The sequence below is a fragment of the Diachasma alloeum genome, unplaced genomic scaffold (genome assembly GCF_001412515.2).
Source record: "Diachasma alloeum isolate Michigan unplaced genomic scaffold, Dall2.0 Dall_scaffold_00603, whole genome shotgun sequence".
Lineage (NCBI taxonomy): Eukaryota > Metazoa > Arthropoda > Insecta > Hymenoptera > Braconidae > Diachasma > Diachasma alloeum.
Window position 1 is genome coordinate 712522 of NW_021680735.1, and position 71335 is coordinate 783856.

Consider the following 71335-nt stretch of genomic DNA (forward strand, 5'->3'; position numbering starts at 1 on the left):
TTAGAGGTCCTGAAATAGAGGGGATAACGCCTTTTTTTTCAGAGGTGATTTTCCAACAATTTATTTTAAAAAAAGTACTAACTAGCAAATGTTTTTTATTAGCTTGCAATTTTCTTCAAAAGTATTTCAATGAGGAAAAAAATTAAAATTTGGAATATCTATACATGAGGGGCTAATTGATCGGATCTAGTGCTAGCACTAGAAAAATTCTCCAACTGCACAATAAAACTTCTAATGTTACCAAGAATTAATCAAGTTTTTCCCACAATTATCTACGGAATTTCCCACAAAATTGACACACCGGGAAATTTTCTAGTGCCAGCTCTAGAATTTCTCGTGCTTCTTTGCAAAAATTGATCAACTTACAGCAAAATTTCCGTGCTGATCTAGAATTTTTATTCTTATTCCGGTTAAAATATGGGAGTTCGGCAGTTTGCGCCTCGTTTCTGGTGCCCAGCACTAGAATTTTTCCCCGACTTTTCTCTCCGTGTGCATTTCCCGAATAAATGGTAGCTAATGATTAATCTAATAGAATAATTATTAACGAGTGTATAAAACACTGACGGAAAATAAAGAAATTGTGAGAATTCATTTTCCAGGGTGAATATTACTTCGCCCTAGCTCAACGATAAAGTAGGATTAGCCGACGGGTGACGAGATACATCAGAAATTTTACTATGAACCGAGTAAGCCTTATTGTAACAGGATATGTTGTAAATCCAAACCAAACAGTCTGACTTGCAAATGAAACGTGACATGAGCGCGAGTGGAAACTTCGGAAATTGCTTTTCTACAAGTTTCCACTCTGTATCCAGCATCAACGGTAGATCCTTGAATCTCAGCTTTCCAACGAGTACCCAGTGTATTAACACTTGGGTGAGTCTACTATTGTGTTCATGCGGCGACAATTCATGACTGACATTCAACTTCTTGTTGTTGAGGGGTTGTAAACCAATGAGTTTTGAGGTGGAGAGGAAAAGTTGAGAGATAACGGGTTGATTATTTATTCTCAAGGCCCATTAATTTGCCAATTAAATTTTTTCGCCAGCTTTTTTAATCTGAATTTGAAATTTTTTAATGATTATTTTTCTCATGTTTTTTTCACTTTTAATTGTTTGCAAGCATCTAATGATAATTTTTTTGTTGATGTTATCCAATCGATTAAATAATCACTCAATTTTTGCTTCCGAATTTACTATGAACCTTGTATTTGAGCGATTTTTCGAATTTCTAATTTTGATGGCAAATGGTCTAGAATGTTATGAAATGTGAAGAAATTATGTTTTTACGGTCATGTGTGTGTGTGATAAATTGGGTTTTTGGTGACAAATTTTTAGAAAATTCAACATAAATACGGTGAAATTTGTCGATAAAAGTCTGAAATTTTGGCTCATAGTAGCTATGATTAAGCTTCACTTCGGTGCGCAGTTTCAGCCCGATCGGTCCAATAGTTCCTGAGATATAACAATTTCTTTGAATTTTGTTTTTCCACAATATCTCAAAATCTACTCCACCGATTTTAATTTTTTTTTCTTCAAAATACTCGTTTCCATGGACTCTATTTAGATCAATCAAAATATATACAGCCTTTCAGACAGAATTTGAAGATATTGCCGTTTTTCCGTTTTTTCATGAAAAATCTTGTTTACACGATAACCTAATAAAAAATGGAAATAGTGAGTTGAAATATTATATGCTTCTAGCTTTTATGACATAAAAGGTTGGTATTGTGCATGGGCGCAATCGGCGGAGCGGTCCTTGAGGTATTCAACCTTTTGTGTAAATATATTTATGTCATTATGCCTGTCGCAAGGACGGGAAATTGCTACGGATCCATTTGGAAGCTTACTACCAGTGAAATTGATAGAAGTGAAAAAAAGAAAAGGACGAATAACGCAAAAAGTAACGGCCCCATGCCTTCGGCCACATGTCGAATGGGCTCGAACCCCTGCTTGTTATGCTATTATTCTCGAGTAAACTGTTAATTGATCAAAAAATAGATCGAAATATTGCAATCAATTGGGAAAATTCAGGTAAAATTGTTTACTTTGGTTTCTCCCGTTGTTCTGAATTTATTGTTTCGCAAAATCCCCCGATAAATTAACTCTCACTGAAACGAATTAGCCATAAAACCGTTTATTGCCCCTCCGCTGCAATTTTAATGTTTAAAACGTGGCTGGATTTATTTTTTAGTGAAAAACGAAACGCTCGAAGGAAACCACTAGCGGTCCTAATGCGCCATGAGAATGGGAGGACAACGTGATATAATTTCTACTTTGTACCGCACTAATATACATTTAAGGGGAGCGTGGTAGAAGTTGCCAAGAGAAATCCACGACATACATCTTACCCCTTTATTCAACTCGACTTTGCAATTTATGACTTTGAATTTAATTCATTCATTCTGTAAGTTCTATGGGGACTCTCTGCTACAATGGGATGACGAATAGGAAATCTCATTTATTCAGAAGATTTTCTTCCTAATAAATTGACCATTTGTACAATGAAAAATTAATAAAAGTTTAATCAGAAGTTGATTTAATATTAAACTTTCCAATTTAATTTTCCTCTTATTTACTCCTCTGAATATAATAAATTCATTTAATAAAATATAAAAATAAAATATTTGTTATATTTATCATATTCAAGGCTCATTGGCATTATTTCGAAGTCAAAAGAAACTTCTTCTCATTCAGTTTCTCCAATTCAATTCCCCTCTCGTTTCATTCCTCTGAATAAATTGAGTAAAATCTCTGCTGAACTGCTGCATAAACAGATCACGAGATGAAAAACATGAAAAAACATGGAACATTGTCCTTCCCAGTCTCCACAACCCTCTTGAGACAGAGTAACGCCTCGAGGAGATGAAAATCAAATGAAGAGGAACGATAATTTGTTTCGGTGTGCCCCGAGTGACTGATCTTATCACGAGGAAATAAAAGGGAAATGGAAGATGTAATAATCTCAAATCTCTCACAGAGGAGGAGCGCAAAGTCTATCAGTCAATAGAGAAAAAAAATAGGAAACGAAAAAAGAGTAGTCTGAGGGGCTTTAACGAGAATCGGAGCTCCCAGTTTTCTTCTATTTTTTCCGGTATTTTTTTATTCATCTATTTTTCACGGAGGAGCCCGCATAGGAACCTATCAGCATCTTACGTTTTCAAAGGATACAAACGCAGGTTTTCATCACTTCGGTATTGGAAACTGATAGCTACGTGAGTAGGAAAAGCGAAAAAAAAGGAAAAAAATTGTTTTTAATCAATTTTCCATCGACTTTGATTTTTCTTCGTTGAATTCTTCCGTTAAGAATATTCAAATACTTTGACCATTTTTTTCTGCAGAGAAATGCTTTTTCACTTTTTGCAGTCGAGCTTTCACTTTAAAATAAAAAATTGCAATTTTGGAAAATTACGAGCACTTTCTATAAATAATTTATAAACAATCAATTTTCTACCGTAAAAATCATTAATTCGGAATTGTAAAAAATCTATTCATATTCAGAATTTTACCAAAAATTGATTTCATGCTTGGAAAAATGAGGTTTCCGAAAGTTTAAACAATTTTAATTATTTATTTATAAAAACAATTAAAAAACCATAATAAAATAATAATTCTGTGCAAAAAAGTAATTTTAATGATGCATATAATATTCATGATTTTTTTCAAATTTTTATCACAAAATTTAATCAACAAATTTTACCAAATTTGAAAAAAAATAAAACTCGATTTTTTTCTCATTTGTTCGAGTATGAAAAATGAGTAGTAAAATCATAAGTATAGTAGGGTCTTGAAGAGTTAAAAAATTTAAAAATATGGAATTGACTCATCGACGTGAATGTCCTCAGCTTTTAAAATAAATTAACATTCGATTGTTCATAAAAACATGGCGGCTGTTATTTGACGATATGTCAAACAAATTAAACAGAATAATTAAATAATAATTTGAGATTCCTGGATTAAACAGCCGCCAGTGTTGTTATCATGAAGGTCAGAAAACCAACGGCACTCTGGATACGATCAACGATAAAGAACCCACGATAGCCGGAATGTTGAGTATTTCAGCCCCATCAAAATTCGTGTTAACCCTACAGTCAGTGCCACCGTTCTTCCTGGAGAGTGTCCTTGCATTTGTCCTTGTGATTCTTCTGGCCATTCCGCTTATCGCACGTGTCCAAATGCTTCTCGTGAGTATAATCCCATTAAGCGGGTGATATAATTGCGGGTTAAAGTGGTGGAGGCGGTCGAGACTAAACGGGGGATGATTCATAATTGTGGGTTTATCTCGAGAACATGTGGGTTGAGCAGGAAATGGATAAAGACCTTTTTTGTAGAGGGAGACAGTATCCATCGAAAAGGATTCATGATATTTTTTCGTGGAATCACTCATTAACGAGAAAATTACATAATTGTAGATTACAATTATGGTACATCGGCTTGAAGAAAAATTGAAGACTAAACTCCTTTCGTATTTTGTAAATATCTCTTGAACTAATGGATTTTTCGAAAAAATCTTCTGAACATTTTTTATAGCTCTTGAAATTCTCGGTAGGAAATATTTTATGACTTTCTCACATAGGACCTCTCATTAAGGAGATAATGAGGTAATAATAAATTGCTTTCGTGAGACGTCGGCTTAAAGAAAAAGTTAGCATCAAACTTCCGTCGAATGGAAAATTTATGGCAAGGAATTCCTATAGAAAATGTCTCAATGGAAATATTTCTATTCAAAAAACGCGTAGAATATCTGCGGAATTTTTCGATAGAATCTCCAAAAAACTAATGAAATTTTTTATCAACTGAGAGGAAAAAAAGTTTCGATTTTCAGGGATGTTATTGATTTTGAGGGATCTATCACCATTTAATTGTCATACTGGACACTGACTACAGTGATCCTGATTGTCAGTGAGAACTGGAGAAATTACCCTGAAAATTAGTAATAATATTCAGATTTTTGCACTCACTGAATATCACAATAAATCGTGAATCCCTGACAATTGACGATAAATTCCTTAAAATCAGTGATACATCCCTGAATTTTTTTTCCCACTGGGCACGCATGAAAAAAGTTAATAGAAAAACCTAACGAATTCGGTAGACAATTCCACTGGATTTCTATTGAATTTTCTATTAGTTTTTAGCCGATTCCATTGAAATATTCAATAGAAAAATTCTATAGAAAAAGTACAAAAAAATCGATTTTTCTATACAACTTATGTCTATCGAGATATTTTCAATAGAATTTCCTCAGCTCAAATTTTCTAAGCTTTGTGTGTGATTTTTTTCATGGGAAGAAAAGAAAAATAGAATGAAAAAAACTTGGAAAATTTGAGCCGAAATAATTCTGTAGAAAATTTCTGAAGAGAAACAGTTACATAGAACAATCGAATTCGCTAGATTATTCTATTCAATTTTTTCGCACGTGGGTTCGCCTATGACGGAGATCGGCACAAATAGAAGTTTCACAAATATTTACACCACAAATACATATGTTTTACTTAATAGCTAATAACGTGTAAATATTTTTCATTATATTATGAATGAGTATTGAGAAATTCACATTTTTCAAATGCCGTATCAACGAGTAATAATTAACAATAAAAAAGTATTATTTATCTCATCAGGAAGTACACTTGAATATTTTAGAGTAGTCATTCAATCAATAATCAAATCGAGAATATTTCGCAATATTCATCTAATCAATAATGAAAACAAAAATATTTTCATTATTCTGTTAATGGGTAATGTTGACCGTCAAAATATTCATTACTGTGGCAATGGACAATGATTATCGAAATGTTATTCATTATGATGATAATCAGAAATTAAAAGTTTCTATTAATCAATTAATCAGTAATTATAGGTAGACATTATTAAAAACTCATCTAATTAATAATGAAATCTATCTCATTAATTGAATGTTTTTCGGGAAGAGCTAAAATGAGACAACAAGTTAAAATGGACAGTGAACAAAAAATTAGCAGTTAGGCAGTCAAGTCCGTCATACGGCAATCATTTTTCAATGAAGAAGAGAGTTTCTATAGTGTTTCACATCTTGTGACGTTAAAGGATATTATTGCATACAATTTCTATCTATTACTATGATAATGACGAATTGATTTGGTTTCATTATTCATTATTCACGAAAGAAATTGGGATTTTCTGGTTTTCATTTTGCATTGATAAGGGAGGTTGGAGTAAAACGGACAGTTTTGATTTTTTTAAAATGTTAATAAGCGGTTGAAATGTACAAAGAACAATTCTTTCCCTTTGTGACGAGCCTAAACTGAGCTCAATTGATCAATTTGTTTCTGAGTTATGAATAATTTTAAAAAAGTCTAAAGTGTCCGTTTTACCCCACCCGTCCCTAATAATGAAAATAAATTTTGTACCATTATTGATTGACAAATTATTTCGTTCTTTTTCCACTTTCATTTCTCATTAGTATCACAATGTAAACTACATTTGGTATTATTATTCATTACGAAAAAAATCATAATTCAATTTTTTCAATTAACCATTGATATGATAATGAAATATTAATAAAGGAAATTATTTTCCTGTTGATCTCTGGTCAGCGACATCTCTTCTCGCCTGCCAACCCCCACTTCCCACTTAATCAGCCCCCGAAAAATTCGAATTCCAGGAAAATCCGATGTACTACTTCCCCCCAGTCCCGCGGAAGCTCCCAGTGCCCCACCCGCCTCCCGCCACCCCAGCGCCGCCGCCAACCCCAGTAATTAGCGTCAATCTGCAGCTCGATACAATACGCCCAATCGCGCCATCAGCCCCCACCCCCGACCCGACAAATTTCGACATGCAGCTGCTGCACCCCGCGCCGCTCAGCCCCTTCCACCCTGAAAAATCCCTGCAACTGCAGAAAGCCCCGTCGGAGACGTCCACCCAGGACTACGAGTTCTACCGTCACAACTTCATCGAGCTGAACCTGCGAAAGCAGTTCGGAGAGAGGATCCCCGGCAACGTTGTCCTCAACGCCCACCACCTGAGCACAATCGACTCGAAGATCCTCCTAAAAGTCAACCGAAAATTCCAGGCCGACTTGTTCGACTTCATCGAGTACCCGGAGCCCCCGAAGCCGGCAAAGCCCCACCCGACAGACCTCTTCCTCCCGAAGAGTCCCTCCAAGAGCCCCGTAAACCTCGATAAATCGATAGGAACAATCGACCCGTCCCTGGAGGTGGACGAGGTCCCGGAGCTGATCGACTTCAAGGATCGCGGTCCGACCCCCACGTCCCCCAGATCTCCAAGAAGACGAAGACAGTTAGCGGAGAGTGCTGACAACGTCCAGCGGATCCTGAACCCGAAGCCCCCGAAGAAGAAGCTGGAGTCAACGTCGAGTCTCCCGAGTCCACCAGCTCCCGACAAGCAGTGCGACAATCCCCCTAAGGCCCCGAGGCTGAAGGAGCCGAGGCAACTGGAGGCAAAACGCCGGAGTCCTCTGAAGGCTGCGAGACAGAAGACAGAGAGGACTGAGGATTTATTCGTCAAGAGCCAGAGGGAGAGCGCACACGACAGGTCCTCGATAACGTGTCCCTCGGTGGCGTCCAGCGAGGCCTTCAGTGTAAACAGTTCGTCCTCCAAACAGCCGGAGAGAATCGTCTCCAGACCAACGTCATCCTGCGGCTCCACCAAGGGATTCAGGAACTTCAGGTCCAGGGTGAACTCCAGACCCAGATCTGGGGGGTTCTTCGGGTGGGACATACCCGATAGTCCAGATGCTGATGGCCTTCCTGATGCTGTTGATCGCGTCGCAACGACTCTCGATCATATTGATCGTCAGGAAGTCGAGAGAGACATCAGGAGCGTTGAGAATTCATCCAGGTCGAAAGGAAATTCACCGGAGAATAGGGAGAGAGCTGACAAGCTGATGTCTGATGCCTCTCTCCTACCGCAGCCCCATCTGGATGCACTGAATGATGTGACAGTTGAAAGGGATCAGTCTTCTTCTGGTATCCACGCTCGAAATGCTGAAGAGAAGATGCACAAGTCGCGGCTGCCTGTCAGGCAGGGCGAACAGACGAGTAAAGTGGTGAAAAAAAAATCGAGCGATAAAAGTAGACGAGAATTGAGGAAAAAGGAAGATGTTGCACTACAAGTTTCTGCTTCTGTGATCAAGTCTGGTATTGATGATAATTCGAGGAATTCTTTTGGAGAGAGAACTGGGGTTTCGCCGAGGGGGGCGGGGGGAGAGACTGGCGAGTGTAATCAGGAGTTATCGGGGGAGGGGACAATGGGAGGAGAGGTTTCAAAGGAAATGGTGGAGGGGGAATCGATGAAACTGAGGGAAATAAATACATCCTATCAAGAGGATCCAGTGAAATCGCCAGGGGGTGAGGGCGAGGGGGAGGAAAGGGGAGGCAATGTGAAAAGGGAGAAATTAATATCCGGTATTGAGGGAGAGGGGAGTTAATTGGAAAGATTGGAGGATTTTTGTGGGTTCTTTTTGAGAAATGGTTTTGGCGAGGGGTTTTTTATTGATTGGGGGAGATTTGGCTATTGGAGGGGGCGGGTAAATTCCGGGTGAAATGAAAAATTGTATTTTTGGGAGTTTATTTTTAACGGGTGACGTTGTAAATCTGTCTTGAAAATATAGCGATTTTGAATTATGGACGATGCTTTTTTAAGGAGAGAGGAATCATTTTGTATTTTTGGCTGCGAAGGGAAGCATTGTGTTCGCCAAAGCTGGAATTTTCAATTTTTTTGGCAAGGTAAGTAATTTTGGCTGCAGGAGGTGGAATAGGCTATTTTCAGAGCATGTGACCGATCGTTTTTCAATTAAGATCTATGCGCGCGCTCTCCCGCGCGCTGATCTATTCATTTGTTGAAATGAAGAAATGGAACTCATTGAATTTCATTTTCTCATGAATACCTTATAAATATTGATAATAAATCAAAGAGAATTCGACTAATGATTGAAGTGAATAGCGAAGTAGAGTAAAAGAATTTATAAAGAATTTTTCATTTTCAATTATCTTCAATTTTTTAAAATACTCGGTCTCCATAAAAGGACAGAATTTATTAATTTCACCGATGATATATATACATGTGAAATATATATATTATATACATATATGACGTGAAAAAAAAAATTTACCACTGAAAAATTTGAAATTGTGTCACTGAAGAATTTGAAAATGCCGCGTGTTTTTTTTTTGTGAATAACTTCGTGTCACATATTGACCAATCAGAATTAAGGATTAGCGGTCAGGCAGTTTCGAGATATTTCGAAATAACACAACTTCACGTTTCGTTCATCTTTAGTAAATAGGATCTGAAAAAATAATAGTGTAAATGTATCCAATTGCAATTTAAAATGTTCTTGCGAATGCCATCTTGACTGAGTTCGATCGTCAGATTGATTGCATCGTCTGTTGCTCAAAAAAATTTTTTTGAAACCGATATTCCGGAAAAGGTAAAAAAATTTAACATTGGGGCAATGTTGACTGTCAACATTGGATGAATGCTGGCTCAACATTGAAGGAATGTTGACGGCCAACCTTGTAGCAATGTTGGGTGTCAACATTTGGCCGTCAACGTTGGGGAAATGTCGGCGACCAACATTGGGGCAACATTGGCCAATAGCATTGAGGGAATGTTGGCTGCCAACGTTGGGACAATGTTGATTTAAATAAATCATTGAATTCAATTTAAAATACATCGTCATAGAAATTTCATTCGGAAGCAAATTGTTAATTTATTAACAAAAATATTTTGACTATGCTCTGACGAAAGCAATTGCCCACTGGTTCATTTTTATTTTATTCATTTATAGAATTATTCTACTCCATGATTTTTTTATCGGATGGACTTTCTGTCTTGCTTTTATCGATCATAAAGAGCGGTAAAAATTGCTTTTCTGTGGTATGACCTAAATTTTAAACGTCACGATTTTGAGCGAGAAAAAAACTTGAAACGTGAAAAGTTTTTTCAATAATTTGTTTCCATACATTCTGTGCGAGAGAAATCCCCTTGATATGGAAAATTCCATCTCTCATTTTTCGGAGGATGACTGTAAATTAATGGAGAGAGTATGTATCGTAAATTGAACTCTCATCAAAAAAGAGGAGTCATATAATACCGAGAAATTTTTTAATTATGAGAAAAAAATTGCAAATACATGAGAAACTGAGGATATCAAACATGTGCTCTACGAAAATTCATATCAGAGGTAGAGCACAATTTTTTAATTACGAAAAAACGAAATTTCATGAACGTAAAGAAGTAACCCATGATAATAAACAAATAAATGAGGGAAGAATGGAAAAAAATTAATTGAATTTTTTGCCCAACTCCAGCGAGATAGAAACGCGGTGAAATGGTCTCATTAAATTTTTCTCCTCTTTGACTCATCAAAAGCAGAAAAATTTGACTCCCCCCGTGACCTGAATTTTGCAGAAACCCAATTTCGATTGAAAAGAAGAAAAAACGCGGTTCCTCGTCGACTTTTTTTCAATACGAAAACTAGCAGAAAGCAAACGAAATGGATTCAAACAATCATTTCCACATGTTGAACCAAACCTTCCGAATTTCCGACGATGCACATGCTGAATGAAGCTCTCCCAGGGTTCGAGGGCAATAGAAAAAGCGATGAAAATGGAATGAGTAACGAAACTCCGTGATAAACTAGATTGAAAAAATACATTTCAATATTGTTGTTCATAAATTCAATTTGGGAAAAACCTTTACAATGGATTCCATTCTTTGTATAAAAATAAAGAAGTAACGAGCCCCGCAACGAATTTCCTCATTGACCTTTTTTTCAATGGAAAATCTAACAATGAGAAATGAAAATTGAAGGAGTGTAACAAAGCTTTAGCATAAACTAGATTGAAAAACATCAATTTCAATATTTTTGTTCGTGTATTCAATTCGAAAAAAATTATGAATATTCAGCGTCATTAAAATGACATTTTGCACAGAATTTTGCATTTTGAAGCTCGAGGGGTATCTGAAGGAGTATTTCCTCCATCGGAATTTTGGTCATTGGAGGGCAGCATTTGATGTCAATGTGGTACAACCTACACTTTCGCATTTCAATTATTTTGTTTATTCTCCCTTAGCAACGCGCCGTGATTTTACCAAATTTTACCGATATAAAACCGTGTCGATTGTACCATGTGACATCAAATGCGGCCCTCCTATTGGCCGAGATTCCGATGGGGGAAATACTCAGTAAAAATTACGGAACAATTCACGTAATCCGCAGTGGGGAATCGTTTTCTGGCAAGTTTTATAGGAATGGAAGAGAAGAAATCTGAAACCTTCAGTGAATTTTCAGGTTCATCACCGAACAAAGTACGAAATTGTCACGTAATTTTTCCCGAAGAAGTAAAATCTTACAGAAACTTGCCGACTTATTATGCCTCCAAAATCAAAAATTCTTGAACGTTCAACAATTTTTATGAAACTAGTGAGTTATTTCTACGGAACTTGTTTTTCCCACAGCGGTGAGTCACCAGACGAGTGGTTAATTTTTACGGAACAAATCGTAGAATTCACGTGGCGATTCGTACAATTTCAGTTCCGACCCACATTTTTTATTGAATTTTACTTCGCTCGCGGATTACGTTTCAATTTAATTTTAATTTTAATTTTTATTGAATTTTTTTCTCCGTGTGGATGGGAGAGCGGAAGGCCAAGTTATTCCTCACTCTTGGGAGACAGACGCATGATCTGATCTGATATATCGTAACAATATATCCGCGATATAAAAACAGAAAAAACTGAAAAAGTCGAGACCCAGGCAAAATAAGTGCTCAAAAAATCGTGACGAGATGCACCGATCCAATGTCTTTCGAGATTGCAATGATTTCAAAACTTTTGATGTTTTTTCAGACAGTGATGATCTATCCAAAAAATTTATCGTGTAGTCTCGACGGCATCACTAGCTACCATAATCGAGCTTTAATGGATAAAGGCTATTGAACAATAATCGAGGAACCGCATTTGTTTTGAAAAGTTTTATACGTTCTGATTAACAACCCCAGAATACGCTTGGTGCTCGTAACCAATCCTTCGATATGTGAGTGAAGTTATAAAAAAATAGGGGGCATTCAGGTAAAATTTTTGTCGGCCCAAGGTCAATTGAAGGTCAAGCTAAGGTAAACGGCTTACGATTACTGTAAATCCACAAGAGTTTCGAACAGTGGGCGGCGGGGGGGGGCGAGCGAAGCGAGCAGGGGGCGAAGCCCCCTACTAAAATAAATCATTTAAATCGGAATGGGTCAAATGGGGCTCAAATGAAAAAAAAACTAGTGGATTGGGCTGTTGGTCGCTTGCTGCGCTCGCTCCCATTGCGGGTGGGTTGGTAGCGGATGTATTCATGTGGGTCTGACCCGTCGGACTGGTCGCACCAACAACTTCCCGATATTATTATTCCTCCCATTTTGACTAAAAGAATCCTTTTCAACTCTCAATGCTCTGTTTATTTATTCATGAGAAACCCTTGTCTGAGCGATTTTCAAACTTTTCTCCAGGGAATTTTGGAAAAACCACTGGAAAAATCACTGGAGTTTCAGAAAATCCTAGATAAATCACTGGCGTGATTGACTCTATTGATATCCTGATGTTGACAATGCCAATCACGTCATTTATACAGGAGAAATACTTATCTTAGCCATTTTCAAACATTTCTCCAGGAAAATTTGGAAGAACTACTGGAGCGCATCACTCCAAAATCTAATCAGGTCTAAGTTACATGAAGACGTATCGATTGGAGAAAAAAAAAGTTAAATCGGACCATTCGTTCACGAGAAATCGTTGACCAAAATTTTGACCATACGTACAAAGTAACACACATACACACACACACACACACACCCACAGACATTTTGTTAAAAACTATCGAGGAACATTAGAAACACCTTGAGACGTGGAGATATCATGGAAAATCGATTTTTCATTTTCGGGGGCATTACAATAACTTCCCTGCCCGGGAAGTTAATGAAAAACTTCTAGAAAAAAAAAGAACCAGAGCCCTTGAAATTGCTCTTGAAATTGTCACCAACTCCTCCATGAACTCATCTCAACCAAAGTAACAAAACTCACCCGCAAATTGAATTAAATTCCGAGCAGAACTTCCAATAAAATTTCATTCGAAATAAAAATGTCATCTCTCCAATAATCGAAGTCCCCTAAACTTTGACTTCTCCCCTGACCTAAACTTTCCAACTGCCAAAGTAAAGTGACACTGACGGCAAATCGATACGCCAGCCTAATGTCGTCAACGTCGCTCCATCGAATTGGAAACCAATGAAAAATTCACTTCTTCTGAATAAAATAAAATGAAATAAATTGAAAATTAAAATTCCTCCACTCGTGAAATTTTCGCGATACCAGAGTGCTTTCTTCGTGAGAATGTAAGAGCCAATTGTGTTGACACAGCGATAGTTGTTGGTGTAGGTGGAAAGACCTCGTCTATCCTAGGTACGTCGTGAGGATCTCACGAGAATTCGAGACGCGAGAATTATTCCACCGTTGAGAGTGCAAACCGCATTACCGTTTTCTCTGGTACGTTTGCTCACCACGATTGTACGTTATGTTCACGAGGGATACCCCCATAGAGTGCACAGGACTGGGGGTGTGAGGATACATTTATTTCTTGGTGGAGATGTACACTGTGTACCTAGACCGTCGTGATGAACGACTGTTATTTGTGCATTTACGCAATATGTACGAATTATTCGCACGGTTGACTCCGTTGTTCATGTGTCTCCTGCCTCGATGGCTCGACGTCTGGAGAGGGCTCTTGATGGAGAGGTTTTTCTCTTTGTGGAGAGGAAATTGTTTCTTGGGTGGAGAATTCTGGTCTTGATTTGAGAAAACAGCCTGAACGTAGTGTCTGAATTTTAAACACTTTTTGGATAGGGGAGAGTGGAGGAAAATAAAACAAGAGGCTAAATGAAACAGTCAACGAACGACTGTTTCTCGTAATTCAAGCAAAAAAAAATTTTTTCAATTTTGTTTTGTCAACTTTTTTTATTCTCGGGAGTACTGATGAGAATATCAATTTTCCATTCAGTAGAATGGGAAATTATTGAGAAGTTTTGATGGGTCTAGATTTTGCCAATGGATTATTCGATTGAAATTCAGCATCACATTTTATTTTTTCCCCCTCAAAGCCTCCCCCTGGGCCTTGCCCTGGACTTTGGATTTTGCTGTTTCGTTTTATTTTCAATTAATCCATTGACAAAATCTTCACTCGTCAAAACTCCTCATAATTATTATCATCAGCACTCCCAAGAATAAAAAAAAGTTGATCAAAAAAATTTAATAAATTTCTTTTTTCGCTGAATTGCGTGCAACCGTTGTTTTTTTGACTGTTTCATTTTGCCCTACTGTTTTATTTTGCCCGACTCTCCCCTATATTTTTCAGTAATTAAGGATGTTTATCCAAAATCGCAACTATTCAAAAAAAAATTGATTTTTTTTCAACGGAAAGATGAAACTATTCCCTTTATCTTGATAAAAATTTCAATCCACCAACCCACGTTTATTATTTAGAAATGAAGTGGACAAAATGCACCAAACGCATGGGGTCCGTGTCTAAATATTTTCCGTCAAAAAAACTCCGTCAAAACCACTCAAAAAACCACCTGAAAAATAATCAATGGTGAAAGAAAAAAACCAACGACTATCAACGAAATTGAATGAAACTTTATTAACGAAATAAATGAGTAGTAGCCACAAAAAAATTATGCAATTAAAGGGTGATATGCAGAGCAATTTCTTTCAAATATTTCATTTACAAACGATTAGCGTAATCACGAATAACAGCACTCAAACGTTATAAGCAACATAACGGGTTGCTAACAAACCCGGTCAATTCGGGTTGTTAACAAAGTTATTTATACAGAAGTTGTTTTTGAAAGTTTTTTATGACAAACGTTGTAATCGCAAAAGTTCAAAAAACCGAGTTTTTATGACGAAGTTTTTTTGACGGAAAATATTTAGACGTGCTCCCAAACGCATGCGCTTCAAATATTTCCTCTTTTTGCCCAGGTACCCCAAATTTTTCTCTGGCCATTCGATTCAGTATAGTTTAACACATTACCTTCTATTTTTATTTCTGTTTTTAGAGTCTTTTAGTACACTAAGAAAAAAATCGACTTGATCTCACAAGAATCATTTCTTGAGCGAAAAATATCGCACAAATAATTGATCAATTTCTGGGAGGTTTCAGACAAGAAATCGGTGCTCTTCGGGCTAAGGAGGAAGTTACTGAATGAATAGGTGATGTCTTCTTTCGAAATGAGATAATATTCTTTAAAAGACAAGAATTGTTGGACAGACGGAAAAGAAGATATTGCTTCCCTTCGAACTCAATGCGATTGAGCGTAAGCTATGGTTATATTTTCTCAATATCTGGAGGTATTCCTCTGCATAAACTCTCTATTCATTCAATATTAAAGTCTCCGACTCATGCTTCACTGAATCGAAGTTTTTAATATTTTTAGTCATTTTCTCATCTTCTGAGACGAAACAATCGATTTCTTGTGGCAAGAAATTCTCACTTTATTATGAAATGTTCATGTTAAAGTCATGAACACTTCACCGAAATCTGACATTGTCTGACACATTATCCGGAATTTTTATCCCTAGAAATTTATCCTCAAGAAATGAGATATTTGGCGCCAGAAATTAGTTTTGTGATATTATGACGATATTTCTCTCAGTGTAGGTGAATTGTAAATTTCAACATAAATCGCATAACAGCCCGTGCATAACGAAAAATTTGGTCATTTATTTCTGGCGAGACTGTTGCGATTATTTTTTTTAACATCAAAGAAGTTAGTTTCATATGTTCTGCTGTCAACCAAAAAAATTATAGAGTTTCCTTGAACATGAAAAAATAAGATTTACTGAAAATGGCTAAACATCCTTAAGAAGTTTGGAATTAAGGTTTCATGGGAAGTCAAAATAATCTTATGGATGTTTGGAATAGATATTAACGTCTTAACGAATTGTTACATTCATGTGGAAATTTCCAATTGAATATCCAATAAATGAATAAAATCGCCAATGAATAATTTTTTAGTATTAGTTTATTCCGACATTTTAGGATGTATGGACAATTATTACATAATAATTATATATCATGAGAAATTTCTCTTAGTGTAGTTTGTAAGGTTCGATTTTGTGTTCAACTTTGTTTTTTTTTTCATTTCAATATTTTTTTAATGATTTTTTTGGTTTGTCTTTCTTAAACTCTTACACAACACTCTTTCACAAAAATCAATGATCATCGAACTAGAAATGAATAATTAAATACGTGCGCTCTTGGTTATTGATCAATTAAACATTATTTGTTTTTTGTAATAATTATTCAATATTATGATCATTATATTACCATTAATTATTACAATTACGATATAACGCTATAATTTTTTTTATTTTTTCTCCTTTAATTACTGATTTTTTATTAATTCATTCATAATGATAGAAAGTACGTTACGATGCAGTGTGTGGCGAATATTGTTCACAGAATTTCATGTTCTGTTTGTTGTTTCATTGTTTTTTCATGAATTCATCATTTTTTGGTTTTGAAGGCAAGTGGTAAAAGACCGTTGAGGTAAGACAAAAATTAAATTCAAAGGATTTTCGTGAATATCTTGGAAAAATATTGGATTTAAAACCCTAAATTGTCGTTCATTTTTTGAAAATAATTCTCCCAAAAAATGTCTCATAATTTTCTTTCGATAAAATCCCTCATCGACGAGATAATCAACTCCTTAACAAATGAAAAAATCATTGCAGATTTTTCAATATTTGCTAAACAGCAAATTATCTGAACAATCATAAGTTTTAGGGAAAAAAGTCAGTAAATCTTTTTCGTAGGCAAGAAAACTTTCTACAAAAAATGTTCCATAAGTTTTCCCGCTAAATCCATTATTTCCAGAGATATTCACAAAATAATCCATAAATATTTCTCAGCCTTGCTCGTCCATCAGTCCATCACCACTTCCTATTCATTTATTTATTCTTATTTTGAACACCGCGTCCGGAGACGTAAGTCTTCGTCGGAAACTGTATCTCATAAAGTGGCAAAACAGGTTTTCACATCTCAAACATATTATCAAATTGTCTGAAAGTATTTAATTCATGATGTTAAGCACAAATGAGAGAATTAAAAATGCCTCATTTACTCATTGAGGAATGTAAAAGAGTCACGAAGAAGATGAAAAAAAATGGGAAACAGTATTCATCACATGTCAAGCTGCCCCATAAAGATGCTCAGCAGCCCCAGGAATGCACGTGAAAACACAAATGCCGTAAAAACCTCATCACGAATTAAATCAAATCCTCAAAACAGACAATTCAAAAATAATCACAGAATTAATTTCCTCATATTTGCCACTTTCCTTTAACAAAGTATATCCGATCAAGCGTTTCAACTTGTTATCGCAGCTATCATACGACAGACATGCCATCAAATTATTCACAATTTGTCCCACAATGTTTTTCCATTAAATTCATTAATCTATATTTTTCATCGTAATTATTAAAAATCACCCATTACTGTTTTCTCACACGTATACTCAGCGAAAAACTCTGATATAATTATCACGTTCCATTAAAAAAAAAAAACATTGTTACCATAAAATTCAGTAAAGAAAAAACACGCCGGCACTGATTTGACAATAAAACATTTTCATGAGCGAAAAAAATTAAATTGTGCGCATGATTTCACTTTTATTCATTGGCGAGGCATGTGCGTGTAAGTGCATGCATGTCAAGGGGTTCTCCCTCATTTTTTTCGGCTATATGACTAGAAACACGATATATGTACGAATTAGATTCAATATTCATTAATTAATAATTATTGTTTACAATAATAATAATCTATAATTTTTTTCTTCTAGAAATAGCAAAATTTCATCTATCGGATTTCTTCATTTGCTGTGAAATTAGGTATTTTCTTGGTATTAATAATAATATGGCAACTTGTTGTAAAAATTAATAATACTAGCTAAAGTCGTACTAATTATAGTTGTCGAGAGATTATTTGTGTTTTCTTCGGCGTCGATAAATGAATTATTAGTTCATGGCATCAAGCAATGAGGGAGGAATATTTGGCGATGTTGTCATTATTTGCTGTCAATTAAATTGACAATATTTTCACTGTTTTTGTAAATTTGTTTGAAGGAAAATGTCAGACATTTTTTTAAAGATCATAACAATTTCAAAAAGAAGTATGTCTAGACATATTCCGCTCAAACTTGTCTTCAATCGACTGAAGATCATCGTAATGACAACCAAAACAACGTTTCCCCCTTCATTCCGTGGTAAATTAAATTAAGATAATTATAAGGCCAATGACATTTGGTAAATAATTAAATCGCGTAGAAATCACTGGGTACATGAGGAAAAAACGAGAAATAAAATATTTAAAAAATTGTCTTCTCTCATGCAGCTTTGTGTTAATAATTAATTGACTAATTAAAAATCCCATCAGTGTTAAATAAAATACGTTACTCAAGCTCTCTGCACAATCATCTCAGCAATGATAACGATGAAACTTTGTACAACTGCTTCAGTTTACTCACAGTGCATATTTTATTATGCCTCATTTGATGCAAACGGTTTATCAATAAATGCATGATGCCATTTGTTGATAGGTTTCTAAAAATGAGTCGTGGATTTTTGGGAAATTCAACGATGTTTTAGACTAGATAGGCGGTACGAAAAGCATTGACAATCACGACACGTTCATACCAAGTGAGTTTTGGTTGGAGCTGACATATATATTTTTTGTTGATAAGAGCAATTAATGAGAGAAAATGCATTTTTTGATTTTTATATTGCAACAAAGGACTGTAAACTTTTTGTTTCTCCCATTGGTTTTCATTTTCATTGGAAATAAATATTTTTGGGTTCATTTTTAGTGTCGGAAAGTAGTTCATTCGTTTTTTTAACCGATTAATTTAGAATAATAGCTATTTATTCAGATAACGGCTAGTTATTAACTTTTTAAAAATTAATTGGCCCCGGTGCGTTGAAAAAATTGAATGAAATTGAGAAGATGAAAAAATCTTTCAATTAAAGAATGAACTACTTTCTGAGCCCAAAAAAAATACGTCTGATGAAAATTATGGAGTAGAAAACGATTGCAAATGAGAAAATTTCTCAAAATATTTGCAATAACAAAAATTTTATACTTGTAATAAGTCCAACTGCTATTTTTAATCACTTGTCGACTGAATAAGGATCCCAAAATGTGGTTTTCCTCAAATTTATTCAATTTAGTTTTGAAAAAGCAAAAATAAGATAAAACAGAAAGACGAATAAAAAATCTTTCTTACTAAGTGGCTGTAGTGGTCACGCGGGGAGTGTGTGGCTCCGGCGGTCATCCAAGCTAAGCAGCGTTCAGTCTGCCCAGTACGTGGATGGGTGTCCGCTTGGGCACACCTAACCACGTGGGACTACAGTCGCTAGGCACCAATGTAGAGAACCACTGTGCCCATTGAGTTAGTGTGACCAATGGACACAGTTGAATCCCTGCATTATCGGCCGGCTGTACGACTGGGGTTTTCCATGGTTTCCCTTGCAGTCCTAGCCCGAATGGGGTACAGTTAAGAGTAAGACGGCCCATGGTAACGCAGAAAAAATCAGAAGAGAGCAGTGGAAGAAGCAAGGCAGACGAATGGGGAGCCTATAAAACCGTAATGGTAGTAGGAAAGAAACACGAATAAAAAAAAAATATCTTCCTTACTACAATTATAATTATAATTCTATAGAAATTGCAGTTTCATTCCTCCAACTATTCTTCTGTCATCTGAGATTTTCATCAGAAATAAATAGTTTTTCATTCAATTTCAATGTTGGAAAGTAGCTCATTCGTCGAACGATTTTTTTAACGATTTAATTTATAATAATGGCTATTTATCTAAAAAATAATTGGCCCTGTTACGTAGGAAAAATTGAATGAAATTGAGAAGAAGATGGAAAAATCGTTCAATGAAAAAATAAACTACTTTCTCAGCCCAAAAAATATTTCTGGCGAAAATTGTGGAGTAGAAAAGAATTGCAAAGGAGAAAATTTCCCAAAATATTAGCAATAACAAGAAGTTTTCACTTGCAATAATTCCAGCTACTGTTTAGCGCCATTTGTTGGCAGAATAAAAATCCCAAGATGCGTTTGTCCTCATGAATTCCTTCGATCCAGTTTCTTGGATATGAAATTATCTCAATAAGAAGTGATTCAACAACAAAATGTGATAATTAATTTAGGTTGAAAAGCTACTCACTAGAGAAATTAAAGCAATCACCAAAAAATTGTGATTCCGTCCGATTAATTATTTCATTTCATCGACACTGGCTTCATCTCCTTAATTTTTCCACACCTTATTCATGTGACCTCAACGATTTCCGTCTCAATCACGAGTCAGCCGACTCGAATTTATTAATTCTGCTGCCAATAAATAAATTAATTAATTATCATTCATCGAATTTCGCGAATTCCCAGCAGATGATGAAAAAATCATCAGTGCCACTCACTCAATCTTCACGCTCACAGTTTTCACTAGAACAGAATTCCCCCCAGGTATACACAGAGACATCACTTCATTCTTACAAGACTTACAAATACAGCAAGTTATCAATTTGTTTTTCTCCATTTTCAGTTTGTTTTTTCTCGATTAGTTATTCGCTCTTGTGAAACAATGACATTAAATTTTGTTCAACCTGCCATCGACTGATATCCTCCAAACCTTCGTTCTGGCGTTCTGTGCGTCGTATCCAGTATCTCTCAAGTAATTACATTCTTTATTACACGATTATTCGTACACGCCGTCGACAACGAGCGATTTTTCAAATCAAAGACGGTATTTTTTGCTCAAGTTTCATTAGTTTTTTCTTTTTGTTCTTCTTGTTTAGGGCCCAGTTGGATTATCCTTCGAACGTTATCTCGACTGTTTTTCCATCTTCGTAATCTAAAATATATCACAATTTCCAGTGGACTTTACATCACACCGGAGTCCCTAAAAATTATGCTTACACAATCGAAACAAGTAAAAAAACTGAACATTTCCAAAGAGCCTCTTTAATAAAGATTATGAAATAAGTTCGATGGAGAGGGAATAGTGAATGGATAATTTAGTAGCGAAGCGGTAAAACGGTTCAAGTCGATTTTAACTTTTGGCCAGTTTTCAATGAATATCTCGAAATCTAAGGGAGGCAGCAAAATTTTTGTTATAACCTTTTTTATAAACCTATAGGAGAGCTATGAAAAAGGTCATTACGAAAATTGCGTTATCTCCCTTAGATTCGGAAATATTTCCCGAAAACTGAGCTAAGGACTAAGTCGACTTAAACCGTTTTATGGTTCCAACGAACGGTCTGACAGCCATTGACTACTGTGACAAATGACGATCTAACAGCCATTAGACACATCAAATTATTAATTTGCAATTTCCTCCCTATTGGGTTTATTTCAGTAGTGAAGTGGTCAACCGGTTCAAGTCGACTTAGCTCCCAGTTGAGTTTTTGTTGGATAACTCGGAATTTAAGAAAGATGGCGAAATTTTTGTAAGATCTTTTTTGATAGTCTTCACTTTTCTTTACAAAAAAGATTTTTAGGAAAATTTTGCCAACTCCTTTAAAATGTGAGATATTCATCGAGAACTGGCGCTAGAATGGAATTGACTTAAACCGTTTCACCACTTCACTACGGATTTCCCAATATTATTCAAAAACGCTCTTTTAAAATGTTCAGCTTTTTTCAACATTTTTTTGATTATACAATCATAATTTTTGGAGACTCTAGGGCTATGTAAAGCTGAATAACAATTGGAAATCATTTCAGATTATCAAAATAAAAAAATCAACGCAGATCACGTTCAAAAGATAAGATAAGATAAGATAATCCAGCCGGGATTTGAGGGGAGACACTACTGAAATTTGAAAGTCCTGCAATAAAAAACTGGCCTTCGTGAGCAGTAGCGAGGCGGTACTCCGGGTAAAGTCGATTTTGAGTATTGGCCAGTTTTTTTATGAATATCTCGGAATTTAGAGGAGATAGCAAAATTTTTGTCACAATCTTTTTTGTAGAGCCAATCGAGGGTTATAAAAAAGGTTATGAGAATAATTTTGCTATCTCTCTTAGATTCCAAGATATTAATCAAAAACTGGCCAAAGGTCAAAACCGGGTTAAGTCGATTTTGACTATTAGCTAGTTTTTAACGAATCTCTCGGAATCTAAAAGAGATAAAAAAAATTTTGTCATGACCTTTTTTGTAGAGTCAATTGAGTGCTATAAAAAATGTCATGAGAAAAATTTTGCTATCTCTCTTAGATTCCGAGATATTCATCAAAAACTGGCCAAAAGTTAAACTCGACTTAATCCAGTTTACCGCTTCGCTACTGACTGATTTTTCTCACATGCGTAGTCACCTAGCAAAATATGTTTCCAGCCATATCCATGATGGAGATTTAAAAACAACGATTTTACCCTTTGAAAGTCTATAAAGTGAGTGAAAATGATCGGATCGTATTTTATTTATTCATTCCATTATTCTCTGAGCTAACTCGATTTCCATTTCGATTTAAAAATTCCTGACCGGAAACGATGAATTTTATCGGTGTCAAAGCGTATTCAGGTCCTCCCCCGATTTTTATTAATCACTAAACAGAAGTCACGAAATAGTAGAATTATTGACTCGAGATTACTTCACATTCCTGAATAAAAACTGCTGCTATGATTAATGATTCCATTATATCAATACAGAAGGTAAAAGAACTTCCCTAACAAAATTAGTAAAAAAAATTACTTTCGACATTTCTCTGCAGAATTTCGCGTCAATAATTCGATGTATGCTCTAATGATTAATCACTCTCTTCCACAGATGAACAATTCTCACCAGAACGTCAAATGATCATCAATCACTTTACCTATCCCGTCTCGATCCCTAGAAACCTTCACCTGAATCCCCAACGACTCAATATTGTCATTCAAGTAATGCAAACAATTCCAATACAAATTAAATAGAATAGTAATTACTCGCATAATGACATTGCAAATGGAATTCCTCCCATTGTTGTGCGAATGAAATTCTCTCATCTAATTCCCTGAAATCTGCTCCTCAAAATTGATTCCCTCCCATTAAAACGAAGGAGAGAGAAATGAAGCTAATTCGCGTGTGCATTGTATTGTGTGCGTATCAAGCAACAAGAAGTTTGTGACAAAAAATGCTGACGATTTATGTTGCTTTGAATTCAGTCACTGCAGTGTAGAAGTTGTCGTTTGTGATCTCGTAAATTTCATCAGTTTACAGCGTAAAAAATGTTCATTTGGGGTAAATAAATGGTGTCAACCTGGAGGTTTTATTTCATTCTTCGCATCAAAGGGAGAATGAAATATCGTTCTGAGCGCCGTTGACGATTAAATTTCTCGTGAAATCGATCGTTAGGTATTTTTAGACGATTTGTAATGTCGCGTGATACGAATCTGTGGTGGAGTGACGGTGAAATGGAGATATGTCAAAAGCCTTCGGACTTATTGTTTTGTAGATTTTATAAACTGATGGGTTTGAGGAGAAATTTTGAAGGACATTTATTGTAGGCGAGAAGAAAAGGTCTTTTAGAATTTTTGAATGTCTTTTATCCCTTCCTCTCAAACATCTCCACAAACCAGTCACTTCTCTTCAAACTTGTCCTCAATCGTTCACAGAGAAAAAAATTTTCATTTTCAGAAACTTGCCACTAATGTTTAGGAATCTATCACCAATTGTTGGTGCTACTAGATATTGAGTGTAACAACCCTGATCATCAGTGATTTTGTCACTGAAATTTGGCATTTCCCTGAAAATTAATGACATTTCACTAAAAATTAGTGACGATATCACAGGAGTTAATGATAATGTCACTAGAAATAACTGACAAAATCACTGAATTCCAGAATTTTGCACGCGTTGCAAGTTGTAAACGATTTTCCTAAAAATTCGTTCATTAGGTATTTTCAGACGATTTTTAATGCAATATCGCGTGATACGAATCCGTGGTGGAAAAGTGCATACATATTAAAACTTTCGGACCTGTTATTCCGCAGCTTCTGAAACTACCGAATTTAATGGAAAATGTTACGCATCACAATCGCGAATTCCCAAAAATTGTCTGAATTTCCAAAAAAAAAAAATTCTTCTCTGTGTTCATCACTCCCACCAGACTCAATCCTAACGACAGCCACTAAAAAACGCCATGAATCTATTTTCAATCATGCCTCACAAGCCTTGTACACATGCTTCCACCCACATAGAATAGAAAAGTCGAAAAAAAATGTAAATAATACAAATAGCTTTTGGAGTCGATCGATTAAAATATTAAAATATACGAAAACGAATGAAGAAGCAACTCGGTGTCGGCGTGTCGGTATTATCAAGTAACGACTTGGCTGGTCGACGCGAATAACGTACTTATCCATCTTCCACTGGTACGAGACGTGTTTTAACGTCCTCTGGGCCCCTCAAGCCCGTTCCGGCTCATCTCCACGACTGAGTCAACATTTTCACCCCTCGAAAAATTCCGACTGTCCATTAAATCAATTCGCAATAAATCAGTGATTCAATCAATTGATTTTGGGTAAAAAATGTCATCAGCGGCCCGAAAACACCCCCTCAGCCAGCGAATGAGGCGAGCCGAAACGAACAATCGATATCAATTTTTTGTGTTCTTTTTTCTCAATTTGTTTTTTCTTAAATAATTTTTTTCCTTCGGTGATTAATTCTTCATTTTTGTGGAAACAACGTTCGTCCAGTAACGTTTTAGTTTTCTGTACGTTAATGTAGATTACGAAGTAACTCTAGTAAAGACCACAGCCACGGAGATTGTTGGCGATAATCACGTCTGTGACAGCGTCGAACACAAACTGAATGTTGTTTGTGTCTGTGGCGCAGGTCATGTGGCAGTAGATCTCCTTTGTGGTCGATTTATTTTTCGCCTCGAATTGTGCCTGTATGTATGCCGCTGCCTCGCTGTACTCCTGAGCGCCTGTTGCATATTTAAAGAGAAGGAAATTAGTATTTCTTCAATTATAATATCACGATCAAGTCGAGGCATTTGGGGCGACTCTCGCAATTGGCCTTCCCCTCCTTTATGACCGTCACAATTTGCCAAAAAAATATGACAGTTATTTTTCGGCTATGTAGATGCAACTTCATTTTTCCTTTATCAATTTTTATCTGAATTCATTTCGTATTAACATAATGTGCATTTTGAAATGAAAATCACGCTCATTTTTCACTTCTAGAGATGAAATCAGTAGCGAAGTGGTAAAACGGTTCAAGTCGACTTATCTCCCAGTTGAGTTTTTGAGGAATATTTCCGAATCTAAGGGAGATAGCGAAATTTTCGTATCTACTTTTGTTGTAGCTCTCAATCGGCTCTACAAAAAAGGTTATAATACAAATTTTGCTATCTCCCTTAGATTCCGAGATATTTATTGAAAACTGGTCAGTATTCAAAATTCACTTATATCGTTCTACCACTTCGCTACTGAAATGAGTTTGGTTTTCCTTCAATTTCTCGCTAATGAATAGATGGAATTGAATTTTTTTTTTTTCAAATGTAGGTATTGGCAAGCCCTATCCATCAAAATTAATTAAAATTTAATTCATTGACTGATTTTTTAAATTTTCAAATTTTTTGAAAATTCAGTTGTAATACGATAACTAAAAAAAATGTTCTATATTCATTGAATGACGGCTTAAAAAATTCGTTGGAATGTCCTTTTGATCGAGAGCGAAGATGAAAACGATAGCAATATCATTGTTTTGATTTTTGTGAAATTTTTCCAAATTTCGTATTTTTCGAAAATCAGAATTCCACAGATATCTCTGGATGTTGCGCTTGAAATTAATTCAATCATAGCTTAATATGTTCGTTTTTATGCGACTATATCGAAGTTAGAAGATGGTTACAATAACTGTCTTGGTTAATTTGATTTTTAGAATAATTTTTAGAAATTTCGAATTTTTCATGAATTCCCCGGAAAGTTAACTTTCTGATGGTTCCTTTAAATGTGATGTTTCGAATGCATTCAATTATGTATGAATGAAACATTCATAATAATATTTCATAAAAATTTTCAAAAATTTTTAGAATTCATTAAGTGGAAAATCTAAAACAATTAGTTGGAAAGAAATTTATTCAATTCAAGAAAATAAAATAGGCTATGAATAATATACAATGGAAAAAAATTAGCAAAATGACGATTCGGAAGTCTATTGCTAATTCATTAGCAAAAATCACTACACTATACGCAATACAGAAGCAATTTCCCACTTGTTTTACTTCCGAATGGAAGTATTTGTAATCGTTCAAACTTTGATTTTGGATTTTTTGTGTTATATCGACCCAGAATGATCAAAAAAATCCGAAAATTCAACTTATAGACCTCAATTGTTCGCTAATGAGTGGATGGAATTAATTTTTTTTTTAATGTAGGTATTGTTGAGCCCTATCGATCGCCATTAATTGAATTAATTAAGTCATTAATTAATTTAATTAATGACTTGAAAAATTCTAAACGATTAAATTAATTTTTATTTGATCGTTCAAGTCATTAATTAAATTAATTAATTTAATCGTTTAGAATTTTTGAAAATGTGGGATTTTGTGAATATTTCGTTAACAATTATATTTTTTACCCCCATGAACTTTTCTGATATTAAATCAGTAGTGAAGTGGTCAATCGGTTTACGTCGGTTTACGTCGACTTCGATAGGCTTCACTTTTCTTTACAAAAAAGATTTTTAGGAAAATTTTGCTAACTCCTTCAGAATTTGAGATATTCGATATTTGACCACTTCACTACTGAAATATTGTTACCAAAACAACAGAGTAAATAATAGTTTTCCGGATTTCATCAGAAACTTCATCTTTCTTCGGCCACATTCGAAATAAAGGAATGACAAACTCACCGGCGTATTCAGGAAAACAGATGGTGAGAGGTGACTTGCGGATTTTCTCCTCAAACAGATCTTTCTTATTCAAAAATAGGATTATCGAGGTGTCAGTGAACCATTTGTTATTGCAGATTGAGTCGAACAGTTTTAAACTCTCCTGCATTCGATTCTGAAAGTCAAGAAAACATCATTTAATCATGCGTACTGCAACATTTTTTCAAATGAGAAATTTTCTCAGGTAAGACAATTCGGAGTAATTCTAAATGTTAATAATTTTCAATGGAGTTCATTCGAGGTAATTTCCACTTTCAACCCATGAACTAATCATGAAATCGAATCTGAAATGAACTAATACCGATCCCTGCACCTCGCAACTTGCACCAATAAAATAACAAACAATTAAGTAGATGCGCCGAGACTTGAATGGAAACTGTCGTGTGACTCTGTGTCAATTGATTTACACATTGGCACTTGTGCACAAGGGTGTTCCGTACGTGAGTATTATTTTATGCGTGCCTCGAAATTGAATGGAAGCCTTCCCACATATTGTGACCCCGACTAATTGATCTCTTCATTCCCAGTATTCTCTAGGCAGGGAGCACACACCATTTCCACGCCTCAACGATCCTCTAATTTGGTTCATTCAAAGCCTTCTCTCGGCGTGTTTTGTTGGCTGGGTGTCACTCACGGTGTATCAAAGGTCAACATTTTTCTTAGGCTAAATTTAGATTAGTTGAGTTCATTGAGGAGACGCTTCATTGAGCCTGTCGACGTGAAAGCATTTCAAATCGATGGAAGAAATCATTTCCAAAATATTTCTTGGATTCTGTACAAGCTTTCAGGGTGTTTATACAACCGATTGAAATTTTATGGATGTTGATGGTAACCGATTATTAGGGGAGAGTGGGGCAAAATGAAACAGTCAATAAAACTGCTGACGCAATTCAAGTAAGACGAAATTTTTTTATTAAATTTTTTTTTGTCAACTTTTTTTTATTCTTGGGAGTACTGATGAGAATAATAATTTTCCATTCAGCAGAATAGAAAATTATTGAGAAGTTTTGAAGGACGAAGATTTTGTCAATGGATTATTCGATTGAAATTTAGCATCACATTTTCCTTTTTGCCCCTGTGGGGCTTCCCCTGGGCCTTACTCTGGACTTTGAATTTTGCTGTTTCATTTTCTTTTCAATTGATCCATTGACAAAATATTCGCTCGTCAAAACTTCTCAATAGTTTTCCACTCTACTGAATGGAAAATTATTATTCTCATCGGTATTCCCAAGAATAAAAAAAAGTTGATGAAAAAAATATTTAATAAAAAAATTTTTTTGCTTGAATTGCGTCAAACAGCCGTTTTTTTGGCTGTTTCATTTTGCCCCAGCCTTTCATTTTACTCCACTCTTACCGATTCTTTGAACAATAAGTTTTCAAACGTATTTACAAAAATATGTGGAAATTGGCAGTAAATGGTTCAACTTTTTTCAGTTTCTGGTAATTGAAATGTATTTGTTATTTTGTATTCATTTTTTGTGTATTTATTGCTTCCGAATGGAAGTTTTGTAATCGTGCAAATTTAAGTTTTGGATTTTTTGTGTTACATCGACTCAGTGTGATCCAAAAAGTTCGTAAATGTAATTTTTAGACCTCGTCCGTACGTGTGTGTATGTCTGTACGTATGTAACAAAGTTTTTCTTAAATTGCTGAGCCCTATCGATCGCCATTAATTAAAACATAATTCACCGATTAATTTTTTTAATTTTCGTTTTTTTCTCTAAAATCGATTGTCCCACGATAACTAAAAGAAAGGTTCTGAATTCAGTAGCGAAGTGGTAAAGTGGTACAAGTCAATTTTGACTATTGACCAGTTTTCAATGAATATCTCGAAATCTAAGGGAGATGGCAAAATTTTTGTTATAAGCTTTTTTGTAGAGCCAGTTGAGAGCTACAACAAATGTAGTTATGAAAATTCCGCTATCTCCCTTAGATTCCGAAATATTCCTCAAAAACTCAACTGGGAGATGGGTCGACTTAAACCGTTTTACCACTTCGCTACTGAATTAATTGAATGATGGCTTAAAAATTTTGTTTGGGTGTCTTTTTGACCGAGTTCAAAGATGAAGGCGATAGCAATAATCGTTATTTTGACTAATTTGAAAATTAACAAAAATTTTGTATTTTTTGAAAATCAAAATTCCGGGGATATCTTTGAATATCATGCTTCAAATGTATTCAATCATGGCTTAAAATGTTTGTTTAATACCATTAAGTCACATATAGACTAACACTCAATCCATAGTGTAAATAAATCATGTAGATTTGAGCGCTTTAAACAATAAAAAAAAAAAATACCATTAAATCGAAGTTAAAAGATGATTACGATAGCTATATTGGTTGATTTAATTTTTATGATGATTGTTGAAAATTCCGAATTTTTCATGAATTTCCCTGAAAGCGAGCTTTCCGGTGGTTTCTTCAAGTGTGATGTTTCAAATTCATTCAAGTAAGTATAAATAAAATTTATCTATCAACATTTTATCGAAGGGCTGAGGGGAGAGATTTTTTTTTATTGGTGAGGGGAGAGATAGAACTGTAAAAAAAGCGATCAGTTCTATATAAGAAAGGGATAATAAGAATAATGATGATGATAGCATTCAACTAAGTTAGAAATCGAACAAGATTAGTAAAAAAGAAATCTTATTCAATTTATTAAAATGAAGAAAATAATAGAATAAATAGTCAAAATACTTGGATATCATTAAAATCTCTCTTGAAATAAATTCTTCAGTGTAAATTAGATTATGAAGCTTTAGTCGAAGGAGAGTATTGTGTTGTCTCTCCGAAAACCAAAAATAGAATTTTCTTTATCGAAAAAATCGATATATCTCGTTAACATAACAAGTACCCTGGAGTGATGAAACAGGAGTGACTCCAGCGTAGTTGGAAACTCGAGATACATTTCGCAAAAGGCAACATCATTGTCTAATATGTCTATTATCCCATTGCCCGCGGGTAGGTGTGCACAGAGCAGTAACATCAGAGTCTCGAAAAACCAGATTTAACGACTGCAGAACTCGACCTTACGTATGCTTTAATATAAACACGTGCTATATCACTGACACACTGTTCTCAAGTAACCGTTTAGACGCACATTAATAATGGGTAAATTGCTGGGGACATTTAGAGTGAAATATTTTGCGGATGCGGAGGAGGCCGTGTCCATGTGTATAAAAAAATGTAATCTTTTTATAGGAAATTTAATTCCCCAGGGGAGAGTGGGGCAAAATGAAAGAGCCGAAAAACCACTAATTGACGCAATTCAAGCAGAAAAAAAAATTGTTTATCAACTTTTGTTTATTAACTTTTTTTATTATTGGGAGTACTGATGAGAATAATAATTTTCTATTCGTCTTATAATTCAATTGATTATGAGCCAATTGATTGGATTAGGCTGATTACACTTTTCTTTTTTCATTCGATTGAAATTCAGCATCACATTTTCCTTTTTGTCCCTCTGGGTCTCCCCCTGGGCCTTTCTCTGGATCTTGGATTCTGTTTCATTTTATTTTCAATTAATTCATTGATGAAATCTTCTCTCCTCAAAACTTATCAATAATTTTCCATTCTACTGAGTGGAAAATTATCATTCTCATCAGTACTCCCGAGAATAAAAGAAAGTTGATAAAAAAAAATTTAATGATAAAACATTTAATGAAAGAAAATTTTTCTGCTTAAATCGGGTCAAATAGTCGTCTTTCGGCTGTTCCATTTTGCCCCACTCTCTCCTATCTGAAGAGTTTCCAAATATTTTTATTTCTAAAATTAATCATTTTTCATAATTCGATATTCTTTAAACTGTTAATTTTTAATAATTTAATTTCTAAACTGAGTTGTGTGATAGAAGAGAAATCTAATAGAATTCATGAGTAATGATCACTTCTTTTAAAAATATACGCTTCTTTTAAATAATCCAAGTAGATTTTCCGAAATCACCAAAATGCAGTTATGAATGAATGATTAAAATCGTTCTGTAAATATAATTGCAGACAAAAATATTTTCATAAATTGATATTTAAATTTAATGAAAAATACATCCGGAGAAAAAATAATTAAAAATTAGAAAATAATTGAATTAAATTGCTTTCTTTATTTAATAATAATTCAATTGTTTAAGCTTTCCAAAATATTTCTGGCATTTTGTTAGTAAATTTGAGTAAAAATTGGTTTCGGAACAAAATTTAGAATCGGAAATTGTTTATTCACATATAATTAATTAATAATGCGCGTAATCTTCCAAAATTCCTATTCTCAATTGTATCATTGATATTTCAATTTCAATTTTAAAAAATTATTCATCTATTTATTTTCTTTCTGAACACGCGAAAATATCCGATTACACTCAAATTCAAGGTTTCTGTAAAATTCAGTAGCGAAGCGGTAAAACGATTCGAGTCGATTTAGCTCTCAGCTTGGTTTTTGAGGAATATCTCCGAATCCAAGAAAAATAGCGAAATTTTCGTAATTACCTTTTTTGTAGCGCTCAATTGGCTCCACAGAAAAGGTTCTAATAAAAAATTTTTTATGTGCTTTGGATTCCGAGATATTCATTGAAAACTGACCAATAGTCAACTCAACTGGAACCTTTTTACGCTTCGCTACTGAATTTTAGATATAAACACATTAAGAATAGAATAAAACATAGAATAGAATAACAGTTGAAAAGAATTTTAACAGGAGAACAGTCCATAATTTTTTATGGAAAATTTTCTCAACTAAAAAATGTCACTTCTGAAATTAATAATTCTCGAATAATTTGCGGGACTCTCTGTACGACTTGAATAGGGAATTGTAATTAATCTCTTAATTAATTTTCTCACCGTGGTCTCGTCCTCGTGAAGAACTTGGTCGTACTCAGACATTGCCACGCAGAAGATAATTGCTGTGACGTCTTCGAAACAGTGTATCCATTTTTTACGCTCACTCCGCTGTCCACCCACGTCGAATAATCTGTGTAGCGTAATTCAGTAATTAATTGATTTATTTTTGTTTCTCGCAAGGTCATGGTGGAGAAATCCTTTCTATTGTTAACTCAATATAAAATAGAATTATTAACAACAATTGAAAAAATAATTTACTGTTTTTTGCAGCGATAAATATCCAGGGAAATTTGAGAAATTGTGTGAATGGATTTTTCTCTTTAATTCATTGAATAGATAGAACAATGGCAAAATGATATTAATTTCTCATTTATGATGAAGTGAAAAACCTTTTAGCAAAAACACCACACAAAATGTAGAGTTTCAAGTTGAGTTTGCGAGTTTTAATGATCGTCTTTTCTTGAATATTTGGGGGTTTTGATTTGTAATTATTTTTCACAATGACATAGTTATTTTCAAACATGTCTTGGTTAGATAGGAATTATTTCAGTAGCGAAGTGGTAAAAGGAGATAAGTCAATTTTGACTATTGACCAGTTTTCAATCAATATCTCGGAATCTAAGTAAGATAGCGAAATTTTTGTAATTATATTTATTGTAGCACTCAATCGGCTCCACAAAAAAGGTTATAACAAAAATTTCGCTATCTCCCTCAGATTCCAAGATATTCATTGAAAACTGGTCAATAGTCAAAATTGACTTATCTCCTTTTACCACTTCGCTATTGATTTCATTTGAAAATACCAAAGTTCCAAACACTGTTTGAAATTCTTGAAAAATTTTATCACATGATAGGGTAAACTGCCCAGAAGATGGACGCCTGAGAAAACCGCCTAGTGGATGGACGTTTGTTTTTTAGCAATTGAAAAAAAATCGCTGTTCAGGCGTTGAGAATCGCAACAGTTAGTGAGAATTCAAAGCAACAATTCACATTTCGACATTTTTTTGCGTAAATTCCTATCCAAAAGTAGTTTGTCCATCTAATGGGTAGCGTACCCTAGTTCAATCGAGAGTTCAACTGGAATTTCAAAGAATTTTGTCATTGCAAATTGCAAATTTTTATAGAAAAATCAAGGAAAACTATGAATTTTACTTGAATTATTCCATGAAAATTAATAAAAATCAGGAAGAATTATATATTTATGTTCTTGAATTTTTAATTAACTGGAAATTCTGCGTCATTTATTCTGAATATTGATGTTTCGTTTCAGAGTTCAAGTGAGTTGGGGAATTCTCATCTTGTTGCTGCTGAACAATTTGAAATTTGATGATAATCCCCCCTAAATCGAAGTTAATGTCACTCCCCTGAAAATTATTAGTCAACTAACTAACTAACTAATTAACTACTAAACAACTAACTTCAAACGAGGCCTGTTTAAGAACATGTTTTTTCCTCTCAGTGGATAATAAAATCTCAGTGGGGCGGATTATTAAATAGAGGGATAGAATGATGCTCGAGAGTACTTACTTGAAATTGAGATTTTTAAATGAAAAGTGAACCTCAACTATTCCAGTGGTTTTAACTCGAGTCCTTAAAATATCTTGTTCCGTTGGCTGATATTCCCTCGCCCCTAATCGGTCGAGGTCATCCAAAAAGCTGAAAAAGGCGTGTCATTAGCATCGCCAATCTTGTCGACTTAAACGGATGTGAATGAAATTTTTTAGAACTGTTTTGAGCTTTAATCTCTTTGTATGCGATAATGACTGATGGACGATGTAAAGAACCGACAGGCTATGCATAGGAGTGGTCTTATCATTTGTTTATTGCTCAATGAACCTCTGTGGAACTATAAAATTAATAGCTCTTGACCCCATTTTTCCATAATTTTCCGTAATCATCTTTCTCAACTCTCTTTTCTGACGAATTTTCTTATAATTCAAGTCACTGAGTGGAAAAAATATTGATTGTTTTACTGTACACGGAGAAAAAAAATTATTTTTGCTAAATATCCATTTTCTTGAGAGAAGTATTTATTTTTTCAATACCATTTTCCTCCAGTCGCGCATTCTCATTAGGTTTTAATTATGACAATTATGTTGCTCTTGAAGATGATCATGGTAGTTAAAAGCTCGAATGAACTCTCTCATCAATAATCACAAACATTTAAAAATTACTTGAAATTCTTCCCTGTAGAAAATAAGAAATTTACGAAAAATGAAAAATCATTAGAGAAGTTTATCCATGGTCATGTTTAACATAGTCATCCTCTAGAGCAACATCATTGTCATAATTGAAACCTAATCAGGTTCGTCTGAGAGTGATGTGATTGGAAAAATACGATTTTGGAAAAATAAATGCTTCCCTCCAGTAAATGAATATTTGGCAAAAATATTTTTTTTTCTCACTCTAAGGAAAAACATATTGATTCAGTATTAAAGTGATAAAGGAAGATGACTTCAAAAGAAGTATTTCTATAAATTCTCCAAGTCTTAATTTTAAAGATATTTGTGGAATAATCCACACGTGAACTTTAGAGTCATTAACTACTAGTTTATCATCTATTTATTGTTCAATGAACCCCTACGGAAGTATACAATTAATAGTTCTTGGCAATCGTCCGTTAATAGTCCTTGATACTAATTATACATAGGAGTATCGTTATCATTTATTTATTGCTCAATGAACCCCTGCGGAACTATAGAATGAAAAGTTCTTAGAAATCGGCCAGTTTTCTGCAGTAAAAATATCATTGACCCCATTTCTCAATAATTTTCTCTAATGTTCCTTCTCAACGCTTATGCTATTTCCCTTAAATGTGGGATTACCCTAATAATTATCACGGAATTTGACAACGAAATCTCAAAACATATTTTAATAGGAAATTTCCCCTCTAAAAAAGCTCTCCTAGTATTTTCCTTCCCAAAATAAATTCACGCATTCCAAACCATTTATGAGATCGCAATTCTCTCCCCATGAAAAATCATTGCATCGTTCATTCGCCCAGAGAACGAAAATCATTGAAATTTGGAAATCCATTTTCGTTCAATTTTCGATGAGTTTGAAGATTTAAGCTTTCATTGAAAAATCTATGATTATTTAACATGAAAAACCCAATTTTTTTAAATTGTCAAGATGAATGAGGAACTGAGTGAACGTTTTCATATGAAATTGAATTCAAACTCAGAACATTGAAAATCCACATGATGCTGTGACTGAAATTTCAAGAAATTTCTAACATAATGCATTTTAATAGTTCAATTTCCCTTCTACAAAAGCTCTCCTGACATTTTCCTTCCCAAAATAAATTCACGCATTCCAAACCATTTATGACATCGCAATTCTCTCCCCATGAAAAATCATTGCATCGTTCATTCGCCCAGAGAACGAAAATCATTGAAATTGGGAAATCCATTGTCGTTCAATTTTCGATGAGTTTGGAAATTCAAGCTTTCATTGGAAAATCAATGATTCTTTAACATGAAAAACTCAATTTTTTTTTTATTTCGAGATGAATGAGGAACTGAGTGAACGTTTTCATATGAAATTGAATTCAAACTCAGAACATTGAAAATCCACATGATGCTGTGACTGAAATTTCAAGAAATTTCTAACATAATGCATTTTAATAGTTCAATTTCCCTTCTACAAAAGCTCTCCTGACATTTTCCTTCCCAAAATAAATTCACGCATTCCAAACCATTTATGACATCGCAATTCTCTCCCCATGAAAAATCATTGCATCGTTCATTCGCCCAGAGAACGAAAATCATTGAAATTGGGAAATCCATTGTCGTTCAATTTTCGATGAGTTTGGAAATTCAAGCTTTCATTGGAAAATCAATGATTCTTTAACATGAAAAACTCAATTTTTTTTTATTTCGAGATGAATGAGGAACTGAGTGAACGTTTTCATATGAAATTGAATTCAAACTCAGAGCATTGAAAATCCACATGATGCTGTGACTGAAATTTCAAGAAATTTCTAACATAATGCACTTTAATAGTAAATTTTCCTCTACAAAAGCTCTCCTGGCATATTCCTTCCCAAAATAAATTCACGCATTCCAAACCATTTATGACATCGCAATTCTCTCCCCATGAAAAATCATTGCATCGTTCATTCGCCCACAGGACGAAAATCATGGAAATTTATAAGCCAAAGGAGATGAGCCAACAGGACGACTAAACTGCGGGCAACCCCCGATTCACCCCAGGTTTAGGTTGGGTGGCTCAACCCGTGTAAAGAGGGGCGCCAGCATCAGCCACTCTCTCTCCTACAAACCCACGTGACCACGTGACACGGGCGTGGCGTGACGTCATTGACGATCAATACAACATAGAGACTTCCACGCTCTACATTCTACATGCTTTCTGTGTACTTTTCACCCCCCTCCATTGGTAGACCCAATGTCTCTCTTCTCCCTCCACGGTCTCTCTCGATTTTCTCGAGGAAAATTTGTGCCGCATGGGAGTTCGCCGCCCTACTCTGCATCCACTGTTCACTCAACAACAGTTTATAATAGTTTAATAAACTCATCCACAGCATCATGTGGTTCCTCGTTCTTCAAAAAAACTCAATGCTTCATGCAATTTTTCTTATAGCTTTCCTCTGAGGAAGGGGTGCACGAGTGCTCTGGAGGATATCTCGACGGAAAAACACCCTTTGACATTTTTGACTACATTTTCTCGTCAGTTTAATCATTCGGTATTCAACAGGATGTGGAGAATCGATTGAGTGTATGAAGTCACGAGGAGCAAATGTAGAGAGAGCTTTCTTGTTGCTGAAAAGATGAAAAAAACTTTCGAGAGATTTTCTGATACAATAATTTATTATTAACTTGCCGATAGGAAATTATTGCTGGAGATGTATTTTTTTATTCAACGAAACATGAAGTAATTTTTTGATAACGTAACGTAACGTAAATCATTCGGTATTCAACAGGATGTGGAGAATCGATTGGGTGTATGAAGTCACGAGGAGCAAATGTCGAGAGAGCTTTCTTGTTGCTGAAGAGTTTCGAGGGAATTTCTGCTACAATAATTTATTATTTTGTTATTTATTATTTATTAATTTATTTATTTTTTATTCATTTTATTTATTTATTATTTTTTTATTCAACGAAGCATGAAAAAGTTATTTGTTTAAATTTATCAAATGAAATTTTACTTTTATGTTTATCGTGTATTTATTCAGGACACGAATCGTTTCATGAGATAATATCAAGAAATCTTTCCGGCAGATAAAAATAAAAAATTAATAAAGTCTCATGATATGAAATTGCGGTTTTTCCCAAAGCGTAAGACACAAAATTTTCATTTTCCAAGATTTCTGCTCAAAACTGTCAAAAATATGTCTTCCTGCGAAAGAAATGTTCAAATAATGTTCCTCTCCATTTTCTTTTAAAGTGCCAAATTATTGAAACATTAATTCAATATTTAACGTGACACGAATCGATTTTGATTGACGTCAAAGTCAAATCTCAAATTTTCGTCAATTATCAATTCACCAACAACAAAAAACCACCAGTATTATTTTTTTTTTCACTCAATACCGACAACTCTAGATATCGTAAATTTAACCAGTTTAAAACAAATTTCATTTTTGTGAAAAAAGTTGTAAAAAAAATCCTACAAACAATTGCACAATCTTCGCAAATAGATCGCATAAATTTCACGGAATGGATGAGTAAATTCCTCAGAAAAGTCGATTAAACTCATCAATGGTTTATCGTCGCTGCTATAACGGTGAAAGGCAACTTTTACTACTGGCCGATCAGGTGTCGATCTATACCTCTTGTTTTACCTCCACTACCTGCCGCCGGCTCGTGCCGGGCTATCGCGTGATACATAGCTCGGGTCATACATCCATCGAGCCAATTTCAAAAGACAAAGAAACTAACAAAGATCGATAGTGGAGTTTAGCTCGTGTAAAGACTTACTATTTCGCTGAGTCGTTGAGCTGATACTCGTTACTTCTGCCAAAACACTGCTGGACACCGTTGTCCGCCCACAACCTCTTCATGGCTGCCAACAGTTCTTCACTGAATGGCTCTGTATCCTCCATTCGTTGGATCACGTCGAATACCATTTTCGCATCCGTCTGAAAAATTGAAATTGAAAAGATAATAAATTTATAATTCACAGTAATTTACGGTGTGTCGTCTGTATTTCTCCGGGGGGCGGGGGGGTGAAGTGGAAGGGGAGTCTCATTGTTCTCGAGTGAAGATTCAATCCCTGACCACCAAAATTTTCAATTTTCAAATGACTATCTCAGTGTGAATTTGAATCGCGTGAATTTTACTGCACTCTTAAAAAATTTCCATACGGATAGAAATGTTCAGTAAACATTACGGAACTCACAGTTTGCCCACCGATTACGGAATCGACTCAGAAAATTTAAGTGACGGTATCGTAATTTTTCACAGGAGATTCAGGTAAAAATTACGGAACGCTCTGGAAAAATTTCGTGATGTAAGGTAAACATTACGTGACAGTTGCGTGAAATTTGCTACAAACACATTTCGCTTCGGAATTACGGAAAAGATGCGTAATTTTTACTGAATATTTCTCTCCGTGCACTGAAATTTCCGGTAAGTCTTGGGAATTTATAACAAGTAACATTTCCACTAAAATTTCAGAGAATTTTGTTTTGAAAATTCGTAATTTTAAGTGGAATTCCCTGGGAACTGTAAATTTTAGTGTAATTATTCCGGAGAAATTGAGGGGAGACTTCTACGAGTTTCAAAAGTCGCGGGCTATTGGAATGAAATGAGTAACTAGTGCAAAAAAATTGATTATTTATTGTTCTCTTGCCCCGCAGACGCTTAAATTTGACAAATAGTCCAGGGCATCCTAGTCTCCCCTTGATGAATAATTAGAAAAATTCAGAGAAATTTCTCCCTGAATTCCAAATTGCCTCTCGCTCTTCAGAGAATTCCTTCAAATGTTCCTGGAGTTCCAAAAATTTCAAATGAATTGCCTGGAAATTCAATGCAGTGATCAATGCTCAATAGTCAATTAGTAGTTCAAGTAGATTTTGACAATTAGTCAGTTTTCAGTGAATATCTTGAAATCTAAGGCGGAAAGAAAAATTTTTGTCATAACCTTTTATGTAGCGAGAATTAAGGGCTACAAAAAAGGTTATTACAAAAATTTCGTTATCTCCCTTAAATTGCGAGATATTCCTCGAAAACTCAGCCAAGGGCTAAGCCGACTTGAACTCAGTAGCGCAGTGGTAAAACGGTACAAGTCAATTTTGACTAATGACCAGTTTTCAATGAATATCTCGGAATCTAAGGGAGATAGCAAAATTTTTGTCATAACCTTTTTTCTAGAGCCTATTGAGTGCTACAACAAATGTCAGTACGAAAATTTCACTATCTCCCTTAGATTCGGAAATATTTCTCAAAAACTCACCTGGGAGATAAGTCGACTTAAACCGATTTACCATTTCGCTACTGAACTGTTTTACCGCTTTGCTACTGATATCTCGTAATGTGCTTCAGTGCACGGAGAGAAATATTCAGTAAAAATTACGGAACTCACAATTCGCTTACCGATTACGGAATCGACTCAGAAAATTTAAGTGACGGTATCGTAATTTTTCACATGAGATTCAGAAAAAAATTACGGAACGCTCTGGAAAAATTCCGTGACAGTTCCGTAAAATTTCCTACAGCCACATTTCGCTTCGGAATTACGGAAAAGATACGTAATTTTTATTGAATATTTCTCTCCGTGTGATGACCTGGTTGAAGGCAGTTGAGGAATGATGGTTCCCAGTGAAGGGCATTTTTCGTGATATCCTTGGCATTGCTTATCACTTATCGCCACATTCAACGGCGAGAGGCATGGGGAAACTCCAGCCCGCATTTTATTGGCGGAGTGTCAAAAATATCCGGAAGGTCATTCACTGGTACGGCAGAAGTTATCCAATCGTGCTCGTCATCATTCCTCACTTTTTCATGTGAAAATGATCAAAAAATTCGAATTTCAAGAATCAAATCCCTTTTTTCAGTCTAAAAAAACTAACTTGAAACTTTACCATTTTTTCTCCCTCGTGTTATCATTCATTAATTACCGTCAATGTTCCAGTTAATGACAGTAGAAGCTTTCTGTGTCTTTAATGAAGGTCAAATAATTACAATTTTTTCCGTAACGGTGGGGGTTGTGCCGGTAAGTGCCGTTTTTTGACAGATTGCGGACACTTTGTTGTTTAATTTTGAATGTTTTTAATTGTGCGCTTACGATCATTTTTTTCTGGCTTGAGGAGTAGACGATTCTTGAATTTTTAATTTGTTTACACTTCCTCAGAAATGATTATTTCGCTCATCACCCTTCCCACCAATAACAGTGCACTATTCCAATTTTATTTTATACACGGAGAGAAAAATTCAATAAAAATTACCAGAAAAAAAACGTACAAATTACGTTTCGAAACGTAATCCCCGAGCGAAGTAAAATTCAATAAAAAGTGTGAGTCGGAACTGAAATTGTACGAATCGTCACATAAATTCTACGATTTGTTCCGTAAAAATTAACGACCCGTCTGATGACTCTCCGCTGTGGGGACAACAAGTCGTTCCGTAATTTTTCCCCAACGATTGAGAAATTTTACGGAACGGAACGTATAAATAACTCGCCAGCTCCATAAAAATTATTGAACATTCAAGAATTTTTTATTTTGGAGGCATAATAAGTCGGGAATTTTCTTAAAGATTTTACTTCTTCGGGAAAAATTACGTAACAATTTTGTGCTTTGTTCGGTGATGAACCTGAAAATTCACTGAATGTTTCAGATTTCTTCTCTTCCATTCCTATAAAAATTTCCGGAAGACGATTCCTCTTTGCGGATTAGGGAAATTGTTCCGTAATTATTACTGAATATTTACTTAAATTCAAATTGATAATCACTTGAATAGGTTGAAGTTTAAGAGTGATGTTACCTAATTAATGGCTTCGAAACTTAATGATACTTATGATTTATGAATATGGCTATGGCACAACCCGAGTTGAAATTCAAATTAGGATAGAATAAGAGACTGACCAGTGAAAACTGATTTTGCTCAATTTTGGATCAGAAATGTAACGTTTGTTTGGGTCCATGCCTGGTCAAAATTCTAGGATTCGATCATCCTGAACAGTACCGGATCCGATACGGATCCAGTCGAGATTTGACTGATCAGAATATGATTACAATTCACTCCGCCACAATGGATACAGATACTCCATTCAGAATCTCATCAGATCCTGATCCGAAAGTCTAATCAATAAATTCTGACCAGTATTGAACCTAAAACTAATGTAGTTCCAAGCTAACTGAGTAAAATTTCCACTCGGGAATTCTATTTATCGAAATAGTGAAGTGGGGAATAATCCGCCGAATTTCTTGTACACAATCGAAAGCGTCAAGTTTCGCAGGGAAAATGCCTCGCGCAAGCTCTCGGGGTATTATAACCGATAATTTTCATCCAACTTGTCTCGACGTGCACTAATCAAAATCGACTTAAACCGGTTGTACCGCTTCGTTGCTGACTTACTCTTCCCTAGAAAATAAAGCTCCGAATAATCATCGCGACAGCCAACAAAATACGACAATGACCTCATTAAAAATCTGCGGCGCGTTAATTAACTCTCAAGAAACATTTCTTTTCATTCTCTCTCATCAGCCTGAAACGATGGATTCTCCGACTGCAGCGAGTAGTCCCCGTCTGCTCCACTGAATGCCTCATTCATAAGATAATCGTTGAAGCGTGTCAAACTGCATCCACATTGGTGCGCAATACCCGCTGATACTCCAGTTGAAGCAAATGAGTAATCATTTGGTTTCGCACGCATAATAATCAATACTAGATTAATAACGTTGTGGCATTAAATAAGGTGGTTGAAATCACGGGCGCGTGGACATTGAATAGCGACAACGGAGCATTCCACTTGGAATTAATGGACAACTTCTGGATCAAGACGCCATCGATTTTCTGTTATCTTCCCTCTTAACACGTTAAAACGGTCGAAGACCTTTACCCGCCCTGGCAACCTCGACCGTGTACTCGCGCAAGGTAATTATTTCCCTCACCTGTTGCAGTTGCGCGCCTCGCCAATGCGATTTTACGATCGCTGATGTCTCGGCTATCGATGATCGTTAGTCATCGAGTGATTGGTTATTATTATTGCTGGGTGACCTTGAAGGTAAGTCTCGCGGAAATACTCATTTCTGCATCGGAATGGAGGCATTGTATTCGTCAGATCCGAAATTCCTAATTTTTTGAGTCAGGATAACGAATTTTGAGATACACGTGCTGGTAGTTTGAAATTTTTATTTGTAGTTGAAAAGTAGTGATGCCGTCGAGACTAGACGAGAATTATTTTGGAAAGATCATCACGGTCTAAAAAAACATCGAAAGTTTAGGAATCGTCGTAATCTCGAAAGACATTGGATCAGTGCATCTCGTCGCGAACTTGGAAGAATCCATCACGTCTCAGTTTCAGTATTTTCTGTTTTTCAAATGTTTGTCTCGATATCTGTCTCGTCTCGCGAACTTAAGGGTGCCAAGTGAATTTGGCGATGACCTTGAGAATTGACATTCACCAACAAAGTTATAATTTTTTTAATTAATAGCATTAGACAGATGGTGAACATCGGTGACAATTTTAAAATTTTAGAACTTATGGATATCGAGAAATTAAATAAACAAAATCAGTCTTATACACGGCCTCTTATGGAGTTTTGATTAAATTGAACGTTTCAACCCCCTAGGAACTCAAGAAAAATTTGAAAAAATTTGAAGATATGGGGAATGATGTGTTCAATGTGATGGCGACAAAAAACAATGGGGTACCGGGGTGAATAAGAGAGATATTTCAGCCCGCCGTATCCATTTGATCCCATGCTTTCTCGATGTTCGTCACGCGAAATAGAGGATTTTCCGCATTTATTTTCTCGATGTCTAGTTCCGGTTGCGGGTTTGAAATTTCGTCGGATGGATGAATACATATTTCTCCAATGATGGAGGGAAAGAAAAAAATATTTTTGAATCTTTTTTCAAATTCACGTGGCACCCGGTTTAAAAAACCGAAACTCGAAATCCAGGCAAGATAAATCCTCTCAGAATTGTGACGAGATGCACCGATCCAATGTCTTTCGAGATTGCGACGATTCCAAAACTTTCGATGTTTTTCCAGACCGTGATGATCTCTTCAAAATAATTCTCGACTAGTCTCGACGGTATCACTACTGAAAAGTAAGGGTCCAATCCATGTTTGGAAGACAATAGGGAACTGGCATGTTTTCTTATTATTTTTTCTTCTCAAATACAGCGTTAAAAAATTACTCCTGAAATTTCAAGTAAAAAATCCCGAAATTTTTAACAATCACTTATTCATACGAAATTTTTATGTATTTTGTTTTTGAAAAATCTGGTGAATTCTGGAGTATTCAATGGAACTGTAATTTTCAGGTCTACATGATAATGAAAATTATTAAATAATTTGAAAATTCGAAATGTCATTGATCCTAAATTGAATTCAAATTCACAACATTGAAAATTGAAGTGCAAGTTCTGCTTGATTTTCAAAAAATTTCTGACAGTGTATATGCCCCCAATAACCCATAGTGGATAAGGAAACGCACGGAAAATAATAATTATTTATTTGCCCACGTTAGTAATAATTTTCATCTTTCCATCGGGGCATCCTAGTGAGAAATGAATGTCTGAAAATTACTTCTTGTAACATTACGCTCAGGAAAGAAACGTGATCGTGTGAACTTTGATCGAGATGTTGCAGGAGTTAGACACTCAAGATATTGAAAAAAAACCACAAGCCATTTACTTTAGACTATGGAGAATCTATAGCCGGCGAGAACAAGTAGGGGACCAGGCCATAGGCATGATACCTTCGATTGACTTTCGAATTCCTCTAAAAAAATTTGACCGCCATTATGAGTCGAGCGACGCGACAACACCGCACAACAGCTGATCGAGGTCGGTAAAGTCAGTGACGATAATTCAGTGCTGGAAGCATATGCACACGTATAACACACACAAACATTCGTCTCACTGTTACAACCCCACTACTAGCCGAAGCGTGCGATGTTGCCCGATCAAAATTCGACTGTTACCACTGCAGTCACAAGTCCTCCATTATCTATGGACATTTTCTTCAATTATTATTTTTGAGACCAGAAAACTACGCCATAACACTTTTAATGTGATGAGAAATATAATTTGTAACATGAATGATTTATTTAGTCAGATTTATTTTTCTTTTCAACTGAGTTCTCCACTTCATAGGTTACATTAAAGACGGGAATTTATATAGCGTTCCACATCTTTGTGGCGTCATAGGAAATGATTAGATGGCATTTTTGGGTGAGGTACACGGAGAGAAATATTCAATAAAAATTACGTATCTTTTCCATAATTCCGGAGCGAAATGTGGTTGTAGGAAATTTTACGGAACTGTCACGGAATTTTTCCGGAGCGTTCCGTAATTTTTACCTGAATCTCGTGTGAAAAATTACGACACCGTCACTTAAATGTTCTCGGTCGATTCCGTAATCGGTGAGTGAAATGAGAGTTCCGTAATTTTTACTGAATATTTCTCTCCGAGTAGGAGGGGAACCGGGATTATACTCAATACGAATAATCAGAAACATTTTTTTAGTGAAAAAATGGATAGTTCAGATCGGGGTTTGAACCCGGGACCTTCCGATTATGCATCGGGTGCTCGCTCAATCCATCCAATTCTCCCAAGCCCCCCCCCCTTCAAGGGGGGTTGAACATCCTTAAAGACGTGTCTACGTAAAAAAATCATGAGTATTCTTACCTCTCTCTCATTCGTCGAAAAGCTAATCCCTAAAATGGGCATTGCTCTAAGAATGGCGACTAGAGATTGTATCGTATTGCTGTAAACCACGGGTCTGTACTGCTTGAAGTCTTCCGGCGTGAACCCACTCTCGTGAATAATCCTGAAAACAAGTAGCAGAGTATTAGAATCCAAGTCTCTGCTCTTCGACAGCACAACGCATCATTTACCCCCATGGAAAAATATATAAAAAATATATAGATATAATATAGGCGAATTTAATATATTCTTTGAATATATATAAGATTTATATAAAATATAAATTTATGTATGGTTCATAAATATGTTATATAATTTTTATATATGAATCAGGCCCATTCCATACATAAAATATATAATTTTCAGAATATGAATTTTTCCGTTTAGGTATATCGGTTTGTTAACTCTTTCTTTGACTCATTTTCTCAATGATTTTCTTCTAAACGTTATGCTTATAGGGCAACATAAAAATAATTCTAATGATTTTTTTTCTTCAATTCCAATAATATAATTAGTTTTTGAAACATTCAATGGGAATAATTCCCCAAAAATCGTTCTCTCGAACTACTCGATCGATCTGCACAGGAATTTTTTTTTTTTTTTCATTTTTAGGAACATGCTCTTGGTTGCCAGGAATATTTCCCTGAAAATTAGGGACGATGTCCCTGAAAGCTGACGATGTGACTAATCTACTCCCTAGTTTCTATATAAATTCCTCATTTACAGAGAATATCGTCATTCTCAAAGAAACAAATCTTGTTTTTGATTGTCAGGGACATGTCAATGAGTTTTAGAAATTTATCAACAATTATTGGTGATACTGGATGCTGACTAGAATAACCCTGATCACTAGTGATTACAAGGGGAGGGTGGGGTAAAATGGACACTTTAGACTTTTTAAAAATTAGTCATAACTCAGAAACAAATTTATCAATTGAGCTCAGTTTAGGCTCGTCACAAAGGGAAAGAGTTGTTCTTTGTATTGAAAAAAAATTGTTAAATTTTATCAACATTTTAACCCCTCATTAACATTTTTAAAAAAATCAAGTGTCCGTTTTACCCCAACCTCTCCTATCACTGAAAATTTAGTGATCGATTCCTAGAAATTAGGGATGGTCCCTGGACCATCCTTAATTTCTGTGAAATGAAAATTCGTGACGATATCACTGAAAATTAGCGATCATTTTCGATTGAAAAAAGCGCTGAATTCCAGACTTTTCTCTTTAAATTTCACAATCGCGAATTCTTAATAATTGGGGATAGACTCTCGAAAATTAGTAACATGTCCCTCACAGCAAAAACGAATGCCTGAATTTCACACACTTTTCGTAGACATTTTTCAGACACTAAAAACGTTTGCATAAAATGAAAATTTGTCTGAATTTCAGGCGAACTGGTGCCTGAACATGTTAAAGTAGTATGGTCACGGATCGATTTCCACGATTAAAATATGAAATAATTTTTTTATGAAAGTTAATATCAATAAAAACCTCCTGGTGCAATTTGTGGTACATTGATCGTTTAGTATGGTTGATAAGAATTAATGAAAAACTAGATTTTAACACAGAGTCTTATGGCCAAATCATATTTGTGGGTGGTTTTTAAGATAAATCCAAGATTAAATTGTAAAAAAAATACCAAAAGATGGGAAAAAAACAAAAATTTACAACCATCGATGGAAATTATTGACCGTTTGGGACTTTAGTTATAAATAATTTCTGCTCCTCGGTGTTCGGAAATTGCGTGTCGAGTAGATGCGGCAACGACGCGTTAGTGGAGTGGGGACAAGCGGGCATTTCAAATCTCGTTTTCCCTACGCTGTTAAGTTACAGCGTTGCCACACAAAAAACGACGCTAGTCAAAGGAGGTACATTATTTGACTAATAAGTGAAAAATAATAAAAATGATCGATTAAGTCTTATATTCATAAATTTTATAATTGACAAAGAGAATTTTCAATTATAAATCAGTTTTTTGATTAATTTTTTTAGATTTTCTTGACGGACACTCAACGATTACTTTGGAAAGTGACCATAATACTTTAAATCATGTTTGAAATTCAGATAAATTTTAATTTTCTTCAGACGTTTTTTAGTGTCTGAAATGTCTATAAAAGGTGTGTGAAATTCAGGCACTCGTTTTTGCTGTCCTAATAATTAAAGATAGATCCCTGGAAACAATGGCTCCTCCCAGAAGATCAAAACTTTTTCCACCGCATGACTCATGCTAACTAATCAGTCCTAAACCACTGATTTATCTCTTTATAATTCACCATTATTTTCTGAACACACATGTATGCGTACCCAAAAAAATTTTCATGATTGAACCGCTTCCACCCGGAAGTTGAAAAAGATACAAGACTAAAATTTCTGAAAACTTCAGCTGATAAAAATCCTGACACAAGACAGCGAAATCTTTGTCGAGGAAATTTCAATGAAAAGGCTCATTCACAACCAAAGTAACTGAAGAAGAGGAAGTCGATCCAAGAGGCACGTACGTTAGCCAACAAGAGGCGAAAAAGAATCAAAAGAAACAAGTTAACTTACAAAAAAAAAGAGGAGAAAAGAGTAGATGTCGCGTGTCTGTGGGGAGCATGCTTCACAGCTGCTCACCTCAAGTGGTTCTCTATCGTAACGTGTAAATATCGATCTTCACTGAGGATAAAAAGGGGGAACGGGGCAGGCAACAGTTTGTTCTGTTAGAACCAGCCCTGGGTGTGCGGGGTCAAAAGCATAGTACAGGGTCGTCAAATGAAGGCCACTGAAAATTTTATCTTCACCATTCCAACCATTTCTTTCATTCGCATTATAAAAAGTTTATGGGGCATTTAATAGACTAGAAGATTTATTGGCAGTATTGATACTCACTTCATCTGTTTCACTATGGTACTTTTTCCAGACTCGCCGGCACCTGAAAAGATAAAGTATTTTATCAAAAATTGACAAAAACTCGTAGGAATATTGGTGCATAATTTTTTTTGCTGCTTTTTTTCCGGGCCTTTTATTATGCCCAGCTTCCTTTCAGATTCGATATTCCTCTTTTCAATTAAGGTATTTATGGCGGGATGGGCATGTACGAGATGAGACGGAGGGGAATCTATTGTTCTCTCGCAGAAAACCAAACGCTGAACAAAAAAAATGATATTTCAATTACAAATTTTCAATCTATCTCGACCATTTTTATCTTCGAAATATTTTTTTAATAACTTTTCTATTTTTTTCTCACATATTTCAAGCCTTCTTTTATTTTTCTAGCTTGGCTTTTGGATAATTGAAAAATAATTAATGTGGATAGAAAAAGTGACAACGGCGTGCCGCTCGAGGTACAAGTTGGCAGCACTGATTCACTCAGCTGTTACGCTCCTTCCCATAGCAAAATGTATCATCACAACTCCATTCGTATTTGCCGCGCTTATCCCTCCACGATTCCTAATCGGGACGTTGTCGCTATTTCAAGTTGCGCACGCAGAATTCCTAATTTTCCTGAGTTTTTTAATTACTCCTTCTAAACAATTCTCCTAGGCCACTTGAATTATTATTTTTATGTTCCTCCATGAAGACTCCACCCAAGTGCAAAATTTCCGGAAAATGACGACTATTTTCTATTTTTAATATTTTTGTTCCCGAGTTCCCATAGAAGCCCGTGTTAAAATGCAGTTTTTGGAAAAATTCCTGTGTTTCACCCATTCTCCTAGGCTATCTGGGATTTTGCATAGGGTTTTTGAAAAAATCGAAGAATGTATGAAAAAAAAATCATCAATTTCTTGACTTTTTTTCGACCCTCCCTGACCTCGCCATAAATACCTTAAGGATATCCAAGGATTTTTATAATTTTTTCTCCAGTGAAATGCTTTTCTATTATTGTAGTCGAACATCAGAGCTTTCATTTAAGCCCCATTTGACCCTAAGTTTCCGGATATTTTACAATAATTTTGTTATTTAAACTTTACAGGTCTAAATTTGAATCTCGATATTGAATCGCTAGAAAACATTTTAAAAATCTGAAAAGAAATTTGAAAGTTTACGGGAGATTGATGAAATAATTTAAAAAATGTAATTCCGTGATTAGAATATTGTTATCTCGTGTTTTCAGTACCAAATTATAGACCAAAACTTAATTTGGAATATTGAGTCGCAACTTCTTCTTGTTCATACGAGAAATTTTGGATTTGGGTAGTAATATATTATTTGTTCAAAGTGAAAAATTAATTAATTTAATTAAAATTAATACAATTAATGCAAATTTTCGCTAATTTAAAAATATGAAATACAGGTGACGTGTAAATAGAATAAAGACAAATGGAAATGATCCTCTCTAGTGAAATCCCCTCCTTTATTTGTAATTTATACAATTTTTTCTCCCGTGAAATGCTATTCTATTTTTGTAGTTGAACATCAGAGCTTTCATTTAAGCCCCATTTGACCTTAAGTTTCCAGACATTTTACAATAATTTCATTATTTAAATTGCAAGTCTAAATTTGAATCTCGATGTTGAATTGTTAGAAAACATTTTGAAAATCTGAAAAAAAATTAAAAGTTTACGGGAGATTGATGAAATAATTAAAAAAATATAAATATAAATGTAAATGTAAAATATAAAATGAAAATATTGTTATCTCGTGTTTTCAGCACCAAATTAAAGATCAAAACTTAATTTGGAATATTGAGTCACAACGTCATCTTATTCATACCAGAAATTTTGTATTTGGATATTATTTGTTCCAAATGGAAAATTGATTAATTTAATTGAAATTGAGGCAATTAATTCAAATTTTCGCTAATTTAAAAATATGAAATACAGGTGACATATAATTATGATAAAAACAAGTGGAAGTAATCCTCTCAAGTGAAATCTCCTCCTTTATTTGCATATAATTGTGGAAAAAAAACTGGTGAAACACAGCTCGGAAATTTTCTCGGTCCGTAATGTTTTATAAGCGGATATGACGTGACGGGAACTTGCTTTCCTGCTTACCGCAAGCCCTCCCCCTCTTTCAAAGCTCTTTGTTAAGTAGCCGCCTATAATGGGAATCTGGACTTTAATGCGTATTAACTTTCAAAACTGCTCCACTTGTCCCCCCGTTTTTATTTTTATGGGGCTGTGTTCACCTTATCAAAAATTACATTTCGGGATCTTTGGGGCGTGAATAAAGTGGGTGGAAACTCGCGTGAGCTCCAAGGAGGTCAGATACGTGTTATTCCACAGAGCATACGTCATTTGATAGATATTAATTGTTACTTTTTGTGATTACTGATGAACAATTTGTTGTTCCCACCCTCTTGTTGATCACAATTTTCATCAGACTTTTTGGTAAACAAAAATTGAATTCTTTTAAAATTAATTCAGATGGGTTTTCTCATCCGCTGTTGCACAGGGAAAGAAATGTTCAGTAAAAATTACGGAACTCCGAATTCACTCAGCGATTACGGAATCAACTCAGAAAATTTAAGTGACAGCGTCGTAATTTTTCATCGGAATTTCGGATAAAAATTACGGAACGCTGTGGAAAAATTCCGTGACAGTTCCGTAAAATTTCCTACAACAACATTTCGCTCCGAAATTACGGAAAAGATACGTAATTTTCATTGAATATTTCTCTCCGTTAAGCTATTTTTTGTTGGATAATATGGAGATATGAGAGTTGCAGGTATTCCACGTCATATTTTTTTTTGTTATTTCGCTTTTTTTTAATAACTCCAGTTCTATTCATCCGATTTTTATTTATGACAAGTCCAAATCAGACATCGGCATAATCGAAATTTTGAATTACAGTTGAATTTTGAATAAATCAATTGGTAATATTACTCACCGATTTTTTCATTAACGCAATAACCGTCCATTTAAATTTTCAAATTCCGAATTATTTTATCAACCAATAATTGAGAAATCAAATTACCAATTATTATATTATTTTTCAAATTTCAGTTATGAGAAATAAATCTTAATTACTGCAAGGCGCAACTTCTCATAATATTACTGAAATAATGATTGATGCCGATCTATGGTCACAGTTTTCGATTCTCTATCATCTATAAGAATATTTTGAGAATTTCTTTTTCAATCCCTAGGTGTTCATAATACCGAATTGTGAAAAAAAGTTGAAATACTTGAATTTTCAAAATTATGTCACGTTTTATTTTTCTCGTCTTTTTTTTAGTAACTAGGCGGGACGCGCGCTTTGCGCCCGCTAGTCAGGTTGCATAAGATCAATATGTGTCGTCATTTTTAACCCTAGTTTGGTCACCATATAAGAACTTGCGACTTGATCACCTCCGCAGGGAATCGCCACCGTGTTATTTAGGCCCGAGCGTTGCCGAATTCACTCTATACTGCCCGGGCGCGTTTAGCGAGACTTCGGCAACGTCGCACAACGGGCAATTGCATTTAACATGGGAAAAAATTGCCCGTCTGTTAGAAATAATTATTTTTCTTCAGGAATTGTGGATATAAATAATTTTTAAAAATATTATAATTTTCTAGGCACTTGAATTGACGCATTCCATTTTTTTAAGGAATTTTCCGCTCAGCCAGTCAATGGTAAGAAAAAAAAATCGACCTTCTGCGGCGTTTCCCTCCTATAGTGACCAACTAGGGTTAAAATTCTAATGTCCTTGATTATCGCGCTTTTACAATAATAAATATCCTTTGAAATGGTATATGAATAGTTCAGTTCACTTGATCAAGAGTTATAGAAAAATCCAAACCAAGCTGAATTTACAATAGACATTATGAATTTCGGGGAAAAATCAAAGAGAACAGTAAATTTCAGTTTCATTTTACCACGAAAATGAATAGAAAACCAGAAAATTCCGGTAAATATATTCTTGAATTTTCAGGACAGTGACACTGAATGCGATTTAGGGGTAAAAAAATTATGGAATTTCAGATTTCACTGAAAATTCAAATAAATTAACGAATTCTTGTCTAAATCGCATTCAGTGTCACTGTTCTGAGAATTAGTAGTCAGCTGTCCATGGAATTTCATTTTTTTTTCGAAGAGTGAAGAATCACGTAGAACAGTACGGAAATTTCCCACCGCCGCCATGCACTCCCAATAGCCTTCAAAATCGGATGAAAATACTCCAATGAAACTCCGTTCCCTGACGTCATGGTAACAACAATAAATTACAATGCACATCGATATGATTTTTCCATTGAAAAAAAGGTGGAAACAAACTATTCGATCGGAACTGCTCCGCATTTTCCCTCTGTGAAGGATAAAAATATTTATCTCAGTTCACTGCGCTCTAAATATAACCGCAATTTCGTTTCAACTTCCCATTCCCGGGGGCCCATAATTGAGAAAACAAACTGATGGTTAAATCATATGGGCATTTGAGAGCCCCAGAAAAACATTTAAATAGTGAGAGATAAATTTCATTCGTTATCTTGAGAAAAAAATGCATGTTTGGGATTGTTGGGTGGTGTGAACAGATTTGTCACAACCGGAAGGACTCGACCCTTGGGTCTCAGCGACATGTGGCAACAATATGTGCACTTTAAAGTTGGGAGATTCGAGACTTTCGAAAATCTCAGAATGTCAATAAATAAGTTGTCATTTTTTTTTTTGAAAAAGTTGTTTCATGAGAAGGATGTTGACATTGAAGAAGACAAAATTGGAGAGGGTTTTCAGTCATTACATTCATCAAGTGAATTGCGTGAGAGAAATCTGCAAGAATTCAGTAGCGAAGTGGTAAAATGGTACAAGTCAATTTTGACTATTGACAGTTTTCAATGAATATCTCGGAATCTAAGGGAGATAACAAAATTTTTGTTATAACCTTCTTTGTAGACTCGATTGAGATCTACAACAAATGTAATAAGAAAATTTCGCTATCTTCCTTAGATTCGGAGATATTCCTTAAAAACTCAACTGGTTTGTGAGTCGACTTAAAAATTACAGAACAATTCACGTAATCCGCAATGGGGAATCGTTTTCCGGCATTTTTTATAGGAATGGAAGAGAAGAGATCTGAAACGTTCAGTGAATTCTCAGGTTCATCACCGAACAAAGTACGAAATTGTCACGTAATTTTTCCCGAAGAAGTCAAATCTTGCAGAAACTTCCCGACTTATTATGCCTCCAAAATCAAAAATTCTTGAACGTTCAACAATTTTTATGAAGCTGGTGAGTTATTTCTACGTTCCGTTCCGTAAAATTTCTCAATCGTTGGGGAAAAATTACGAAACGACTTGTTGTCCCCATAGCGGACAAGAAAAAAAACCCGTCACCCGACGGGTGAATCACCCGTCGAAAAAACCCGTCCTCCGCAAGCCCTCCCCAACAACAATAATAAACAATAATTTTGTGTCGAAATTTGCGAGCTGGGTTTTTCGTCACCCGTCTGGTGAATGATCAGACGGGTGGTTAATTTTTACGGAGCAAATCATAGAATTCACGTGACGATTCGTCCAATTTCATTTCCGACTCATACTTTTTATTAACTTCTCGATCTATAGGGAAGTTATTGTAATGACCCCGAAAATCGAAAGTGGAAATTTCACGATATATCCACGTTTCATAACCCCTAGAATCTTTCTATGACGTTTCCAAAGACATTTCTATGTGTGTGTGTGTGTATGTATATCTGTGAACAAATTTTGTGCTACGATTTCTGTTAAATACACGATGAGAATCCAATTTGCTTTATGACCATCGACGCGCTTCGATGGGACTTAGACCTGATTAAATTATGAACAAAATCGTCTCAGCGGTTCGTTAATTATTTAAATAAAACTTCAAAAAAAACTATCATCGAATTTTTGTGCTACGATTGCACTTGGATAAAAGATGAGAATCAAATTTTCTCTGTGCCCATCGATGCGCCTCAATGAGACTTGGACCTGATTAAATTTTGAGTTGAATCGTTTCGGCGGTTTGTGAATTATACAACTGAAACTAAAAATAAAAATTTGTCGATTTTTTTTGCCAGTCGATTACCGTGCGAATAATGTTTTTTTCGGAATCTGGGTAAATTACCCCATTTAGAGTAAGAAAACAGATGACTGTTTTCCGAATATTTCTGACAATGACTAGTGTTGCGTATAGCCTACGCTACATTCACTGTGGCATGGCCCCAGTGTTTATTAAATCTGCGAAGAAACTTTCCTTCTATAGGTATTTCCCCAGAGAAATGTGAGAAAAAGATTGAATAAATACATAATAAAAAAAAAGTAATGAAAGAAAAAACAAATGGTCGGGAAGTTATTGGTTCGACCCGTAATGGGTCACACCCAATTCCACCATCCCCTACTGGTTATACCCCAAAGATTGATTTTTGAATATTACTTCGCTCGCGGATTACGTTTCGAAACGTTAATTTTTATTGAATTTTTCTCCGTGTGAATAATCAGCATTACGACATTTAAAATGCACATGCTTTTTAATATCTTGAATGAATAAATTCCATTTGTTAATTTCCGATAAAAATATTGCTGAAGTGTATCGCAAAATTTGTTCACCAAAAATTCTTCAAACATTTTCAAATCTATGTTTAGTTAATAATGTAATTGAGAAATTAATTCCTTCTTAATTCGAATAAAGACGTAATTAGTTATGAAGTCCGGAAGTCATGAAGTCATCGGTCAGAGGGAGAGCTGAACGAATTCATTACCGTGCAATAATTATTTGCTTAGAATTATTTAATTAATTATGAAAGCGACAGAATAAAGAGATAAATGATGACAAAGCATCTCTGCAGAGTGAAAAAAGTTTTGATTTCCAGAGAGTGATTGTTGTCACAGATTTTCAGGAATCTATTCCCAATTATTAGGGATTTGCGATTGGGATAATAATTCACACCCAGGAAAATGGTGCATTTGAACAAAATAAATCCCCCATTAGAATCAAATAAATGATTTACTTGATTAAAATAAAATTTATTTAATTCGAATAAACCATTTTTCCGCATGTAGTGATTTTATACTAATTGTTAGTGACTTTATCACTAATTTCCCGCGATATCGTCACTAATTGTCCGGGAGCCGTCTATATTTTTGCTTCAAAAGGTAACAAATGGAAGCTTTGTTGTGGAAGTTTTGTCCAATTTAAGTTTTTAAGCTACCCAGTAGATGGACACTGCCCTGTAGATGGACGAGCTACTTTTGGATAGGAAATTACGCAAAAAATACTGAAATGTGAATTGTTGCTTTGAATTTTCACTAACTGTTGTGATTCTTAACCCCTGAGTGACGATTTTTTTTCGATCAATTTTTTTTTCAATTGCTAAAAAACAAACGTCCATCTACTGGGCGGTTTTCTTAGGCGTCCATCTACTGGGCAGTTTACCCTATATCGAACCATTATGATCCAAAAAGTCAGAAAATGCAATTTTTAGACCTCGTCCGTACATGTGTGTTTTTCTTCAATTGTTCGCTAACGAATGGGTGGAATTGAATCTTTTTTTCAAATGTAGGTATTGTTGAGCTCTGTCAATCGCCATTAATTAAAATTTAATTCATCAATTAGTTTTCTTCATTTTCGATTTTTTCGAAAATCGCGTTGCCCCACGATAAATAAAAAAGAATGTTCTGAATTGATTAAATGATGGCTTAAACAATTTGTTTGGATGTCCGTTTGACCGAGTTCGAAGATGAAGGCGATAGCAATAATCGTTATTTTGATTTATTGGAAAATTTGCAAAAATTTTTTTTTTGAAAATCAGAATTCCGGGGATATCTTTGAATATCATGCTGCAAATAAATTCAATCATGGCTTAAAATGTTTGTTTTAATGCCATTTAGTCGAAGTTAAAAGATCATTACGATAGCTGTATTGGTTGATTTGATTTTTACGCTGTTGAAAATTTTGAATTTTTCACGAATTTCCCTGAAAGTGAGCGTTCTGATGGTTTCTTCAAATGTGATGTTTCAAATTCACTCAGGTAAGTATAAGTAAAATTTGTCCATTAACATTTTATCGAAGGGCCGAGAACTGAAGGGGATAGAACTGTAAAAAAGACAATCGGTTGTACAGAAGAAAGGGATAATAAGAATAATGGTGATGATAACATTCCACTAATTTAAAAATCTGAAAAAAATGGTCAAAAAGAAACCCCATTCAATTTAATAAACTGAAATAAACAATGACATTGCTGACAATCAGAGACATGTCCCTGAGAATCAAAGGCCATCTCTGTATAGATCAACTTTAGTGAAAATAAATACAAAATGATCGACGGCGACGGCCGTGTGGTTAGAGCGCGAGGTTGGCACGCGGACGCTCGAGTTCGATTCCCGGTGGAGGGCCAAAATGATTTTTTAACGCTCTAATTTTCACAGATTCATTGTCCGAGCGGGAGTCTCGCAAGGGACGACTGTACCTGGTCAAGGTTTTTCCCTCAAGGGAGGTTCTTCCTTGCTCGAAGATAACTATTCAATAAAAATTAGGTATCTTTTCCTTAATTCCGGAGCAAAATGTGGTTGTAGGAAATTTTACGGAACTGTCACGGAATTTTTCCGAAGCGTTTCGTAATTTTTATCTGAATCTCCGGTGAAAATTACTTCCGGTAAATTCAAAGATTATTGAAAACTGCAAAAAAATTACAGAAAACTCGATTAGATTCGGAATTCCAATTTTTTTTCTCAATTTAATGATCGTTTTGGTTTTTCAAAGAAGAAATGTTTATAAATCAGGATTTAACCCAATGGCTTATGTGAAAATCAACATTTCCATTGTAATCAAAGATTAAAATCTGATTTTTTTTGACACCTCATAAAAAATAATCCACCATTTTGCAAACAAGTTTTATTATTTATTCATAAGAGGAAATTTTTAGGAAAAATATCAATATTTTGCGAAATTTCATTTAGACAATACTGACTGGGTATGAATTTTTTCAAATTTTTTCCATGCAATTTAGTTGAAAAATTAAAAAACTGAAAATATCCAAAAGTACAGCCTAGCCCGGCCGAAGGGTAGAGCTACTATAAATTTTCTGAGTCGATTCCATAATCGGTGAGTGAATTGTGAGTTCCGTAATTTTTACTGAACATTTCTCTCCGTGTGGCCCCCGGCAAGTATGGTGCAAGGGGTTGGGGGGGTGGGAAGGGAACAAATGGTAAAAAGCCGCGAGGACATACGAAAGAACAAAAAATAAATACAAAATGACATCTTACCAAGCAGCAATAGCTTGATATCCTTGGCAGCCTGTATTCCATCCTCCTTCAAATTCTTCTCGATCTGTTTGCTGCGGGCCAGAGCGGCCCGCTCTTCCGCAGACATGGCACAGCCCATCTTGCTACACGTTGCCTTCACAAACGCCACCACGCGCCTTTTTATCACTCCTTAACTTTTTCTTTCCACCCCCTACAACGGGCAAGGCAAAATACCCCCCGCCACCTCCGCACCACTAACACGTTATTATGCAAAAACACTCTTGGATTCACCCACGTGAAACCACACACGCGCACTCTCACCCACACACTATTTTCCACACTTCTATTCCCGATGTTTCTCCCTCCCCTATTATTTTTCTATTCTTTATCACTAACCCTTCTGTAAAAGGAAGCGCGCGTTATGCACGCACACCACCTGACTACCGCCGCACACAGTGCCCCCTCGAACAATCGCCTGACGCCGCCACCCTTAAAACGATCTCCGAACTACTGTCAATCTGAAACAAATTAATTTTGACTTCATTAAGTTTTTATTTCGACGTTGACATGTGGTATTTGTTGTTTGGTTATCGAAGAGCCGACAGTCTAGGCCAATTATGTCGGCAAATAAAACAAATATACCCTAATTTATATTTATTTAGCAATTCTAGGTAAGCATGTCAAAGGATCTTTTCCAGTTTGGCGCAGACCGCACTATGGATTCAACCATTTTCAATCATCAAATTCGCCAATTAAATTGCGTGAGAAAAATTCGATGAAAATCATTAATATTCAGCGTCATTCAAGTTACATTTTGAAGGAATTACTATTTGTTTAAACATTCGCTGTTTATAAATGAATAATTGAAATTGTTTCGAAAACCCTATTTTTTTAAATATAAAATTGATTTCTGGTAAAATTCTGATTATGCATAAATTTGTTATGATTATGAACAAATGATTTTGATGGTGGAAAATTGATTGCTCATCTATTATTTACAGAAAGTACTCGAAATTTAAATTTTTAAATTGTTTTATCAATCTTCTTCAAAACGTAAACTTTCTAATTTTTTTTCAGACTTTAAAAATGTTTTCTAACGGTTCAATATCGAGCATCAATATTCAACGTCATTCAAGTTACATTTTGCCCAGAATTATAATTTGTTAAAAATTCGCCGTTTATAAATAAATAATTGAAATTGTTTCAACTTTCGAAAACCTAATTTTTTTAGATATGAAATTGATTTCTGGTAAAATTCTGAAAATGAATAAATTTGTTACGATGACGAACAAATGGTGGAAAATTATTAATTTTATGGTGGAAAATTGATTGTTTATATATTATTAATAGAAAGTGCTCGTAATTTTCAAAAATTTAAATTTTATAAATTATTTCATCAATCTTCCTCAAAAAGTAAACTTTCTAATTCGTTTTTTAGATTTTCAAAATGTTTTCTTACAATTCAATATCGAGCATTAATATTCAACGTCATTCAAGTTACATTTTGCCCAGAATTATGATTTGTTTAAAAAATCGCTGTTTATAAATAAATAATTGAAATTGTTTTAACTTTCGAAAACCTAATTTTTTTAGATATGAAATTGATTTCTGGTAAAATTCTGACTACGAAGTCTGATTTCCAAAGTCTGAGCCTCCAAAAATTATTTATTAAAATAAATAAACTATTTCGGTAATTTCCAACAAAAAAATTGTTGATATGAGTAGAGAAAATTAAAATAAAGAGTTTTATTTGGTTCACACGTCATTTCTCCGGGTGCACGTAAAAGTCAAAAATAAAATCAAAATCGTTGATTTCTGGGCGATGCTCATTTTTTCACCCTCATCATAAAACTCAATAAAAAATTCAACGGAAACATAAATTTATTTTGGATGCTGCGAAGAAAGAGAGCGTTTAATTCTTCCAAAAAAACGTCCCTCGAAAATATCTCGGAATCGGTGGGAAATAAAGACATTTTCATTCAAATTTTCATTCGAGTTCGCGTCAACGATTTGCAACAATTCAAAAACGGTTGGGGTACGATGAGCAAACGAATTTATCACATTCTACCTCGTCAATAAGGGGTACGTTCCTTCCGCTATTTTCGTGCGTTTTATAACCCGGAAAGAGGGCGGAAGGGGAAGAGAGTGGGCGGTAGGTATTCTGGAAAGTTTGGAGGGTTATCAGAGAGTTGATAAAGAACAATCGATTGGATAAAACTGAATTCATCAAGAAATGGGGTATGAAAAAATAGAGGAAACGAGAAATAAATATCGATGGAGCAGGTAATTGTTATCAGATGTCGGAGTTCAAGAGGCCTTTGAATAATAAAACCGTTGAATTATTCAGTTTGGTCTTCAAGTCATAAAATGGGAATTCTCAGCTCCTCGACATCTCAAGAATTAACTGGGAAAATTGATTCAATTGATTGATCGATTGAATTGTGGAGAATTCCGAGGATTAAGGATGTTCTACACCCTTTCTGCCAAAATTCACGTTTTTTTAATTTTTCTGGTAAACTTATGATGGAATTGACGTGAAAAAATATAACGTTTTTGCATTTTGTCATTATTTAATGACTGACGAAATTTTAAGGTAGTGCGAACATTTTCCTGCGTTTTCTCTAAACTTTTAAAAAGAATCACAAAACTGTAGAAAAAACGCATGAAAATTATCGCACCACTACGCGACTTCGTGAGCCATTAAAGAATGAGAAACCACAAAATCGTTATATTTTTTCACGTCACTCCCATCGACAATTGACCAGAAAAATGAAAACAACGTCAGTTTTGGTTAAAGGGGTGTCGAAATTTTGATCACTGAATCTCAAAAAAGGATAACATTATTCTTCGAAATTTTTTCTCAACTTTCCACGCTCTACATCAACCAAGCTTTTCCTCTTCATCATTAGCTGTTACAGCCCTCTTTCTCGAAATTCCCTCCCCGATCAATACCACCCCTATGGAACAATATATCAAAAATATACATAATATAGACCAATTCAGTAGCGAAGCGGTAAACCGCTTCAAGTCGACTTAGCTGCTCTTCGCTGAGTTCTCCAGGGATATCTCCGAATCTAAATTCGGAAATATCCCTTTATAATTTGAATCGAAATTTCCCACCTAAAGTCGTCCTCGGGAGTCGAAACTTCTTGATCAATATTATTGAGCCTCAAAAAAGCGTAAAATTTTCCTTCCAAATCTCTCCTCAACCTTCCACCCTCCTCTTCAACCGAGCTTTTCCTCTTCATCATTACCTGTTGCAGCTCTCTTCCTCGAAATTCCCTCCCTACCCTGAGCCCCCGAAAAACCACCTCACCACCGCCAAAATATCCCAATCAATACCGCCCTCCCCTCGCGTCGCCAAACCCCAAAAAAAATCACCCAACTGACTCCAAACCCCCAAAACCCCCGAGATCCACCCCCCGCACATCAACATCTCTCAGACAACTCTTCCCCGTCTAGTTGAAACCCTCCCCGTGACCGCGTCTATCGAGCGTGCACACATTTTCCACGGGATAACGCGAAAGGGCCTTTCATACCCTCCGCCAAGAGGGAAAAAAAAGCCGAGAACTACAGAAAAAAGGTGAGATTCAGTGCGCATGGGAGTGAGGAACAGTGGCGACAGTGGAAACGAGGCGAAGAAAATGAGTGAAAACCGAAGAAATCCAATAAGCCTTTGAATTCATCCCGATTCCCTCAAAAAATACCGCCATAAACCCCCGAGCCCCCGCCCCAGAGCGAAAAAGCTCCGAGAAACTGCAAAAATAATGACAAAAAATACTCACGATAAATGTTCCTTATCACTTTATCGCACCTCTCAGCCACCAAAAGGGGTAATGATTCCCTCTGTACTCTGACATGCACTTGGGCCACCTCAATGACTCCAGACGCTCGAACCACTCCAACAATTGAATCGGAAAAATAATCGAATTCGTAATGCCCCCTTCACCGATTCACATCCCACAACTTCACTCTATCTCGCTATTTGCGCAACTGATTTATCACAAAATGACTGAATGAACCGAACGAAAAAAAAACTAATAATCACTCCGATTTCGTGCAATTTCAATCGTATTATCCCGACTTCTTACCCTGTTTGAATGCTCCGGGTGGGTTTTGGTGTCTATTTGATCGATAATTCGAAGGAACCTCCGGACCGGCACAGCCCCGCTACGTCCCAGTCGGCCAACTATCTATTGAGAAGGGAGCGAATAAGAGAACGGGCGGCTGCTGGAGCCTGAGGGGAGAAAAATCTCTCTCTCTTTCTCTATTTCTCTCCTCCTCCGGTCTATTCACTGATGCTGGAGAGTACGAATATTGCGCGGTGGAGCAGCGGATGGTCGACTAAATCGTAATGTCAATTTTCACTTGCACTGAATTTTTTAAATTTATCCGCGGGGACTGTCAGTGCTCTTGCGGTTCAATTTTCCTCCGCCGATTCCGCGATTTTTTGAGTCTATGAATTTTTCGATTTGCGGTTTAACAATTACTCCATTTAGTTTATTTGTATTGGGTGGTTTTAGTGTTTTTTATTTTTCCGGTAATTGTTTAATGTTCACGAGTCGCTGTGGAGAAGTGCCTCTCCTTACCGCTCGGAAGGTCGGTAGAGAGACGGGCACACGGGTAAAACGATACAAATCGACTCGTGAACTTTTGACAGCGGTGGACGCGCACTGGCGGTAGCGGCGACTGTGGCGACCTCACGCCCCGCCCCACCCAGTGTTTATGATTGCTGGAGGATGCGGTGTGCGGGGGCTTGTGTCATCGGGCATCGGGATCGATCGATGACTCTGTGCAGGAACCCCCCACCGGCGATGGGGAGTTGCGGCGGTTTGTAGAGGGGCGAGTCACCCTGGGGTGGGAGGGCCATCGCGCCATCTAATGGTGCGGGCGGTGGGGACCGCCGACTGCCGGCACCGAGGGGATCTTCTTGCTGGTTCTTTTGCGGGGCTTTTTGAATTCAGTAGCGAAGTGGTAAAACGGTATAGGGGAGGTTCGGGTAAAATGGACACTTTTGACTTTTTTTCAAATGTTAGTAACAGCTTGAAATGTTGATGAAATTCGATAGTTTTTTTTTCAATGCAAAGGACATTTCTTTCCCTTTGTAATGCGCCTAAACTGAGCTCAGTTGATGAATTTGTTTCTGAGTTATGAGTAATTTTAAAAAAGTCCAAAGTGTCCATTTTACCATATCCTCCCCTAAGTCAGTTTTGACTATTGACCAGTTTTCAATGAATATCTCGGAATCTAAGGGAGATAGCAAAATTGTTGTTATAACCTTTTTTGTGCAGCCGATTGAGTGCTACACCAAATGTAATTACGAAAATTTCGCTATCCCCCTTAGATTCGGAAATATTCCTCAAAAACTCAACTGGTAGATAAGTCGACTTAAACCCTTTTACCAGTTCGCTGCGGAATTTTAGGGTGATGTTTACTACAGCATCGTTTTTGAAAACTAGATTAGTCCGCGCGCTCTGCGCGCATATGTCTTACTCCAGGGGGCTCAATGTATGTCAATCGTAGTGAATAGTGTTGTATTAGATTTATGTAGTTGATATCAAGTTTTCCGAAGGAAAAGTTTGAGGATTGTATTGTCTTTTGACTAGAGATGCAAATGCGTCACATGATTCGTCCCCCTCCCTCTTCTCTGACCGTCGCAACTTGTGAAGAAAAAATGACAGTCATTTTTCATCTATATTGATGAAACTTTATTTTTTTCTCGGTCAATTTTCAGTTGAATTCCTTTTGTATTGGCCTAATCCGCATTTTGAAATTGAAATCACGATTTTTTTCCATCCATATAAATGAAACTATTTTGTTTTATTCATGACCGTCACAAATTGGAAATTAGTTATGACCGTCATTATGCAACTATATAGATGGTTTGACAACAATTTGGTTACAAATGATTTGTGACAATCATTTGTAGTTGGAAAATTTGTGCGTCACATGACCGTTATTTTTTGGTCATATGACGCGATCTAAAAAATTACGGTCATTTTGCATCTCTAATTTTGACGTGGATACGTGATATGTCTATGGTTTTAATGTGGGACATTTTGGGAAACGGGCCTTATGTGCAGCTCCATCTACCAGAATTCTAGAAAATTCTAAACATTTCGAGTTAATTTGAAAAGGTTCTTGAAATTTCGAAAAAATTCAAGGAGTTTCTAGAAAATTAATTGACATTCAAAGGATTTTTTTGTGTATAAAAAATATTTATTGTAACAAAAATTTATAAACATTGCAGTTTCAAAGATTGTTTTTCGGTCCAACGGGCTTGTCCCTCAGATTTTTATCAATCATCACGCATCACCAGAATAATGAGTCAACATAAACATCGTTTTTTTTTCAATTATTTATTTTCTACCTAATAATGACATTCATTAATGTACGACAAAATTCTGTACAAATGAATCAACTTCCTCTGTAATGCTGGAACAATTGAGTACAAAGTATTAAACATATTATGGCAGTACGGAATATTAACATGATTCTCTTTACAAGTAACTGTGACATTGATCTAAAGTTGACTTAAAGAACTGCTCCGTAATGATTCATAAGAATAAATAAATAAATAAGTAGATTAGAATTTGATATTCTTCACTATAAAATAGTATGACATTTATCTAACATCACTTTCGGCGTCATTAAGGACAATAGTAGCATTAACTATTACCATTCACTTCGATTGTGACAAGGTATCATTATCTTATTTTTTTGGTTGTGTGAAATCTTTCTTGAGAGAAGACAAGATTTTCATCCTTCGTCGTTTACAGAAATGAAAATTCAGTTGTGAAGTGGTTTATCTGGTTAATTATTTCGTTATTTTCAGGTGACGGGTGTTCCAGAACTCAAGGAAAATATTTTCCGCGAAGAATAAAATCTCGTAAAATTTTTCACCAATTTGGGACACAATTTGTGACACTGTCGATTCATGATGGGAAATATAGACATAAATGTGAGTTATGGGTTGTTATACAGGGTGACGTCAGCACCTTGCTTACATATTTCAGGAGGACATAAAATATATACCAGGAATTTAATCGTAAAACAAAGATTAAGTTCCGATAGTAGACTTTCAAATGGCGGACGTTAGAATTTTTCGATACTTCAGCCAATCACGCTGTGATTGACTGCCACTATGATTGGAACCGGTGACGCAGCTGTCCATGGGACTTTAGAATATAAATAAAGTTTATATGGTACTTAATATTGCTCTTCATGATGATAAAATTATCGGTTTAGTTGTTGCAATAAACTTTCCGCAAACTTTCGCAGATAATGTTGCTTCAATTATCGCGCACAATGGCGCCATAGTTGTCAGACCTAGGGATGGGCGATGTTTGTCGGTTAATCGAAAACGTCGATTTTTCATGGCTAAACATCGACGTTTTTCATTCGATGTTTTGAACGGCCGATTAATCGATTTTCGATTCTTTCTTCCAAACATCGATGTTTCTGACCAAACTAACAAAATTTTTCATTTTTTTGTCCAAGAATAATGTTGATTGATTGAGAATAAACAAAATAATAATTTATCTAGAGTCAGAAGTAATTATTTTCTACAGCATATATATGCTTGAAATGATAAGTGAACAAGTCCACCCGTCTATTGTTTTTTTAAAGAAAGAAAGAGAAGAGATGAGAAAAGAGAAGAAAATTTTCAATACATTTTCTTCAATGAATCAAAAATCCTGTTTCGAGATTCAAAATTTAACTTTTCAGCAGTACTTATCATTGGAACGTAAGTTCCTCTGGTTGTATTTTTTGAATATATATTTTGCCAAAAAAAAAGAGCAAAATTTCTAAAAAAAAATTTCGTTTCTCCTGTGTAATGAGAAAAACATCGATTTTTTAAATCTTCGAAGTTTTTCCTGAAAAATCCATTCCCAACATCGATGTTTTTGAAAAACATCAATTCTTCGATAATCGATGTTTTTTAAAATCGCCCATCTCTAGTCAGAATATTGCCATTTTCAATTATGGCCGCATATTTTTTCACTTCTCATTAGTATCGCAATGGAAACTACATTTGGTATTATTATTCATTACAAAAAAAGTCACAATTCAATTTTTTTAATTAACCATTGATATGGTAATGAAATATTAATAATGGAAAAAATCGCTAATTATTAACGAATGGTAAAGTTGAATATGGCCAAATAAATATTCGTAATAGTTAACGAATGGTTCACTTGAAAGGTGAATTCATTAATTATTAACGAATGTATATTTGGTGAGACCGAATTGACCCTAGACTTCAACCAAATTCATTTGTTAACAATAACTAATCCTGTCTATCAGTGCACTATTCAAAAATTGATTATCGAAATTTCATAATTCTCGTGCCACTGAATTACTGATTTTCCATGCTATTTCTCCTTACAATCTGTAAACAAGGTGCTGACATCACTCTGTATCTACAGTAGATGCTTCGTATCAGATACCTCTCTATAAGATACCTCGCGCTCCGAGAGCTCGAGGTCTACCCCCACTCTCGGCACTTTTATCCCCTCTCGAATGTTTATGTTCTGTGGGGTTCATATAAGATACCTATGGCCCCGATCATTTTTCAACGGGAAGAGAGTAGTTATAACGATACAACGGTATTAAGGTTCAAACGGGAGGGACGAACCTTAAACCGAAAGTGATCATCAGGGTCTAATGACCTTAAGGGGGATCACACCACTTTCTTCAAGTAGTGGAAATATACATAGATTTTGTTTTCACTTTTCCCATCGAAAAATCTTAATTTTTCGTCAGTGATTATTCTCGGATCCACCAACAATCCCCCAACATCAGCTGTCATTCTACCACGCGGAGTTATGTTTAGAGAGAAAAGGGAACGCGGGCCATACAAATTCAAAAAATTAAACACATAAATTGATTAGTTATCGATATTCATTCAGTAAAAATGAAAATTTTATTGAATTCGGGCGCAACGAGCGAGGTATCTTATTTGAAACCCACACGGAGAGAAATATTCAAGAAAAATTACGGAACATTTCACGTAATCCGCAAGCGAGAATCGTTTTTCGGGTCTGTCACCGAAAAAATACGAAAAAGTCACGTAATTATTCTGGAAGTTGTAAAATCTAACAGAAACTTCAAGACTTATTATGCCTCAGAACATGAAAATTCTTGGATGTTTAAGAATTTTTACGAAAAGTTCCGGAAAAATTACGGAACGTGTTGTTAAAATCTCCCCCTCACGGTGACTCATGGCTAGCCGTGAGGCGTCGGACGGATGAGTAATTTTTACGGAACAGATCGTAGAATTTACGTGACGATTGACACTTTTTATTGAATTTTACTTCGCTCCCAGATTACGTTTCGAAACGTAATTTTTACGTCTTTTTTCTGGTAATTTTTATTGAATATTTCTCTCCGTGCACTGATCCCTACTTTTCTCCTCTCTATGGGCGCGCGTAGTGCGGGCATAGGGATTCCCGTAATTCCACTCTCCTACTGTCCCTAAGGTATCTTATACGAAGCGTCTACTGTACTAGATGTGTATAGCCAAATCGTGAAAATGACATGATTGTAAATCTGATGATGAAACGCTTAAAATAAAGCGTTGTCATCATATTTGGAAATCATTTTTTTGCCAATGCATTTGATACTGTTTTGTCCGTTAAAAATTGTTATGTTAGATCGCAAAAATTCGGTTAAATGAACCAAATTTTCAAGTGTTTCCGGTATGGTTCTCGATTACTATGTGCACGTAGGAATTTTCAATTTTATGTTCTCTCCGTGCATATTATCAAGTTTTTCCTCGAGTTTAATTCACCTAGCCACTTCACTACTGCACTTCACTATCATATTTAATAAGAAACCTAGGAGGGTTAATTACAATTTACATTGCTGAACTCGTCCGCTTCCTACTATGCCTGTTGTCTTCTTCTCTCGAGTCGAAAACCTCGTTAACATCTTCAGTGAAGTCTGATTGCAAATTATCTACATCTGCATCTTGTCTAAAAAAAATTGTAAAAAGTGGGGGAAATTATGACTGGATTACGACAAGGGCTTTAGCAGATGGATTTGAGGAAATGCTCACGTATATCTGTTGTCTGATGGCAGAAACAGCGACTTCGGACAGTTCTTGAAGTAAGGCCAACACTCGCCATGCTGTTTACCCCGATTTTCCGCTTCTACGTATTCTTTGAGTAAATTCGCGAATGGCGACTTACTTGCCCTGAAAATCCAAAATGAGAATTAGTATCATATTGACGGGAAACTTGCAGTGAGTTTGCACAGAAATCGTAAGATATCCTCTGCAAAAAGTATTTTTTGGTAAATTGCAATTGCGCTACATGATAACACGAGACGATTAAATTATAATTTGAAAAATCGACTCGAGGGGTTACTCACACTATTAGAAATTTCTTGAAATTTCAGTCACATTGTCATCTGAATTTTCAATGTTGTGAGTTGGAATTCAATTTTAAATGAAAGCGTCCACCAAATCAGTAGCGAAGTGATCAAACGGTTTAAAGTAGTATGGTCACGGATCGATGTCCAAGATTCAAATATGAAATAATTTTTTTATGAAAGTTAATATCAATAAAAACCTCCTGGTGCAATTTGTGGTACAGTGATCGTTTAGTATGGTTGATAAGAATTACTGAAAAACTAGATTTTGACACAGAGTCTTATGGGCAAATCACATTTTTGGGTGGTTTTTATGATAAATCCAGGATTAAATTATTTAAAAAATACCAAAAAATGGGGAAAAAAAACAAAAATTTACGACCATCGATGAAAATTATTGACCGTTTGGGACTTTAGTTATAAATAATTTCTGCTCCTCGGTGTTCGGAAATTGCGTGTCGAGTAGATGCGGCAACGACGCGTTAGTGGAGTGGGGACAAGCGGGCATTTCAAATCTCGTTTTCCCTACGCTGTTAAATTACAGCGGAGGTACATTATTTGACTAATAAGTGAAAAATAATAAAAATAATCGATTAATTCTTATATTCATAAATTTTATAATTTACAAAAAGAATTTTCAATTATAAATCAGAGTTTTTTGATTAATTTTTTTAGATTTTCTTGACGGACACTCAACGATCACTTTGGAGAGTGACCATACTACTTTAAGTCGATTTTGGTTATCGGCCAGTTTTCAGTGAATATCTCGAAATCTAAGAGAGGTAGCAAAATTATTCTTACAACCTTTTTAATAGTACTCAATTCGCTCTACAAAAAAGTTACCATGAAAATTTCGCTATCTCCCTTAAATTCTGAAATATTTCAGAAAAACTCAACTAAAGAATAAATTGACTTAAACCGTTTGACCACTTCGCTACTGAAATTTCTCATTCATCTTGAAAATTCAAGAAAATAGGTTTTTTCATGTTAAAGAATCCTTGATTTTTCAATGAAAACTTGAATTTCCAAACTCATCGTAAAAATTGAACATCACATACAGTTCAATTTTCAATAGATTGAAAATTCAGAGAAGCTATTGGCTGAATTTTCAAAATTGTCAAGGTTTTTCAGTGCGTATGGACCTGAAAATCGAGAATGACTTGAATATTCAAGAAATTAACTGATTCGTCAATGAAGAATTCTACATACATTTCATGTAACTTTATTGTTGTTAACAATTTCAAGCTTTTTCACTTGAAATTTCAAGAGTAATTTTCTAACAGGGGGCACTCCATAATTGCATGACACCATAATTTCAAAATGAAATCGATTTCGGGTGATTTCAGTGATTTCGGTGATTTCGAGCGTCACGGCAGGTGATTTCATGATGTCGAATGATTTCATTAATTCGATGATTTCATGATTTCGAATGATTTCATTAATTCGAAATGATGAAATCACCTTCCGTTTATTTTTCTGAAATCACTGATTTCGAATTAATTAAATCATTCGAAATCAGTCATTTCAGAAAAATAAAGTTAGTAAATAATAAAGGTTGAGCAAAATGGGTTGTGTCAAATTAAGAAAATCAAAATTGGCAATAATAACTGGCAAACAACAACGAATTCGTTTGATTCCACTCCGCCAATCTTGGGCTAATGACGACGAAAAGCGGTCCATTTTACCATTTTACTATGGCAGTGAGTACGGCATTTTATTATCATCGTTGACAGGCGTGTCAGTTTCAAAATCACGAATTACTAGCACGGTTCGCGCTACGCCATTGTACCATTAATTTCGGTGATTTCATTGATTTCAGACGATTTCACGTGATTTCGGAGATGATTTCGAAGAGCTGAAATCACTTGATTTCCGTGATTTCGGACCGATTTCATGCCAGAGTGGCGCCATGATTTTGGGAGTGAGTAGCCCCTCGAATCCACCAAAAACACTAGAAAAATTTACTTCTCGTTACAAATGTGATTGGGCCAACTCACGTGAAAAACAGTCTGAGCATTTCTCCAATGAGTCCAAAGTTATTGAGTGGATGGCCTTGAACTTCGCAAATAGCCCTTAACAAGCATGCCTTGCCGTCGAGTCCCATGGTGCTCAACATATCCTCGGCAGTGCCATACAGAAGTGCCCGTTCCCCGCCGTGAAATGCATTTTTCGGTGGGGCCTCTTGTAAATCACGTTTGTGTAGTCTCCGCTTGACGAATGAGGCAATAAAGTCAGCCATCACCATACCAGCCTGACGGCTCTTCATTCCCCTGTCGAATACTGGCGGAAGAGCACCGTACGGATTTTCGTTATCGGTCAGTCCCAGTTTGTCAAAATCAACTGCAAACAATTTATTATTAATCATAATAATGGGGGTGGGGGAGGCGAAGGCCATTCAAGGATATCGAGGTACACTGACGGAAAAAATTAATTTTAATTTTAATCTATTAACATATACCAATCCTTCATATTTTGATAGAATTAAGCACTCATCCCGAGTGGAAATTTTGATCAGGTTCGCTGATCATCAGAAGTAAGACAGAAATTCGATAGTGGTCCGTCTTTTCTGATCGGGCGTTTTCGATAAGTATACAGCCAGTTACTGACGAAACTATCTGGATCCGTCGGGACTCAGCTTTCTTGATCGTATTCTAATCAGTCGAACAGTTCGGATCCGTACATTCGGATCAGATTTGGCTCCTCAACACGTAGAGAAATATTCAGTAAAAATTACGGAACAATTCACGTAATGCGCAATGGGGAATCGTTTTCTGGCAATTTTTATAGGAATGGAAGAGAAGAAATCTGAAACGTTCAGTGAATTTTCAGAATCATCACCGAACAAAGTGCGAAATTGTCACGTAATTTTTCCCGGAGAAGTAAAATCTTACACAAACTTGCCGACTTATTATGCCTCCAAAATCAAAAATTCTTGAACGTTCAACAATTTTTATGAAGCTGGTGAGTTATTTCTACGTTCTGTTCCGTAAAATTTCTCAATCGTTGGGGAAAAATTACGGAACGACTTGTTGTCCCCACAGCGGTGGATCATCAGACTGGTGGTTAATTTTTACGGAACAAATTTACATGGCGATTCGTACAATTTCAGTTCCGACACACACTTTTTATTGAATTTTACTGCGCTCGCGGATTACGTTTCGAAACGTCATTTGTACGTTTTTTTCTGGTAATTTTTATTGAATTTTTCTCTCTGTGAACAGCGTTACAAGGTCTTGTCAGAAACTGACCATGTTCAGTTTTTACGGATCAGTTTCGGACTCCAGCCTGATTTGAATTTCCACTCGGGATGTGGAATGGACAAACGTACAATGAACGTATTCCGTACAAATTGATGGGATGGGATTTAACCAAAAACACATTTTCGAAGAAAATGCCCTCATCCTAGTTTACCAATTCACCACGGAAATGTTATTGGAGTGAATGGAAACATTTCAAATTAAGAGCTCCATTTAATAAAAATAGACCATTTGTCTCCGTGCGGGGATAGAACTTCTTCAATCAATGATAGTCAATTACTTGTGAAGGGCAGACTGATCGTCATGTTGCTGAGAAACCCGTAAGGTGGGTATCGAACAAACGGAAGTGCTATGGTCGGCGTTATCGTCATAACAGTTCCCGGTGGCAGCGCTATCCGTCCATCGTTGGTCAGCCACAGGACTCGCTTCTGTCGATGATGAGGTTCGTCCGATTTTTCACTTCGCGAAGGCGATGATTGACAGCTTTTCAGCAGGAGCAGACAGGGGACTAGGATGAGGGCTTTGCGTAACATATTGTCTGCAACAGAAGATTAAATTTTGGGATTAAACTATCAATTATTAAAATAATACGAGTACAGGGAAGGAAATATTCAGTAAATATTACGGAACAATTCACGTAATCCGCAATGGGGAATCGTTTTCCGGCACTTTTTACAGGAAATGGAAGAAACAAAAACTGAAACGTTCAGCGAATTTTCAGGTTCATCACCGAAGAATGTACGAAATTGTCACGTAATTTTTCCCGAAGAAGTAAAAACTTACAGAAACGTGCCGACTTATTATACCTCGGAAATCAAAAATTCTTAAACGTTCAACATTTTTTATGAAGCTGGTGGATTATTTCTACGTTCCGTTCCGTAAAATTTCTCAATCGTTGCACGGAGAAACCACTTTTGGGTTCCGTATAGGAAGGTGGACGGCTCAGAATTACGTTTTTCCACGTCCTACACCC

At 35.5% G+C, this 71335-nt stretch overlaps 2 protein-coding genes across 2 annotated transcripts; both read right to left on the minus strand.

Moving 5' to 3' along the window:
• Nucleotides 1–24686: 24686 nt before the first annotated feature.
• Nucleotides 24687–60580, minus strand: LOC107043573 (guanine nucleotide-binding protein G(o) subunit alpha). Its single transcript, XM_015265120.1, has 9 exons — nt 60517–60580; nt 56753–57249; nt 47502–47544; nt 44617–44758; nt 37731–37891; nt 33319–33447; nt 31792–31921; nt 26930–27083; nt 24687–24998 (listed from the first exon to the last, which is right to left on the minus strand). The coding sequence occupies exons 2-9, from the start codon at nt 56868–56870 to the stop codon at nt 24811–24813; spliced, it is 1065 nt and encodes a 354-aa protein (XP_015120606.1). The 5' UTR covers nt 56871–57249; nt 60517–60580; the 3' UTR covers nt 24687–24810.
• A 6010-nt stretch (nt 60581–66590) lies between these two features.
• LOC107043572 lies at nt 66591–70895 on the minus strand. Its single transcript, XM_015265118.1, has 4 exons — nt 70643–70895; nt 69103–69445; nt 66792–66929; nt 66591–66708 (listed from the first exon to the last, which is right to left on the minus strand). The coding sequence occupies exons 1-4, from the start codon at nt 70893–70895 to the stop codon at nt 66591–66593; spliced, it is 852 nt and encodes a 283-aa protein (XP_015120604.1).
• Between the last annotated feature and the right edge of the window lie 440 nt (nt 70896–71335).

What these genes read in the sequence shown, in the direction of transcription:
- LOC107043573 (XM_015265120.1), bottom strand. Translation starts at nt 56,870, where the DNA reads ATGGGCTGTGCCATGTCTGCGGAAGAGCGGGCCGCTCTGGCCCGCAGC. An exon ending in TTTCGACGAATGAGAGAGAG is followed by an intron (nt 37,892 to 44,616) that starts GTAAGAATACTC and finishes TCAATTTTTCAG; the next exon opens with ACGGATGCGAAAATGGTATT. An exon ending in TTTAAAAATCTCAATTTCAA is followed by an intron (nt 31,922 to 33,318) that starts GTAAGTACTCTC and finishes TACGCTACACAG; the next exon opens with ATTATTCGACGTGGGTGGAC.
- LOC107043572 (XM_015265118.1), bottom strand. Translation starts at nt 70,895, where the DNA reads ATGTTACGCAAAGCCCTCATCCTAGTCCCCTGTCTGCTCCTGCTGAAA. An exon ending in GATCAGTCTGCCCTTCACAA is followed by an intron (nt 69,446 to 70,642) that starts GTAATTGACTAT and finishes AATTGTTTGCAG; the next exon opens with TTGATTTTGACAAACTGGGA. An exon ending in CCATCAGACAACAGATATAC is followed by an intron (nt 66,709 to 66,791) that starts GTGAGCATTTCC and finishes AATTTTTTTTAG; the next exon opens with ACAAGATGCAGATGTAGATA.